A 72089-nucleotide genomic window follows, 5' to 3' on the forward strand; every position below is an offset into this window, starting at 1 on the left:
CAGAGCACAGCCTGACCAAGGAGGGGCACAAGGGACAGAAAGGGTTCACCTTCAACACGTGGCAGCAGCTTTGAATGCTCCATTCAAGAAGAGAATGCCGTCCATTCTTGGCAGAGGTTCCCCGCTCCTGGAAGCTAGCACAGCACTGATGAAAGGTGTGTTGGAACCTTGGGCTCCCAGGCTTGCACTGCCGCCTGAGCCCCAGAGGAGGAGGCCAGAGTAAATATCCCTGAAGGCCTTTCCAGGTGGCAGTCTGTTATCTATTAAAAAGTGGGTCACTGGCGAGGACTGGGCCCACTCCAGATCAGGGTACCCTGTCCTCATGATCAGGTTTCAGGGCAGGCTTTAGTGGCCCTTGCAAACACACATTTTCTTGTATTCTTGGAGGAGGAAAGGAAAGAGTTGTGGTGCGGGCACTGGCTAGTGGATGTGGAGAGAGAGAAACCTAAGAAAGAGAATAATTCAGACAAAACTCTAGAAATCAAGACTAAGATTGGTTGACCCCAAGAAGGGCTGCTCATACAGGCAGTAAATGTTTGCAAGTCCTGTGGAGATCAGGGAGAGTGAATAATCTGGGTTTCGACTTGTATTTTCCACCTTCTATTTTTGAGATTCCTCTTTAGATTCACAACCCTGAGTCACATGACTTCATGAAGCATATTATGTCACTAAGGTCAAGGTCTTCAGTATTAATGACAGACTTATGTCTTCATTTGTCTTAGAATCATAGAAGGTTGAGTAGAGACCTGACTCAGTCATCTGATAGGTAAGGAAACCGAAGACTATAATGGCTGGGTAACTTGGATGAAGCTATCAGAAAAGCTGGGACTAGAGTTTAGCTTTTCTTCTCCAAGCTGAATGCTTTGCTACTTGTAAAGTAACATTAATTTCCTACTTTCACATTCTACCCACACTTCTGTTCACTCCATTTCAAACTGGTCCATTTCCCTATCCCAAAGAGAATGAATATGTTGATTCAGCAGGAGTTTTTAGAGAGCTGAGCTGAGAGAGCACACAAAACCTATAGATAAGGCTCACTAAGATTAGCATGACTGGAAGAGTCTTAATTGACAAATAATGTCCAGGCTTAACAACGCTTGAGATATATAAAATGACACCAGCTCAAACACATGAAATACAGAAGACAGCATTAGCCTTTATTTTCAGGGGAAGCCACACCTTGGTTGAGGACCACACGTCATCAGCTGGCTGGCGTTTTGACACGGTCTGGGACTCTGCCCTTAATCATTGTAGGTAATATTCACGTGGTGCCAAGTGAAAAGGGATTTGGCATTTTCCAGTTCAGTAAATCTAAACAAACCACATAATTTGGCATGAAGTAGGTTGTGTTTTACCAGAATTTTCCAGTTCTGCAATCCGTGTTGATCAAATCAACTAAATCATTGCCACTTTAACTATCTGTGAAAAAACCTGGCTTACGCTTACCTTGCATCTCCTCTTGTAGCACATCTCCTGATGATGGTGAAATATCCCTTTCTCCTGAGTCACTGTGATTTCTTCCCTCCCTCCCTCAGTGAAGTGGTGCTGAGATGCACAGGGACACTTTGGAGACATAAACTGCCTTATATTTTTATGTGTCTTATTTTGAAAAGGAAAGTGTTAGTCGCTCAGTTGTGTTCAACTCTTTGTGACCCCACGGACTATAGCCCGCCAGGCTCCTCTGTTCATGGAATTCTCCAGGCAAGAATACTGGAGTGGGTAGCTATTTCCTTCTCCAAGGGATCTTCCCAACCCGGGGATCAAACCCAGGTCTCCTACATTGGCAGGCGGGTTCTTTATCATCTGAACCACCAGAGAAGTCTTGTTTTAGCTAATCTTACATTAACCTTATTCCCTAAGAAAGAGTTGCAAATTTTGTGGCTCTTCTTCTGTTACCTCTGTATTCACTCACTCAACAAATATTATTTATTGACGGTTCATGACACTTGGTTTCTTAAAAAAAAAAAACAGTTACTGAAGATACAAAGATACCATCACGGAGCTCCCAGTCTAGTGGTAGAGACATACCTTTAATTAAATTACAACAAAAGAGTCTGGATAGTGATGAGAAAGTCTGTCCAAAGCTCAGGCCCTATTTTGTTTCTTCTTCCACTGGTTCATCTGTGGTCCTCGACCTTCGTCCTTGAAGGGAGCCACTACATTGCTTCCCCCGTGCCACCCACCATCTGAAAGATGGCCGGTGTTAGAGGCAGTAAACACCCGCTCCTTCACTTCATCTCCCCTTTTATTTCAGTGACCTGCTTTCACAGGCAGATGTGCTATAGTTCTGAATGAAGATCTCAAAAGTGGGGTGTAAAAAATGATCAATAGAGATGAAAGACAAAAATTTGGAACATCTATTTACATTCATTTTAAGCTAAAACTGTTTAAGAAAAATCTTGTTTCCCCAGCCTTGAATTTTGACATAGGCTAATGGACAGGGAGGCCTGGCGTGCTGTGGTTCATGGGGTCGCGAAGAGTCGGACACGACTGAGCGACTGAACTGAACCCAGGCCTGTCTGTTGGATGGGCACACATCATGCACTGTAGGCGTGGTACCCTCAGGAAAAAGTGAGAGGTTCCCAGAGCAGATGGAGACGCTAGCACTCTTTTCCCTATTGGAGTAACATATGGCAGGTTATCTGTGCTTGGTTGAGTGGATTTAAGGATTACATCACCCTAAGTCTTGTGTTGGCAAACTATAGCCACAACCAAATCCCAGCTGATACCTGTTTTTGTAAATAAAGTTTTATTTCCACAGCCATGCTCCTTGGTTTACTATCATCTTCTTAGTATTATCAACAGCTGAACTAAGTAGTTGCAAGAGACTATATGATCTGGAAAACCTAATATATTTGCTACCAAAGCTCTTATAGAAAACATTTGCCAAACCCTGTCTAAATAATTTTATTTTTGTAAAATTTTACAAGTTGGGTGTGGAGGATTGTGACCATGAAAATCTTAGTCTCATATGTAGGTTCACTGGTTATCTTCTGACAAAAATGCTTAAAAGAACGGTAGCATTAAAAATGAGTTATACATTTTTATTTTATGAAAACACTAATGTTTCAAAGTTGCTGACTTTCCTTCGGATGACAAATAGCTGACACTAGTGACCTAAAAGATATTTTTGAAAAAACACAAAGCAAGAAATTTTGTCTTTTCAAGTGAAATTGTCTTTTCACTTTTAAACATTGCACAAAAATACTTATATATTTCACAAGACATCTACTTTGGAGAGAACATTTTGAAAAAGAATATTTTGATGTGTTTCCATTTCATGTAATTCTGTTTCTAAAAAAAAAGTATATCACATAAAAATGTCCTCATGTACATTCTTAGAAACATTTTAAATTGAAGATTTCCGTTTAAAAGTCATCTAAATGAAGAGTTTTGATGGAATTTAAAGCTATACACTAAAAATATAAAATACAACACCTTTTTATTAGTTTGCAAGAATGACTGACATCTAGAAGTATGAATATTTATTAGCTGAATTTCAACAGAAAATTTTGTCTAAGGAGTTTAAAAATGAAAAAAAAGGTATTAAGATTTAGTACCCTGCATCCGACGTCAGGGGCGGCTGCCGGGAGGACCAACCCCGCATCCTAGGACCGTGGCTGCGCGGGCGCAGGAGGGCCTAGAGGAGCTATCCCACGTTGAAGGTCAGGAAGGGAGGCGGTGAGGAGATACCCCTCATCCAAGGTAAGGAGCAGTGGCTGCGCTTTGCTGGAGTAGCCGTGAAGAGATACTCAACACCCAAGGTGAGAGAAACCCAAGTAAGATGGTAGGTGTTGCAAGAGGGCATCAGAGGGCAGACACACTGAAACCATACTCAGAGAAAACTAGTCAATCTAATCACACTGGACCACAGCCTTGTCTAACTCAATGAAACTAAGCCATGCCTGTGGGGCAACCCAAGATGGGCGAGTCACGGTGGAGAGATCTGACAGAATGTGGTCTACTGGAGAAGGGAATGGCAAACCACTTCAGTATTCTTGCCTTGAGAACACCATGAACAGTATGAAAAGGAAAAATGATAGGATACTGAAAGAGGAACTCCCCAGGTCAGTAGGTGCCCAATATGCTACTGGAGATCAGTGGAGAAATAACTCCAGAAAGAATGAAGGGGTGGAGTCAAAGCAAAAACAATACCCAGCTGTGGATGTGACTGGTGACAGAAGCAAGGTCTGATTCTGTAAAGAGCAATATTACATAGGAACCTGGAATGTCAGGTCCATGAATCAAGGCAAATTGCAAGTGGTCAAACAAGAGATGGCAAGAGTGAATGTCGACATTCTAGGAATCAGCGAACTCAAATGGACTGGAATGGGTGAATTTAACTCAGATGACTATTATATCTACTACTGTGGGCAGGAATCCCTCAGAAGAAATGGAGTAGCCATCATGGTCAACAAAAGAGTCCGAAATGCAGTACTTGGATGCAATCTCAAAAACAACAGAATGATATCTGTTCATTTCCAAGGCAAACCATTCAATATCACAGTAATCCAAGTCTATGCCCCAACCAGTAACTCTGAAGAAGCTGAAGTTGAAGGGTACTATGAAGACCTACAAGACCTTCTACAACTAACACCCAAAAAAAGATGTCCTTTTCATTATAGGGGACTGGAATGCAAAAGTAGGAAGTCAAGAAACTCCTGGAGTAGCAGACAAATTTGGCCTTGGAATACAGAATGAAGCAGGGCAAAGACTAGAGTTTTGCCAAGAAAATGCACTGATCATAGAAAACACCCTCTTCCAACAACACAAGAGAAGACTCTACACATGGACATCACCAGATGGTCAACACCGAAATCAGATTGATTATATTCTTTGCAGCCAAAGATGGAGAAGCTCTATACAGTCAGCAAAAACAAGACCAGGAGCTGACTGTGGCTCAGATCATGAACTCCTTATTACCAAATTCAGACTTAAACTGAAGAAAGTAGAGAAAACCACTAGACCATTCAGGTATGACCTAAATCAAATCCCTTATGATTATACAGTAGAAGTGAGAAATAGATTTAAGGGCCTAGATCTGATAGATAGAGTGCCTGATGAACTATGGAATGAGGTTTGTGACACTGTACAGGAGTCAGGGATCAAGACCATCCCCATGGAAAAGAAATGCAAAAGAGCAAAATGGCTGTCTGGGGAGGCCTTACAAATAGCTGTGAAAAGAAGAGAAGTGAAAAACAAAGGAGCAAAGGAAAGATATAAGCATCTGAATGCAGAGTTCCAAAGAATAGCAAGAAGAGATAAAGCCTTCTTCAGTGATCAATGCAAAGAAATAGAGGAAAACAACAGAATGGGAAAGACTAGAGATCTCTTCAAGAAAATTAGAGATACCAAGGAAACATTTCGTGCAAAGATGGGCTCGATAAAGGACAGAAATGGTATGGACCTAACAGAAGCAGAAGATATTAAGAAGAGATGGCAAGAATACACAGAAGAACTGTACAAAAAGATCTTCACGACCCAGATAATCACGATGGTGTGATCACTGACCTAGAGCCAGACATCCTGGAATGTGAAGTCAAGTGGGCCTTAGAAAGCATCACTCCAAACAAAGCTAATGGAGGTGATGGAATTCCAGTTGAGCTCTTTCAAATCCTGAAAGATGATGCTGTGAAAGTGCTGCACTCAATATGCCAGCAAATTTGGAAAACTCAGCAGTGGCCACAGGACTGGAAAAGGTCAGTTTTCATTCCAATCCCAAAGAAAAGCAATGCCAAAGAAAGCTCAAACTACCACACAATTGCACTCATCTCACACGCTAGTAAAGTAATGCTCAAAATTCTCCAAGCCAGGCTTCAGCAATATGTGAACCATAAACTTCCTGATGTTCAAGCTGGTTTTAGCAAAGGCAGAGGAACCAGAGATCAAATTGCCAACATCTGCTGGATCATCGAAAAAGCAAGAGAGTTCCAGAAAAACATCTATTTCTGCTTTATTGACTATGCTAAAGCCTTTGACTGTGTGGATCACAATAAACTGTGGAAAATTCTGAAAGAGATGGGAATACCAGACCACCTGATCTGCCTCTTGAGAAATCTGTATGCAGGTCAGGAAGCAACAGTTAGAACTGGACATGGAAAAACAGACTGGTTCCAAATGGGAAAAGGAGTACGTCAAGGCTGTATATTGTCACCCTGCTTATTTAACTTCTATGCAGAGTACATCATGAGAAACGCTGGGCTGGAAGATGCACAAGCTGGAATCAAGATTGCCAGGAGAAATCTCAAAAACCTCAGTTATGCAGATGACACCACCCTTATGACAGAAAGTGAAGAGGAACTCAAAAGCCTGTTGATGAAAGTGAAAGTGGAGAGTGAAAAAGTTGGCTTAAAGCTCAACATTCAGAAAACGAAGATCATGGCATCCGGTCCCACCACTTCATGGGAAATAGATGGGGAACATTCTTTGGCATTACCTTTCTTTGGGACTGGAATGAAAACTGACCCTCTCCAGTCCTGTGACCCCTGCTGAGTTTTCCAAATCTGCTAGCATATTGAGTTCAGCACTTTAACAGCATCATCTTTTAGGATTTGAAATAGCTCAGAGGAAATTCCCCTGCCTCCCCTAGCTTTGTTTGTAGTGATGCTTCCTAAGGCCCGCTTGACTTCACACTCCAGGATGTCTGGCTCTAGGTGAGTGACCACACCATCATAGTTATCTGGGTCATTAAGGCCTTTTTTATACAGTTCTTCTGTGTATTCTTGCCATCTCTTCTTAATCTCTTCTGCTTCTGTTAGGTTCTTGCCGTTTCTATCCTTTATTGTGCCCATCCTTGTATGAAATGTTCCCTTGATATCTCCAATTTTTTAGTCTTTCCCATTTTATCATTTTCCTATATTTCTTCACATTGTTCACTTAAAAAGGCTTATCTCTCCTTTCTATTCTCTGGAACTCTGCATTCAGTTGGGTATATCTTTCCCTTTCTCTTTTGCTTTTCACTTGTCTTCTTTTCACAGCTATTTGTAAGTCTTCCTCAGACAACCGTTTGGCCTTCTTGAATTTTTTTCTTTTGGTTTTGGTCATTGCTTCCTGTACAGTGTTATGAACCTCTGTCCATAGTTCTTCAGCACTCTACCAGATCTAATCCCTTGAATCTATTTGTCACCTCCACTGTATAATAATAAGGGATTTGTTTTAGGTCATACTTGAATGGTCTAGTGGTTTTCCCTACTTTCTTCAATTTAAGACTGAATTTTGCAATAAGGAGTTCATGATCTGAGCCACAGTCAGCTCCAGGTCCTGTTTTGGCTGACTGTATAGAACTTCTCCATCTTTGACGGCAAGGAATATAATCAATCTGATTCAGTATTGACTATCTGGTGATGTCCAACAACTCTACAGTTGTCTCTTGTATTGTTGGAAGAGCATGTTTGCTATGACCAGTGCATTCTCTTGGCAAAACTCTGTTAGCCTTTGCCCTGCTTCATTTTGTACTCCAAGGCCAAACTTGCCTGTTATTCCGGGTATCTCTTGACTTCCTACTTTTGCATTCCAATCCCCTATGATGAAAAGGACATCTTTTCTGGTGTAGTTCTAGAAGGTTTCAGAGGTCTTCATAGAACTGTTCAACTTCATCTTCTTCAGCATTGGTGACTGGGGCGTAGACTTGAATTACTATGATATTGAATGCTTTGCCTTGGAAATAAACCAAGATCATTCTTTCATTTTTGAGATTGCACCCAAGTACTGCATTTCAGACTCTTGTTGACTATGAGGACTATTCCATTTCTTCTAAGGGATTCTTACCCACAGTAGTAGATATAATGGTCGTCTGAATTAAATTTACCCATTCCCATCCGTTTTAGTTCACTGATTCCTAAAAGGTTGATGTCCACTCTTGCCATCTCCTGCTTGACTACGTCCAATTTACCCAGGTGGCGCTAGTGGTAAAGAACCCTCCTCTCAATGCAGGAGATGTAAGAGATGCAGCTTTGACCCCTGGGTTTGGAAGATACCCTGGAGAAGTGCATGGCAACCCACTCCAGTATTCTTGCCTGGAGAATCTCAAGGACATAGGAGACTGGGAGGCTACAGTCCATGGTGCCGCAAAGAGTCAGACACAAATGAAGCGACTTAGCACACATAATGGACCTAACATTCAAGGTTCCTATGCAATATTGTTCTTTACAGCATCAGATTTTACTTTTACCACCAGACACATTCACAACTGGGTATCATTTCCACTTTGGCCCAGCCTCTATATTCTTTCTGGAGCTATTTCTCTGACACCTACTGAACTGACAGGCTCATCGTCCGTGTTGTATCTTTTTGCATTTTCATACTGTTTATGCGGTTCTCAAGGCAAGACTACTGGAGTCATTGCCTTCTCCGGTGGACCACATTTTGTCAGAACTCTTCACCATGACCTGTCCATCTCAGGTGGCCCCACACGTATGTCTCCCAGCATCACTGAGTTATACAAGGCTGTGATCCATGTGGTCATTTTGGTTAGCTTTCTGTGATTGTAGTGTTCATTCTGGAGGCTGTGGGAATGCAGTTCTTGCTTCTTCTGTCTCCCCTCTGATGAATGGGGATAGAAGCTTGTGCAAGCTGGATCATATGGTAGGTCTATTTATTTACTTTTTTTTTTTTTTAAGAAATCTCCATATTCTTCATAATGGTTGTGCCAACTTACATTCCCACCAACAGTGTAAGAAGGTTCCCTTTTCTCCACACGCTCTCTAGCATTTATTATTAACATTTTTTGATGATGGCCATTCTGACTGGTGTGAGGTGGTATCTCATTGTAGTTTTGAATTGTGTTCCACAATTGCACTCATCTCACATGCTAGTAAAGTAATGCTCAAAATTCTCCAAGCCAGGCTTCAGCAATACGTGAACCATGAACTTCCAGTTGTTCAAGCTGGTTTTAGAAAAAGCAGAGGAACCAGAGATCAAATTGCCAACATCCGCTGGATCATCGAAAAAGCAAGAAAGTTCCAGAAAAACATCTATTTCTGCTTTATTGACTATGACAAAGCCTTTGACTGTGTGGATCACAATCAACTGTGGAAAATTCTGAAAGAGATGGGAATACCAGACCACCTGATCTGCCTCTTGAGAAATCTGTATGCAGGTCAGGAAGCAACAGTTAGAACTGGACATGGAGCAACAGACTGGTTCCAAATAGGAAAAGGAGTACGTCAAGGCTGTATATTGTCACCCTGCTTATTTGACTTCTATGCAGAGTACCTCATGAGAAACGCTGGGCTGGAGAAAGCACAAGCTGGAATCAAGTTTGCCGGGAGAAATATCAATAACCTCAGATATGCAGATGACACCACCCTTATGGCAGAAAGTGAAGAGGAACTAAAAAGCCTCTTTTTTTTTTTTTTTCTAAAAAGCCTCTTGATGAAGGTGAAAGAGGAGAGTGAAAAAGTTGGCTTAAAGCTCAACATTCAGAAAACAAAGATCATGGCATCTGGTCCCATCACTTCATGGGAAATAGATGGGGAAACAGTGGAAACAGTGTCAGACTTTATTTTTCTGGGCTCCAAAATCACTGCAGGTGGTGACTGCAGCCATGAAATTAAAAGACGCTTACTCCTTGGAAGAAAAGTTATGACCAACCTAGATAGCATATTCAAAAGCAGAGACATTACTTTGCCAACAAAGGTCCGTCTAGTCAAGGCTATGGTTTTTCCTGTGGTCATGTATGGATGTGAGAGTTGGACTGTGAAGAAAGCTGAGCACCAGAGAATCGATGCTTTTGAACTGTGGTGTTGGAGAAGACTCTTGAGAGTCCCTTGGACTGCAAGGAGATCCAACCAGTCCATTCTGAAGGAGATCAGCCCTTGGAGTTCTTTGGAAGGAATGATGCTAAAGCTGAAACTCCAGTACTTTGGCCACCTCATGGGAGGAGTTGACTCATTGGAAAAGACTCTGATGCTGGGAGGGATCCGGGGCAAGAGGAGAAGGGGAGGACAGAGGATGAGATGGCTGGATGGCATCACTGACTCGATGGACGTGAGTCTGAGTGAACTCCTGGAGTTGGTGATGGACAGGGAGGCCTGGCGTGCTGCGATTCATGGGGTCGCAAAAAGTCGGACACGACTGAGCAACTGAACTGAACTGAACTGAACTGAACTGAATAATGAGTAACTTTTCATGTATTTTTTGACTATATGTCTTCTTTAAAGAAATATCTATATAGATCTGCCCATTATTTGATTGGGTTGTTTGGTTTTTTTATCTTGAGCTTCATGAGCTGTTTATATATTTTGGAGATTAATCCCTTGTTGGTCACTTCGTTTGCAAATATTTTATCCCTTTTTGTTGGTTGCCTTTTTGCTTATGGTTTCCTTTGCTGTACAAGAGCTGTAAAGTTAATTAGATCTGCCTTGTTTTTTTAAATTTTCATTGCTCTAGGAGGTGGCTCATTATTCTAGGCTCACAAAAGATTTTGCAGCAATTTATATCAAAGAATGTTCTACATATGTGTTCCTCTAAGAATTTTATAGTATCCAGCCTTACATTTAGGTCTTTAATCCATTTTGCATTTATTTTTCTGTGTGGTGTTAGAGAATGTGTTAGTTTCATTCTTTTACATGTAGCTGTCCAGTTTTCCCATTACCACTTATTGAAGGGACTCTTTTCACCATTATATATTCTTGTCTTCTTTGTTGCAGATTCATTGACCATCAGAACAGATCAGATCAGTCGCTCAGTCATGTCCGACTCTTTGGGACCCCATGAATTGCAGCACGCCAGGCCTCCCTGTCCATCAACAACTCCCGGAGTTCACTCAGACTCACGTCCATCGAGTCAATGATGCCATCCAGCCATCTCATCCTCTGGCGTCCCCTTCTTCTCTTGCCCCCAATCCCTCCCAGCATCAGAGTCTTTTCCAATGAGTCAACTCTTCGCATGAGGTGGCCAAAGTACTGGAGTTTCAGCTTTAGCATCATTCCCTCCAAAGAAATCCCAGGGCTGATCTCCTTCAGAATGGACTGGTTGGATCTCCTTGCAGTCCAAGGGACTCTCAAGAGTCTTCTCCAACACCACAGTTCAAAAGCATCAATTCTTCAGTGCTCAGCTTTCTTCACAGTCCAACTCTCACATCCATACACAACCACTGGAGAAACCATAGCCTTGACTAGACGAACCTTTGTTGGCAAAGTAATGTCTCTGCTTTTGAATATGCTATCTAGGTTGGTCATAACTTTCCTTCCAAGGAGTAAGCGTCTTTTAATTTCATGGCTGCAGTCACCATCTGCAGTGATTTTGGAGCCCAGAAAAATAAAGTCTGACACTGTTTCCACTGTTTCCCCATCCTTTTCCCATGAAGTGATGGGACCAGATGCCATGATCTTCGTTTTCTGAATGTTGAGCTTTAAGCCAACTTTTTCACTGTCCACTTTCACCTTCATCAAGAGGCTTTTTAGTTCCTCTTCACTTTCTGTCATAAGGGTGGTGTCATCTGCATATCTGAGGTTATGGATATTTCTCCTGGCAATCTTGATTCCTGCTTGTGCTTCTTCCAGTCCAGCGTTTCTCATGATGTACTCTGAATAGAAGTTTAATAAACAGGGTGACATTATACAGCCTTGATGTACTCCTTTTCCTATTTGGAACCAGTCTGTTGTTCCATGTCCAGTTCTAATTTTTGCTTCCTGACCTGCATACAAATTTCTCAACAGGCAGATCAGGTGGTCTGGTATTCCCATCTCTTTCAGAATTTTCCACAGTTTATTGTGATCCACACAGTCAAGGGCTTTGGCATAGTCAATAAAACAGAAATAGATGTTTTTCTGGAACTCTCTTGCTTTTTCCATGATCCAGCAGATGTTGGCAATTTGATCTCTGGTTCCTCTGCCTTTTCTAAAACCAGCTTGAACATCAGGAAATTCATGGTTCACATATTGCTGAAGCCTGGCTTGGAGAATTTTGAGCATTACTTTACTAGCATGTGAGCCTGGTAGGCTGCAGTCAATGGGGTGGCTAAGAGTCAGACACGACTGAGCGACTTCACTTTCCCTTTTCACTTTCATGCATTGGAGGAGGAAATGGCAATCCACTCCAGTGTTCTTGCCTGGAGTATCCCAGGGATGGCGGGGCCTGGTGGGCTGCCGTCTATGGGGTCGCACAGAGTCGGACACAACTGAAGCCACTTAGCAGCAGCAGCAGCAGCAGCGTGTGAGATGAGTGCAATTGTGGGGTAGTTTGAGCATTCTTTGGCATTGCCTTTCTTTGCGATTGGAATGAAAACTGACCTTTTCCAGTCCTGTGGCCACTGCTGAGTTTTCCAAATTTGCTGGCATATTGAGTGCAGCACTTTCACAGCATCATCTTTCAGGATTTGAAAGAGCTCAACTGGAATTCTGTCACCTCCACTAGCTTTTCTGGGCTTTCTGTCCTGTTCCATTGATCTCTATTTCTGTTTTTTGTACCAGTACCAAATTGTTTTGATTGCTGTGACTTTGTAATATAGTCTTAAGCTAGGGCACCAGATTCCTCCAGCTTTGTTTTTCTTTCTCAGGATTACTTTTGTGTTTCCATACAAAATTTTTTTTTAATTTAAATTTATTTTTAATTGGAGGATAATAGCTTTACAATGTTGTGTTGGTTTCTACTCTATAGCAACATGCATAAGCTATAAGTATACATATATCCCTTTCCTCATGAGCCTCCCTGCCTCACCCCCATATTCCACCCCTTTACATCCTCACAGAGCACCGAGTGGGCTCCCTGAATTATGCAGCAGCTTTTCATTAGCTATCTGTTTTACTCGTGGTAATGTATGTATGTCAGTGCTACTCTCTCAAGTCGTCCCACTTTCTCTTTCCCCTGCTGTGTCCACAAGTCTGTTCCCCATGTCAGCTTCTCCACTGCTGCCCTGCAAATATGTTCATCAGTAGCATTTTTTTCGGAGAAGGCAATGGCAACCCACTCCAGTACTCTTGCCTGGAACATCCCATGGATGGAGAAGCCTGGTAGGCTGCAGTCCATGGGGTCGCTAAGAGTTGGGCGCAACTGAGCGAGTTCACTTTCACTTTTCACTTTCATGCATTGGAGAAGGAAATGGCAACCCGCTCCAGTATTCTTGCCTGGAGAATCCCAGGGACGGAGGAGCCTGGTAGGCTGCCGTCTGTGGGGTTGCACAGAGTCGGACACTACTGAAGCAACTTAGCAACAGCAGCATTTTTCCAGATTCCACAGATATGTGTTAGTATGTGATATTTGTTTTTCTCTTGCCAACTTATGCCACTCTGTGTAACAGGCTCTAGGATCATCTACCTCACCACAGGTGAGGTATTCATTCCTTTTAATGGCTGAGTAATATTCCATTGTACATATATACCACATCTTCTTTATCCATTCATCTGTCAATGGACATCTTGGTCGACTCCATGTCCTGATGATTGTTAATAGAGCTGCAATGAACACTGGGGTGAAAAAATGAACACTGGGGTACATGTGTCATTTTGAACTATGGTTTTCTCAAGGTATATGCCCAGTACTGGGATTGCTGGGTCATATGGTAATTTTGTTCCTAGTTTTTTAGGGAATCTCTCTACTGTCTTCCATAGTGGCTGTGTCAACTTACATTCCCACCAACAGTGCAAGAGGGTTCCTTTTTCTCCACATTCTCTCCGGCATTTATCATTTGTAGATTTTTTTATGACGACCATTCTGACCAGTGTGAGGTGATATCTCATTGTAGTTTTGATTTGCATTTCTCTAATACTGAGTGATATTGAGTATCTTTTCATGTGCTTTTTGACCATCTGTATGTCTTCTTTGGAGCAATGTCTATTTAGGTCTTCTACCAATTTTTTTGATTGGGTTGTTTTTCTGATATTGAGCTGCATGAGCTGCTTATATATTTTGGAGATTAATCCTTTGTCAGCTGCTTCATTTGCAAATATTTTCTCCCATTCTGGGGACTGTCTTTTTGTTTTGTTTATGGTTTCCAAGGCTGTGTAAAAGCTTTTAAGTTAATTAAGTCCCACTTGTTTATTTTTTAGTTTTCATTAGTCTAGGAGGTGGATCAAAAAAATATCGCTGCAATTTATAGAGTGTTCTTCCTGTTTTCCTCTAAGACCTTTATAGTATCCAGCCTTACATTTAAGACATTAATCCATTTTGAGTTTATTTTTGTGTATGTTAGATGTTGGGTGTGTGCTAGGTCGCTTCAGTCATGGACTCTTTTCAATGCCATGGACTGTAGCCCACCAGGCTCCTCTGTCTGTGGAATTCTCCAGACAAGAATACTGGAGTGGATTGCCATTTCCTCCTCCAGGAATCTTCTCAATCCAGGGATTGAACCTGCGTCTCTTTTGTCTCCTGCATTGGCAGGCGGGTTCTTTCCACTAGCACCACCTGAGAAGCTAGAGAATGTTCTAATTTCTTTACTTTACATGTAGCTGTTCAGTTTTCCAGCATACTTATTGAAGAGACTGTCTTTTCTCCAATTGTATATTCTTGCCTCCTTTGTCATAGATTAATTGACCATAGGTGCATGCATTTATTTCTAGACTTTCTATTCTGTTCCATTGATCTATGTTTCCGTTTTTGTACCAGTACCAAACTGCTTTGATTACTGTGGCTTTGTAGGATAGTCTGAAGCCAGGGAACCAGATTCCTCCAGCTCTGTTTTTGCCTTTCTTAGGATTGCTTTGGCTCTTTGGGATCTTTTGTGTTTCCAGGCAAATTTAAAAAAAAAATTTTTTTCTAGTTCTGTGAAAAATGCTGTTGGTAATTTGATAGGAATTGCATTGAATCAGTAGATTGTCTTGGGTAGTATAGTTGTTTTCACAATATTGATTCTTCCAATCTAAGAACATGGTGTATCCATCGTTTGTGTTATCTTCTATTTCTTTCATCAACATCTTATTTTCAGGGTATAGGTCTTTTTCTTCCATAGGTAGATTTATTCCTAGATATTTTATTGTTTTTGATGCAGCGGCAAATGGGATTATTTCCTTAATTTCTCTTTCTGATCTTTCATTGATAGTGTATAGAAATGCAAAAGATTTCTGTGTATTAATGTTGTATCCTGCAAGGATTTTCTATGTATAGTATCATGGTTATCAGCAAACAGTTACAGTTTTACTTCTTCTTTTCCAATTTGGATTCCTTTTATATCTTTTTCTTTGATGATTACTGTGGATAGTAAACATTCCAAAACTATGGTTAAGAATGAAAAAATTACTATAATGATTTAGTAAGCTTTGTCAGTGATGGGAATATTCCATTTAGATACAGTCATGATATACTTTTACCAGCTATTAATACTATTATTTTTTAGCAAGAGCAACAATATGTATGTACATTTAATAAATATAAAAACACTACATTTCTTATTTTTAAAACATAAAAATTATTTGCTTCATCTTTCTCTATTTTCATATTTATTTTATAATGCATATAATTTATTAGTGGAGAAGAAGGTATACACATATATGTATATAATTTATGAATAAATATACATAGATTATAGTACATGCCCTGAAGTTTTTAATTATGGGAATGTATCATCACAATAATTGGAGACCAATGATTTTCGAGTATGAGTTTGGAATTTAGCAGACAGGTTTAAATAGGGCTCTGCCACTCACTGGCTGCATTCCCTTGATCTAAATAATCTATTATAGGTCTTATTTTCTCACTGTGAATTGGGATAAGGCCCACAAAGCATTTAATAGAGTGTACCATGTAGTAAATGTTCAATAAATATCATGAATGTTCAGTAAAAATCAGTAGACATTATCATTGTGCCTAAGTATTTCCAAGTTCTCCAGTCTTCCAGGATCACCCTTTTGTTTAATATCACGATAAATAACTCAGTTCCTCCCACCTTATTTATGAGAAGGCCAGCATATGCCCCTGAATTTCGGTAGGAGGTGCTTAAATTCTTTTGGTGGTTACACTTCTCCTGTGGCTGCCTGATGTCTTTATCCTGGCTCAGTTGTCCACCACCCGTAGTCTTTCGTCCTATTCCTTCTCTACATGACTTTCAAGAGTGGGCATAATCTCCTTTCCAGCGTTCCTTGACACTCAAGGCTATTGTAAGATTTTCCTTAAGATTTGTGGATAACAAAAGGTAAATACAGTTTGCTATTGTTGTTGTTCAGTTGCTGAGTTGTGTCTGACTCTTTGTGACTCCATGGACTGCAGCATGCCAGGCTTCCCTGTCCATCACTATCTCCAAGTTTGCTCAGACTCATTGTCCATTGATTCAAGGATGCTATCTAACTGTCTCATCCTCTGCCACTCTCTTCTCTATTTGCCTTCAATTCTTCCCAGCATCAGAGTCTTTTTCAGTGAGTTGGCTCTTCGCATCAGGTTGCGAAAGTATTGGAGCTTCAGGTTCAGCATCCGTCCTTCTAATAAATATTCAGGGTTGATTTCCTTTAGGATTGACTGGTTGGATCTCCTTGCAGTCCAAAGTTCTTTCAAGAGTCTTGTCCAGCACCGCAATTCAAAAAAATACAGTTTACCCTGTATTTACCTTGTGTTAATAAGGGAATCAACTTAAAATTTCGATATCACACAATGTCCTTCTGAAGTTCATGGACTGCTGTCCACTGTTGGGAATCTCTTATTGATTCTGTGTGGCTTTGGGCCTGGTCTGTCTCCCTGTTGTTAGCACTAAGAACTTTTGAGAACTTTCTGCCTTCTTAGCTCTTCCTTGAATCTCTGCCCCAGTTTCTCAGACTACTACAGGCTACTGTGTCATGCCAGTGCCTTAAGCATAGCTGCACTCTGAGCTTTAAACTCCTCCAGGGTGCTATTCACACAGATGTGTGAGTAACACTTTCTGGAGTTAAACAGTAAGGCAGCCCCGACCCTTTTCATCATGAGTGGAGGTGGTGAAAAAGCTTCACTTTCAAAATCAAGACTCTTTTAACATATCTTCCTAAAATTAAAAAAATAAATAAAAATTACCATAGGTCTCTCTTTTTTACTAACCAATTAAAACCAGTGTTTGAACCTACTGTTTTTCTTTTCTGACTTCAAAGTTATCAGGTTGAATTCTGAGGCAGGGCTCAAGGTCAGAATTTTTTGTATTTTCCTTGTGAGTCTTTATAATGGAGCTGGACACTATATAATTTATTACCCCTACTTTCTTTCTAAATCAAGTACTAGATGTCTATTTCTCCCCCCTCTTTCAACCACCACCACTACAAACAGCAACAGAACTATCATCACCATCACGACCTACATGACCACCTTGGCCACGAGCATCACTCTCTCCACTACCACCATCACTGTCACTTTCTCCATCACCAACATGGTCAGCATCAACATGAAGGACTGCCATCATCTCCCCAGTGATCATCGTCACTAGCACCATAGCCGTCACTACCAACTTGACTTTTCTGAGACCTGTGGCAATTCTATGAAAAGCCATCAAAGGTCTCTAGAGGTCTTTATTTTATCTATAGGTATGTCTGTGAGTTTCCAGCATTTATTTTGTTTTGTTTGTTTCTTTTTTGCTCATCAGATACCCTTTTCTTCCATCGCTGGAGAGAAGACCAGAATAAAACTGATGTCCCAGTCCTGATGTCTTATAGATCAGACATTGAGGCCTCTTCAGACTTGGGGCTGATCCTGAGCCTTATCAAACATATGGTCATAGTTCTATAATATAGTTTCTACCCTTTCCATCTTGTTGTCTCCCATTGTCTCCAGAGGACTTCCCTGGGCTATTTCTTGGCTCCAGGGAACCCCACCACCATCCAGACAACTCTAATTTTTTGAAAAAGGGGGATGAGTTATTATAAGTGACCTCTTGCCTTTAGGGACTTCTTTAGGTGCTTGGCCATCCTATGACCAAAAATCCCAAGTCAGAAAAGTTTTCCATCCACTTGGTACCATAGTAAGGGACTGACCACTTGCCATTAGTGGATCTAGTTAGTTTCTCATCTATTCATGGTCTAATGGGAGGTTTCTCATAGAACATCAACAACTGGATTTCCTTTCAACTGGGGTGTCTATCAGTGCAATGATGGACACCTTCCAGTAGTGCCCTCACGATCCGCTGCCTCCAAAGTGGAAAACAGGCCTTTGTAAGTAATGTTGGCCACGAGAACATAGCCTTCTTAAAGGTTTTCAGTTGTCTTTTTGAGTTGAACATGGTCTAATATAGGATAGAGAGGGGAAAAAAATATTAATAAGTAATAATAATGCATTCCCTGTAATTAGGAGCACAGCTACAGTAGGAGTTAGAAACAAAAATTTGATACAGCACCTGGACATCTCAAGTAAGAAATAAAATAAACTAACTTTGGTTCAATTACACTGAGTGAAAAGTGCTATGCAGCATAGGTGACCTGAGGCTAGGATAAGGTTTTATTGGATCATAGCTATTCTCATTCACTTACACATCATCTGTGCTGTTTTTGTGCTACAATGGCAGGGTTCAATAGCTGTGGGATGGGTGAATGTGTGATCCACCAAGTCTAAAATATTTATTATCAGGCTCTTTATACAAAAAAGTTTGGCAACCCTTGCTCTAAATAATGAATATTTTTTCTTCTTAGAAATGGTTTTTCTTTGTGTCATAGAAGTGAAGGCTTAACTTTACTTAAGGCATTAGATGTAGAGAGTAGTTGAAGCAGGGCTTCTATATATCCTGCTAGATCCAGGGTGTTTGGTCTTAAAGCAATGGCACCCCACTCCAGTACTCTTTCCTGGAAAACCCCATGGATGGAGGAGTCTGGTGGGCTGCAGTCCATGGGGTCACTAAGAGTCGGACACGACTGAGCAACTTCACTTTCACTTTTCAGTTTCATGCATTGGAGAAGGAAATGGCAACCCACTCCAGTGTTCTTGCCTGGAGAATCCCAGGGATGGCGGAGCCTGGTGGGTTGCCGTCTATGGGGTCGCACAGAGTCGGACACGACTGAAGCGAATTAGCAGCAGCAGCATTGATAGACACAGTAGCCTTCTGCCTTTCAACCTTTCGTCCAGTTTACTGTATTGGAGATTAAAGTCAAGACCTTGGCTGATAATAATCTCTTTGCTTTGCTTCCTTTGGGCAAATACCTTCTCAGAGACCTTGTAGGAAGGTGAAGTGGTAGATCCAAAGCAGAACAGGTCACACTCATGATGGGGTATTCCTGAGTTTCTCAGTCAGATGCTACCTGTTAGTACCTTAACTGGGTTGGGAAGATCCCCTGGAGGAGGGTATGGCAACCTAGTCCAGTATTCTTGCCTGGAGAATCCTATGGACAGAAGAATCTGGCAGGCTAAAGTCCACACAGGGTCACAAAGAGTTGGACATGACTGAAATGACTTAGCATACATACATGATATGTTTGTGTGCATGAATGGAGAAAGCTAACTGAGTTAGCTGGTAATAAGACAATTTAAGTTTGTCATCTCCAAGTAGTTTTATCTCACTGCCACAAATTCAAGGCCTATGGTGTCTTAGCACATCCTGAGGTTCAGTTCAGTTCAGTCGCTCAGTTGTGTCCAACTCTTTGCAACCCCATGGACTGCAGCATGCCACGCTTCCCTGTCCATTACCAGCTCCCAGAGCTTACTCAAACTCATGTCCATCGAGTCAGTGATGCCATCCAACCATCTCATCCTCTCTTGTCCCCTTCTACTCCCACCTTCAATCTTTCCTAGCATCAGGGTCTTTTCAAATGAGTCAGTTCTTTGCATCAGGTGGCCAAAGTATTGGAGTTTCGGCTTTAACATCAGTCCTTTAAATGAATATTCAGGACTGATTTCCTTTAGGATGGACTGGTTGGATCTCCCTGCAATCCAGGGGACTCTTGAGTCTTCTCCAATACCACAGTTCAAAAGCATCAATTCTTTGGTGCTCAGCTTTCCTTATACTCCAACTCTCATATCCATACATGACTACTAGAAAAAAACATAGCTTTGACTAGACAGACCTTTGTCAATCAAGGAATGTCTCTGCTTTTAAATACGCTATCTAGGTTTGTCATAGCTTTTCTTCCAAGGAGCAAGTGTCTTTTAATTTGATGGCTGCAGTCACCATCTGCAGTGATTTTGGAGCCCCCCAAAATAGTCTGTCACTGTTTCCATTTTTTCCCCATCTATTTTCCATGAAGTGATGGGACTGGCTGCCATAATCTTAGTGTTTTGCATGTTGAGTTTTAAGCCAACTTTTTCACTCTCCTCTTTCACTTTCACCAGGAGCTCTTTAGTTCTTTGCTTTCTGCCATAAGGGTGGTGTCATCGGCATATCTGAGGTTATTGATATTTCTCCTGGCAATCTTGACTTCAGCTTGTGTTTCATCCAGCCCAGCATTTCGCATGATGTACTCTGCCTATAAGTTAAATAAACAGGGTGACAATATACAGCCTTGATGTACTCCTTTCCTGGTTTGGAACCAGTCTGTTGTTCCATGTTCAGTTCTAACTGTTGCTTCTTGACCTACATACAGATTTCTCAGAAGGCAGGTCAGGTGGTCTGGTATTCCCATCTCTAAGAATTTCCTACAGTTTATTGTGACCCACACAGTCAAAGGCTTTGGTATAGTCAATAAAGCAGAAGTAGATGTTTTTCTGGAACTCTTGCTTTTTTGATGATCCAATAGATATTGGCAATTTGATCTCTGGTTCCTCTGCCTTTTCTAAATCCAGCTTGAACATTTGGAATTTCAGGGTTCATGTATTGTTGAAGCTTGGTATGGAGAGTTTTGAGCATTACTTTGCTAGCGTGTGAGATGAGTGCAATTGTGTGGTAGTTTTAGCATTCTTTGGCATTGCCTTTCTTTGGGATTTCCAGTCCTGTGGTGACTGCTGAGTTTTCCAGATTTGCTGGCATATTGAGTGCAGCACTTTCACAGCATCATTTTTTAGGGTTTGAAATAGCTCAACTGGAATTCCATCACATCCACTAGCTTTGTTTGTAGTAATGTTTCCTAAGGCCCACTTGACTTCACATTCTAGGATGTCTGGCTCTAGGTGAGTGATCACACCATTGTGATTATCTGGGTCGTGAAGCTCTTTTTTGTACAGTTCTTCTGTGTATTCTTGCCACCTCTTCTTAATATCTTCTGCTTCTGTTAGGTCCATACCATTTCTGTCCTTTATTGAGCCCATCTTTGCATGAAATGTTCCCTTGGTATCTCTGATTTTCTTGAAGAGATCTCTAGTCTTTCTTATCTCTCCTTGCTATTCTTTGGAACTCTGCATTCAAATGGGTATATTTTCCTATTCTCCTTTGCCTTTTGCTTCTCTTCTTTTCTCAGCTATTTGTAAAGCTTCCTCAGACAATTATTTTGCCTTTTCGCATTTCTTTTTCTTGGGGATGGTTTTGCTCACCACCTCCTACACAATGTTGCAAACCTCCATCCCTAGTTCTTCAGGCACTCTATCAGATCTAATCCCTTGAATCTATTTGTCACTTCCATTGTATAATTATAAAGGATTTGATTTAGGTCATACCTGAATGGTCTAGTGGTTTTCTCTTCTTTATTCAATTTAAGTCTGAATTTTTCAATAAGGAGTTCACAATCTGAACCACAGTCGGCTCCGGTTCTTGTTTAGGGTGACTGTATAGAACTTCTTCATCTTTGGCTATGAAGGATATAGTCAATGTGATTTCAGTATTGACCATCTGGTGATGTCCATGTGTAGAGTCTTCTCTTGTGTTGTTGGAAGAGGGTGTTTGCCATGACCAGTGCACTCTTTTGGCAAAACTCTGTTAGCCTTTGCCCTGCTTCATTTTGTACTCCAAGGCCAAACTTGCCTGTTACTCCAGGTATCTCTTGACTTCCTACTTTTGCATTCCAATCCCCTATGGTGAAAAGGACATCTTTTTCTGGTGCTAGTTCTAGAAGGTCTTGTAGGTCTTCATAGAACCATTCAGCTTCTTCAGCATTAGTGGTTGGGGCATAAACTTGGTTTACTATGATATTGAATGGTTTGCCTTGGAAATGAACTGAGATCATTCTATCATTTTTAAGATTGCATCCAAGTACTGCATTTCAGACTCTTTTGTTGACTATGAGGGCTATTCCATTTCTTCTAAGGGATTCTTGCCCGCAGTAGATAGTAGTAGATACAACAGTCATCTGATTTAAATTTACCCATTCTCATCCATTTTAGGTCACTGATTCTTAAAATGCCGATGTTCACTCTTGCCATCTCCTGTTTGACCACTTCCAATTTACCTTGGTTCATGGACCTAACATTCCAGGTTCCTATGCAGTATTGTTGTTTACAGCATTGGAGTTTACTTTCATCACCAGACACATCCACAACTGGGCATCATTTCTTTTGTACTCAGCCTCTTCATTCCTTCTGGAGCTATTTCTCTGTGCTTCTCCAGTAGTGTATTGGACACCTACTGACCTGGGGTGTTCACCTTTCAGTGGACCACTAGCCACTGGACCTCCAGGGAAGTCCCCTGCCTCACTCTTGGAAGAACCCTTGATTACATTGGGCTTCTAGAGTAATCCAGAATCATCTCCCCATCCCAAGGCCTTAAATCATGTCTGCAACGCCTTGTTTGCCATATACCATATGAACAAGTTCCTGGAATTAGGACTTGTGTGTTTTGGGGGCCATTATCCAGCGTACCATAATACTACTTCTGTTTTACTCCCACTAGCTAAAATGTGATCGTATACCGTGAGCCAGGTACTGTGCTGCTTCACATTCTGTATCTCAGTCCACAAGCGAACACTAAGATTGTGTAACTTTCTTAGACAGGCTTGTGACTAAGCCACTGCTCTCTGTGACAGTAATTCATTGCAAAATTGAGTAACAATGATTCACAAAATCTGCATTCCCACTCCTATCTAGCACTGACTTATATATGCCTACAAGTTAATTATAAATGAGACTACAAACTTTTTTTTTTTTAGAAAATGTATTCATATGGGTAGAAATTTACATTTAGAAGAAATTCAGCTGCATTTATGAGTGGTTGGAACTAAAGCTGTAGTTACTATGTTCAGTTGGCTTAGATCACTGAGAGTAATTCTCATTCGATTTATGGTTGCTACTCTGAAGTAGCATAGTTTATTTCACTCAGCTTAGAAATTATGATTTAAACCCATAACCAAGATACTTTGAAATGCAAACCTTCAAGTAGGACCTTTGTCAGAAAAGTGTGGGTTAATGCCCCAAATCCATCACTGCTGCTCAAAAAAAAATTTATAAACTGGTGGCTGCAAAAGGAATTCGTATTAGCTTGGAAGAGTCCCACAGTCTCATATAGTTGGATAGCATCTCTTTAGTGTACTCTTGCCGGAGAAGGCAATGGCACCCCACTCCAGTACTCTTGCCTGGAAAGTCCCATGGATGGAGGAGCCTGGAAGGCTGCAGTCCATGGGGTTGCTGAGGGTCGGAGATGACTGAGTGACTTCACTTTTTTTCACTTTCATGCATTGGAGAAGGAAATGGCAACCCACTCCAGTGTTTTTGCCTGGAGAATCCCAGGGATGGGGGAGCCTGGTGGGCTGCCGTCTATGGGGTCGCACAGAGTCGGACATGACTGAAGTGACTTGGCAGCAGCAGCAGCAGTGTACTCTTGCCACTCAGACCTGTTAAATACTGTACTTAATGTGCTGTGAAACACCGAAGTGCAGCTGATGTATGTAGACAGAAGGCCCAACCAATGACAATTTGGCACCTAAAACTTATTTTATAAGAGTTAGAGGCTTCTGAACACTGTGTTGAGCCTCTGAGCTGATTTGATTAAGGCTAAATTTTAGGGTTGGAGATAATTAAGGAGATAAATAGTTATAAAACTTGAATTTAGAAATAGTCCAGCCCAGTTGTTTCCAGCCTATTAGCTGTAAACTTTAGCAGCGTGTAGGAATTATTGTAAGGAGTCCATTAATACACGTGAGCCCTAAATGTTGTTGAGAAACTAAGTATATCCTACACATAAAATGTAGATATGGTTGTCATGTTAATATGAATTTGCTTTAAAAGATCACTGAATTCATAGGAGCTTTTGGTCATTTTCATCTTATTATTTAGGTGAAGTGAAGTCGCGTCGCTCAGTCGTGTCTAACTCTTTGCGACCCCATGGACTGTAGTCTACCAGGCTCCTCCGTCCCTGGGATTCTCCAGGCAGGAATTCTGGAGTGGGTTGCCATTTCCTTCTCCAAGAGATCTTCCCAACCCAGGGATCGAACCATCTGAGCCACCAGGGAAGTCCATTAATTAGGTACTTCAGCACAATTAGGACTTCCCTAGTGGCTCAGACAGTAAAGCATCTGCCTACAATACCTGGGTTGGGAAGATCTCCTGGAGAAAGAAATGGCGCCCCACTCCAGTACTCTTGCTTGGAAAATCCCATGGATGGAGGAACCTGGTAGGCTACAATCCATGGGGTCGCAAAGAGTTGGACACAACTGAGCGACTTCACTTTAAGTACAATTAAGCCCTTAAAATTCTAACATCATCAAAGTGGGTGGCTATCTGCTCTGGTTTGGAAGAATTTAGCAGTATTCTAACATACAAATCTCCCACATTTATGTAAGATTAAAGCCTTAAAAGAGCTGCCATCTGAGAGTTCTAGTCAGGCATTAGTCACCCAAAAAATATGCTAAAGAGTGAGTAAAGCAATAAAAGAAGACCAGCTAATAATGGTGATGAAACTCTTCAATAGCATCTTCTTTCTGCCTAGGATGATAATAGCTTATAAGGTAAGCAAGCTAAGGAAAAGTAGTCCTATTTATTTTGCCTGCAATCAGAGTACCTAAGTCAATAAACTAATGAGTCTGTTTTTAAAACCTGACACTATCATTGCTAAGGAAAATGCTTCTGGCTTTTTCAATACTGAAGTATAGTTGATTTACAATGTTGTGTTTTCTGCTGTACAGTGAAGTGACTTATACACATTTATACATTCTCTTTAAAATATTCTTTTCCATTACGGTTTATCCCAGGAGATTGGAGTTTCCTGTACCACACAGTAGGACCTTGTTGGTATATATACATCCTATATATACTAGTTTGCATCTACTAACCCCAAACTCTCAGTCCATCCCTCTTCCTTCTCCCCTCCTCCTTGGCAACCACGTATCTATTTTCTGTGTCTGTGAGTCATATGGCACCAATGAGTTTTCATTTGTACCATATTTTAGATTCCACATTAAATGATATCATATGGTATTTTTCTTTTGACTGACTTAATATGATAAATGCTGGTGCATTGATGTTGCTGCAAATGGGTGTTTCATTCTCTTTTATGGCTGAGTAGTATTCCATTGTGTGTGTATACACACACCCCACGTCACCTTTATCCATTCATCTGTCGGTGGACATTTAGGTTGTTTCCATGTCTTGGCTATTGTGAATAGTGCTGCTATGAACATAGGGGCGCCATGTTTCTTTGAAATGGTTTTGTCTGGATATGTGCCCAGGAGTGGGATTGCTGGATCATATGCTAATTCTATTTTTAGTTTTCTGAGGAACCTCCGTACTGCTTCTGGCTTTTAATTTGTATATAAATATTATTGGTTTGTATGGCATTTTATAAAAACTGGATTGTAAAGTCTCAAAGAACATTCTTATCATTTGTAGTCAGGAAAAAAACCTACAAAGATGAGAAAACTGACTACACAAAACCACTTACCTTCCTTAATTAACGGAAACCCCTCTGATTTAAATGACCATATGGGACTGTTTGGCATCATTTTTAAAAGTCATTTTCAGACCTAGTATCATAAAAATTTTTCCTCAAAGATCAATATTTCAGGCCCTAATGATTATTTTTGTATCTAAACCATTTACTGAAGGAGGTTTATAGCAAAAAGGTGGATTGGGCTTTAGAATTTATAAATACAAAGGGCCCAGTAATTATTAACCTTGCACATGTAAACTTTCTCATCCACAGAATTGTATGATACTGGAATATCTTGGTTTGCAGACTCCCCTTAAAAATCTTAACCACAGTTCCAGCTTTCTAAAATGGTATAAATTACAGTGGTGCCAGGAAGGAGACAAATTTGCTGAATCCCTGTTTTAAATCCATGGAACCATTATAAAATTTGGTCTGACTCCACAGGTCTTTGCTTAGTTAAAATATACAATACTATACATGAACAAAGCTAGTGGAGGTGATGGAATTCCAGTTGAGCTATTCCAAATCCTGAAAGATGATGCTGTGAAAGTGCTGCACTCAATATGCCAGCAAATTTGGAAAACTCAGCAGTGGCCACAGGACTGGAAAAGGTCAGTTTTCTTTCCAATTCCAAAGAAAGGCAATGCCAAAGAATGCTCAAACTACTGCACAATTGCACTCATCTCACACGCTAGTAAAGTAATGCTCAAAATTCTCCAAGCCAGCCTTCAGCAATATGTGAACTGTGAACTTCCTGATGTTCAAGCTGGTTTTAGAAAGGGCAGAGGAACCAGAGATCAAATTGCCAACATCCACTGGATCATGGAAAAAGCAAGAGAGTTCCAGAAAAACATCTATTTCTGCTTTATTGACTATGCCAAAGCCTTTGACTGTATGGATCACAATAAACTGTGGAAAATTCTGAAAGAGATGGGAATACCAGACCACCTGACCTGCCTCTTGAGAAATCTGTATGCAGGTCAGGAAGCAACAGTTAGAACTGGACATGGAACAACAGACTGGTTCCAAATAGGAAAAGGAGTTCGTCAAGGCTGTATATTGTCACCCTGTTTATTTAACTTATAGGCAGAGTACATCATGAGAAACGCTGGACTGGAAGAAACACAAGCTGAAATAAGATTGCCGGGAGAAATATCAATAACCTCAGATATGCAGATGACACCACCCTTATGGCACAAAGTGAAGAGGAACTCAAAAGCCTCTTGATGAAAGTGAAAGTGGAGAGTGAAAAAGTTGGCTTAAAGCTCAACATTCAGAAAATGAAGATCATGGCAACGGGTCCCATCACTTCATGACAAATAGATGGGGAAACAGTGGAAACAGTGTCAGACTTTATTTTTCTGGGCTTCAAAATCACTACAGATGGTGACTGCAGCCATGAAATTAAAAGACGCTTACTCCTTGGAAGAAAAGTTATGACCAACCTAGATAGCATATTCAAAAGCAGAGACATTACTTTGCCAACAAAGGTCCGTCTAGTCAAGGCTATGGTTTTTCCTGTGGTCATGTATGGATGTGAGAGTTGGACTGTGAAGAAGGCTGAGTACCAAAGAATTGATGCTTTTGAACTGTGGTTTTGGAGAAGACTCTTGAGAGTCCCTTGGACTGCAGGGAGATCCAACCAGTCCATTCTGAAGATCAGCCCTTGGATTTCTTTGGAAGGAATGATGCTAAAGCTGAAACTCCAGTACTTTGGCCACCTCATGCGAAGAGTTGACTCACTGGAAAAGACTGATGCTGGGAGGGATTGGGGGCAGGAGGAGAAGGGGACGACAGAGGATGAGATGGCTGGATGGCATCACTGACTTGATGGATCTGAGTCTGAGTGAACTCCAGGAGTTGGTGATGGACAGGGAGGCCTGGCGTGCTGCGATTCATGGGGTCGCAAAGAGTCGGACACGACTGAGCGACTGACCCGATCTGATCTGATCTGATACATGAATTTAAAAATCACACTGGAGAGAAAGTACATTGAAGAGGCTTCTTTACCAGTCAGGTCACTTTAGGTTAGCTGAAAGCAGCTAAGGCACTTGAGGGGCTTCCCTGGTGGCTCAGTGGTAAAGACTCCGCCTGCCAATGCAGGAGACCCACTCAGGTGTTTGATCCTTGAGTACGGAAGATTCCCCTGGAGAAGAAAATGGCAACCTGCTCCAGTATTCTTGTCTGGAGAATTCCATGGACAGAGGAACCAGGTGGGCTACAGTTAATGAGGTTGCAAAAGAGTGGGACACAACTGAGTGGCCAAACAGCAGCAGCAAGGTGCTTGAGAGCGGATGAAATTTTTACACTTCCTTTTTATATTTCCTTCAACACCTTCTGAAGGGGACAATCTGGTAATATATATATATATATATATATATTTTTTACTATTGCTGTTTGCTAATATAAAACTTATCCCTTTCCCTCAAGCGCTTACCTGCAAAATATTTACTATTCTCTTGTGATTTAAGTCAATTGCCAGATAATGCACTTTTTGCTGATTTCTCAGAGCACAAGTGTTTAGGCAGCAGTTTCTGGTTAGGTCTGTTCACTCAGTCACTCAATCACACATTCATTCACGCAACTGACCAGCATTTACAGATCATAATGCAGCTGTCTTAAAGAGAACCAAAACAACAAAGTTTTTAAAGAATTACCAGAACTTTTATTTTTGCTTTAGTTTTATTAAAAAAATAAATATGTCATAAAGCTTTTTTTTTCCTTTAGGGAGAAAAAAAGGAACAAGTTTCATAAAACCAAATAAGCAACAGTAAGATGTCTTAACTTGAAAAAGATTGGGAATTACTGGTTTACAAGTTACAACTGAATGAAAGGACAACTAACCCAGCCTCAGCTGGCTATTTCATGCCAATGGCAGCAAACAAAAAGATCAACAAGGGCAAAATAAATAACTGTGTGGAAGCCCTGGTAAGTGCTTAAACAGGCCAAGTCACTGAGACATCAGGATAGATCTTGCTTTGAACAACACAGAAGTTCCTGAAGAGTTGTGTATAAATGAAATAACTGCAAACATACTAGGAGAGCTTGGAATCTGAAAGAGTTCCATAGTGAATTCTTTTGTGAACAACCACTTCCACTTTTGTAAATCCAGGTCTGTTTGCTTTGCTTAAGGCAAAGTACACCGAGCAGTTACCTCTCAGCTCAGGCAGAGGCCCGGTCTCCTAACACTGCTCCTGCTGGGCCAGTGGCACAATTTCCAAGACTGTGTTTCTGTGAAGTAGTGTAAGATACAGAGTTGACCAGGGAACCCAGCTACACCTGGCAAAGCAGGCAGAGGGGTGGGGGTCCACCTTTAACAATATTGCCATGTCAACAAATACTTTTTTGAGATCTACTTTGTGCAAAGTATACTAATAAACTCTAACCAATTCAGTTACAGATGTATTATTTCTTTCTCTAAAACCTTCAGTCAGGGCCTATGTCTGGAACCCTAAAAGTAATACTTTTAATTCTTAAGACTGGCTTTAACCAAATCAGGTGCCCAACTCCTTCAAACTGGGGTGGACGATAGATAATGAGAGACTGAGTTTTCTAAGGCTGAAGTTTAACAGAAGAACCACATTTTATATAACTAGTTAATGAAAAATTTTGCTGGTGACAAATTTTTCAAATGGTTCTTTTTTTCTCTTACTTTCTCTAAACAGAACTGAGTTCTCAGGCAAACTCTGCAGAACAGTTAAAGTCACTGATTTAACTCTGTGGTAGGGTGACATATTTCAGTCCTACTGATAGAAACAGAAATTTCTTTCCACCCACTAGAATGCCATAAACTCATCCTACACCACAGCAGCAGTGCTTTGGACAGAGTAAATATGGTAGTACTAGTTCCAGTCAGTTTTAATCTTTGTAAATAAACTGGATCCTCACATTTGCTCACAGCCTCCATTTGGCCAAACTTCTACCAGGCTTAAGTCACATTTAGTTAGGCTGTTCTGTTTCTTTATTAAAAATGCTTCTAATAACATTGCTGCCTATAATGTACAGGTGTGAATGAAAAGAGTATGCAATCCGTAGTCTTTTCCACACTGAGTACAGTAACAACAATTAGTAAATAATTAAAGAATAAGTGGTCATTTTAAAACTTGTGTTTTTCTTAAAAAAATTTTTTTTTTACTTTCTAGCACTTAAAAAAATGGTCTTAAAACTGCCCTATTTCCAGTGCTGTTCCCTACTCTGCCCACCCATCCAAAACCTGCTACAAATGCTGGATTGAGTTTATACAAATAATTTAGCAGTACCAAGATTTTTCAAATGGAAACAGTGTTACTGACTTCTTCATATTGGATAACAAAATAAGGGTAACTCTGGTCGTCATTAAAAATGACAAAAATCTGAGGCTCAAAGAAATTATCAACACAAGAGTCATACAGGTCACTGGTGACGCTGCCAGGGTTGACGGGAGGGGGCCTTCTCATGCCGTGACTGCCCATTGTGTATCTGCCAGTTAGCACTTTAGCCAGAAACATGAAATGGACTCCTTTGGAGGACTTCTTAGAAAAGTTGTGAGAGTAGCTTGCCTTCTTTGCAAAGTAACTGCCCTGTCCAAACATTGTAGCATGCTTTCCACAGACTCGCGGATCAAAGTTGTGCTTGCAGATCCCATCTACCACATCCTGGGATGTTCCATGAAATAAATGTCTCTCATTTATTATTCTGTCACGGCCAAACATTTTCCGGTTCATATATTCCTTTTTCCTAATGCAAAAAGTGGACAGGAAATTCAGAAGAAGGAAGGTATAATCAGTTTAATAGGCATGATATTCTCTTTATGGTTTCAATGGGGAGGAAATGTTAACATAGCCTTCAAGGGCAAAAATATCATCAAAGATCATACTGCAAGTTTAAACCCCTCTTTTGCACAGCAGACAAAAGCACTTTCCCTCTTTGCTCCACCAACCATTTGTTCACTTGCTCTTTCATTTCAAATCTAGCTCTCACAGCTTACCTTCTCAGGGTGACTTCCTTACCTAATTCCACCAACCTGAAAGTCTCTCAATTCTGAGGTTCCTCAAATCTACATGCAAGCTCCCCTCTACCGAATTACATTAATTTGTGGCTGACTTGAAATACAGCACCATAAAATGATCAATAACAAGGCCTCTGGTGCTAGCCTGCCTGGGTTCAAATTCCAGCACCATATCTTATTAGCTGTATGACCTGTGGCAAGTTATCTAACTTTTCTGTGACTCAGTTTCTTTCTGTAAAATGCAGACTGTAATAATCCTACTTGGAAGGTCTGTTATGAGAATTATGAGTTAATGTAAGAAAAAATATGACATTAAGTTCTATGCAAGACCTTCCTATTATGTTCTGCATTTATCATTATCTACATCAAGAAAACCTCTTTTGAACTTTTCATACTGCTGACTCACCTTTTATATTTCTCCCAAAGAAACTGATTTTGGACTCTCAATATTTGCAAAATTCTATATTTAAACTCAGGCACAGTCTTATGAAAAAGATTATAGATGATTCGGTAACTTTTGTCCTCTGCAGAAACAGGCACTTGGATGAAGTCCTGAGAAGGATGCATATAAACCCAAGTTTCAGGGTAAAAGTTTGCTGAGGTGACCCCATCTGGACAGATGATCTGCGATGAGGAGGTTGCTTCAAGAGGTGGAGGAGCCTGTGTGGGAACACCACCAAGTGTCCTGGAAGGGAGAGGGAGGAAAACCTCAGCGTAAGTCCAACTCACATTACAGTGCTCTAACATTACCATCTGAATAGCTAAAATGCATATTTAAAAAACTGGCTGATACTCCAATATAAAATAGTTTAAAAAATTATAGAAAATGCTATCAATTAAAGGAAAGAAAAAAACCTTAGAGTGAACACTGTACAGATAACCTATTATTAGCTCCCCCCGGCTTCCTTATGGAGAAAACTCTGGAATGTACTCCTGCAAGGCAAGTAAGCAAGTGCCAATTTATAAATATCTTTCCTGAGTCCTGGATTCCTCTTTTGCCTATATAGTTACACTCCATTTCAAGGTAACAACAGTTTGTATGTGTTCCTCAAACTTTGTTGTACTAAGCAGAAAACGTATCACTACTAAAGGCTACTTAGATGGGGAAGCATAGTGAATGGAGACAGTGAGGCAGGTGGGTAAGAGGGAGCTTACAGGGAGACGACAGAAAATATTAAAAAAAAAAAAAAAGCTTATACTTTTAGTTTTTGTATAAAAACAAATAGATCATGGAGTAGGCATCAAAAGAAAGCTAACATTTGGCATTTGCTTCAGTTTTAAATATCACATATAACAAAAAACCATCAATACAATTCAAATGTTATAGCTTTAGATGTGCTTAAGATAGAGCTAATTATCTTAAGCCCTAGACACTAGACTATCCTTGAACCTTAAATTCAGGTCTATTACTCTAAAGGATGAGTTCAGACAAGCACTTACTTATTCCTACCTGATTAAATAATTTAAATCCTATTTCTGGGCCATTTTCAAAATACAGCAAAAGGAAACAAGCAGAGATAAAGGGAATCCTAACCCTGATGGTCAGATTCAGGGCAAAGAAGGCCTGCCAGTTCTCTTCTGGAGCATTTTCACAAAGACCTGACAGATTCCTCCAGAGCCTTTCCTGTCTGGTATATTTTTCTAAAGAGAGGCCCCACTGCTTTAATCAAATTCTGACAGGTACATAACTCTTTAAAAAGCCGTCACTATTCTAGAGGAATGGCAGGAAACACAGACTGTAATCTCCTTATTTTTAGCTGTTCCCTCTATTCCTGCTCTGTGAAGAGTCTAAATCCTAACCCACCAGGTTTCCCAGTATTGTTAGGGGTTGATGTTACCAACAGAGGTTTCTGGGTTTAAGGAGGAAGGTAAGCTTCTCCCAACCACTCTGCCCAAAATAGGTTATAGGCGGTCACAGCTGTACTGAAAACCTGGCACTGACACCAGGAGAGACGGCTCCTCTTTCTTCTGCCATTCCTGCCTGGAAATCAGTTCACCAAACGGAAGCTTCACATTCAGCTCATAGGTATTCCAGTGACACACTGCAAGCTTCCCACATACCTAGCCTTCTCTAGAGAGCCAGAGTCAGTCAAAGGCTATGGAGCATGTACTCAAGGACCTCTGAAGAATGAATTCTCCTAATCTAAGGTCACCGTTTATCACTCTCCTTCCCTCCCCTGGCCATTCTGAATGACATTTCCTAACTTCAGTGATGAAGTAAAAATTAATTTTATCCTTTTGGGGAGTGGTCCCCAACCTCCCGGAGCTAATGCCTGATGATCTGAGGTGGAGCTGCTATAATAATCATAAAAGTAAGATGCACAATAAATGTAACATGCTTGAATCACCCAGAAACCTTCCTCTGACCCCTGCTGCTGCTGCTAAGTCACTTCAGTCGTGTCCGACTCTGTGCGACCCCATAGACGGCAGCCCACCAGGCTCCCCCGTCCCTGGGATTCTCCAGGCAAGAACACTGGAGTGGGTTGCCATTTCCTTCTCCAGTGCATGAAAGTGAAAAGTGAAAGTGAAGTTGCTCGGTTGTATCCCACTCTTAGTGACCCCATGGACTGCAGCCTACCAGGCTCCTCCGTCCATGGGATTTTCCAGGCAAGAGTACTGGAGTGGGGTGCCATTGCCTTCTCCTCCTCTGACCCCTCTAGTCTGTGGAAAAACTGTCTTCCATGGAACCCGTCGCTGGTGCCAGAAAGGCTGAGGATCACTGCTTTCTGGGTCTCAGGCCTTATTCAAGACCATGAGGTGACTGCACAGGACAGATGTCCTGTCAACTGAAATGGACTTCCAAACTTCGAAAGCTGGTATTTGTGTGTTTAGCTCAAGCATTCTAAGAATATTCAAGAATAAGATTTTTACTCAGTTCAGTCTCTCAGTCATGTCCGACTCTTTGCGACCCCATGAATTGCAGCACGCCAGGCCTCCCTGTCCATCACCAACTCCCGGAGTTCACTCAAACTCATGTCCATGGAGTTGGTGATGCCATCCAACCATCTCATCCTGTCGTCCCCTTCTCCTCCTGCCCCCAATCCCTCCCAGCATCAGGGTCTTTTCCAATGAGTCAACTCTTCACATGAGGTGGCCAAAGTATTGGAGTTTCAGCTTCAGCATTAGTCCTTCCAATGAACACCAAGGACTGATCTCCTTTAGGATGGACTGGTTGGATCTCCTTGCAGTCCAAGGGACTCTCAAGAGTCCTCTCCAACACCACAATTCAAAAGCATCAATTCTTCGGTGCTCAGCTTTCTTCATAGTCCAATTCTCACATCCATACATGACCACTGGAAAAACCATAGCCTTGACTAGACGGACCTTTGTTGGCAAAGTAATATTTCTGTTTTTACTAGCCCTATTAAAAACCAGCAAGCACATGGAAAAAAAATTAACTATGAGAAACACTAGCTAAACTTGATTGTGGTAATAATTCTATAATATATATAAAGTCATTATGCTGTGCACTTTCAACTTATACAGTGTTTTATGTCAATTATGTTAATAAAACTGGACGTGGGGAAAAAGCAGGGAAACCCTTTAAAAAGAGCCAACTTTGCAGGAAACTCATGAGTTAAGCTTGCACCACCACCCCTACCTCCCTACTCTAGCATTCCCAATTCTTAGGTATCTCTGATCCCGATAGTTAAAGCCTTTTTGACACCTATGATTTTCTTGGACTCTTTGCACTTACTAAGACTTCAAAACAAAACTTTCTTCCTGACTAAGATCATGGTCTCTCTAGAAATCCATTTCTGAAATCTGTTTTTGGAATTGGTCCTTGTCCTCTTCCTCCCCTCTAGGCCAGCCCTGGACTCTAGGGCAGACAGGAACGCCATGGCTGCATGTACCATCACACCCTGGTGAACTTGCTGCTGCTCTCCTCTTTTTGCACTGAAATGTCTGCATAATCTTTTTGATTTGCTAAGCTCTTACTTTTTACCTGATGATTACTGGTCCAGATAAGAAGACTAAAATAGGAAATTTTGAAAAGGAAAAGAGTGACTTTCTTTGTTCTCTTGTAAGCCAACGTTATAAATAGGAAGGCCATATTTGTGGCATTAACTCTATTACTGCTCATACTATTTTTACAGTTCATACTTCTACAAAACAAGCCTAAGAGTAAAAAAAGGTGAAGGGAAGGGTATTCCGTAATTGCCAGTCTTAGGATCAAAACAAATCAATTTTCACTCTTCCGTAAAACTCTCCCAACAATGCAGCATTGAACGAGCGTTCTTCCTCTCACTCAGAAGCTGCATCATGCCTGACTGGCCCAGCATGCCAAGCTGCGGGTCTCACTGATGAGCTCTACCGTCTCACTAGGAGGACAGCATGTTCCTAGCTACTGGACGCTGACACTGTCTCCAGCTGTGCTAGTGCAATTACAGAACGGCATTTTTATTAGTTTCTAATTAAAAAAAAACACAGGGTAAAATTTTCACACCTAAACTAAGAAGAAAGCACATATTTACCTCAAGTTTAGAAACATATATTTCTAAAATCTGCCTTACTGACAAACTGCTTTTAGGTACTGAGCATTTCAAGGATTTTTGTTTATATTTTGTTTTTAATGTTCCTTTTGCAATCTCAGAATTAGGATCATTAAGACTACCATAATGATATGCGAAAAACACATTTTGGACTTGAAATAAACTACTAATAAGAATATAAGATGCCAACCACTATTACCCTAGATCTCCCCAGTTCATAAAGCCAAGTAAACCAAGTTGTATTTTAAAAATCAAGCTTTAAATATGATCTACCTGACTAGAGTAGATAATGATTTCCCTAGAGACACTACCTTTCAGATGGCCTTGCTAATGGCAATGTGCCCCAGCTTTTGCCAAATATGGAGATGTGCCAGTAGGCTCTCTAAAGAAAAGAAAAATGGCACTGGGGAAACTGGAAGGAGAGCTCACCTTTAATTCAGAAGGATGACTTCAGTCTCAAACCCAGAAGTATGACAGGTACTTTCAGAGTGTTACAGGAAAATGGGCCTTACTGAGCAAATGAGAATGCAAATTGCTTGAAAAGGTGAATTCTCTCCACGGCTCCACGCAAATTCACTAAAGGGAGCCGAATGGAGAACCCTACCTTGAGGGACAATCTCTACTTGCCAAGGCCATTTACCTGGCCTAGAAAACAGTTCCATAACATGGAAGGGTGTCTTAATCTTCCATGAAAGAGGCAAATGCAAACTCTGACTTAATCTAGACAGAACTACTTTTAGTTGTGGAAAAATGTTTGCTTTCTAGTCCAAAAAAATGCAAGAGGATGCTCACTCTTTTAGTGCTGGGTTAATTATAGCTCATCTGAACTCTATTTTTGGAAGAATTAAACCTAAAGAATAACTCAATTTTACATTTTAGAGATAATAAAGTTAGTCTTTTAAAGTCTTTTTGGCATTAAAAGTTGTACATTTACATAAAATGGAGGGTGAGAATTTCTGCTGGACACTTACTGTAAATATGGAAGCAGTATAAAACAGGAACGGAAAAGGGGTCTCCTTTTTATTTCTCTTCTGAAGAATGAGTTGTGGAGAATGTAGTGGTTGTTCCACATCATAAATCGGACTTCTTTCAAACCTCGAGAGTTGGCTTCTTCAATCAATCGAATAACAGACTATGGAGGAGAAAACAGAAGGTAAAGAAAAAACACAGCAAGTTAAGCAATAAACAGTCACTATAAGACAGGAAAAATGTTAATGTAACCAAAGGTAAAAATAGTTAACTTTGCTGTTAACATCAGAAGAGTGCCAAAAAGTACAGTGAATCAAATTACTTCCTGTTATATGCAGGAATTTTATTTTTTTCTAAGATGCAGAACAGAAAGATGCTTTCATGGTTTTCCCACCTTATGAAACATGTGAAGGGTTAAGTCTATCCTAATTAAAGGCCTTACAAATTTCCTGGAGATTTTATTGTTTCTATTCCTTAAGAGGGTTTCAGAAGAAGATTAAAGATGGTAGTATATACTGCTTACATAAATCAATTAAGTTCCAAACCCAAGAAACCTCTCAAGAGTAAAAACACAAAGACACTCCAACTACACTGGACTATCCAAATATACTTTAAACAGCCTCTATTCTCTTCAGAAGATACTAGATACTAGTGACGACTTAAGAAGAAATTTTAACTCAATATTGTGTTTTACACTAATTAACATACTAGGTTGTTTTCTTTTGCTGTTTCCTTAAAAGAAAATCTAAGGTAGGTAAGTCAGTTCTCCCTTTTTGTAATGCTGGAAATGAATTTAACCAATTAAAGAAGTCAGATCTTTGGAATGTGAAATTAATCTTTAAATCCATTTCAGGGCAATTAATTGTGACTCAGAATTCTCATTCAGAGGCAAAATAAACTATTATTTTAAAACCTCACTGTGTAACGGATGGACTATTCTTACCATCTCAAACTAAGGATACGTGTGCACTTGTGACAGAATTTTAAATGACTGATTTGCTTGACCACATGGTTCAATAAACATTTTCAAGTACTTCTTCCAGGGGCTTAAGGGCAATTGATTTCCCCAGTCTTCTAAAATGCTAATAGTGTAACACATGATCCAATCACCAGGAGCCAGATATAGCCAAAAGTTACACTAGTGTTCATCTCATTAAAATTACTCCAAAGTTGGCACTGAGTCTGAGTACTTATCACAGTAAATACTTGGTCCCTATTGTAATAAGATACTGGGGAAAGCATTTTCTCTCTGATAACAATGGTATTCCATTTATGGGCTCCAAGAAATTAACGGGAAAAAAATACATTTCCAGAAAAATCAAGAGAGAAAAGTATTACTCACTGTCAACAAGATTCAATTTTATATCCATAAGCTCTCTGGTTTGTGGTTCTGTCTAGTCATCGTCATAAAGGAACAGTGAAAGACAAAAAAATTTAAATGTACTTTTTGGAAAAAGATTCTGTAAATACCTCAGGATACTCCCTCCATCCAAAGTGGTCCCTACAGAAGAATTTCCAGACTGTGTGGTAAATAGAGTTGACATTGCTAGAGGGTGGTGTGGACAGCCTTCGTAGTTGGTCAAATTCAGCTGTTTCATACACATTCATGGCATTCAAATCTGCCCAAAATTCTTGTCCTCTAAAAAGACCCAAGAAAAAATGAACTGTTAATAGCAGTACATTTGCAAAACAGAAATACCTAAACATCTCATATAACATTACAAATACCTAGTATAGTATATTGTAGAATTTTCAAAGCTTGTTTTGTTTGGAGTAAAAAGATATCATTGTAAGTGGTTTCCCCGTTTCCTTTATGTCTTTTCTTAACAAGACCAAAATGTCCAAGCCATGGAGCAGGGACTGAGTCTATCCTACAGCATCATTGGCCTGAACCAATCAACACAGTCCTGCTCTTCCCACCACAGTAGGATGAGCCAAACCTGGTCTCAACCAATCAGGGAGTCAGCTCTGGATGAAGCTGACATGGAAAGCAGAGAGAGACATAAAAGAAACTTCTCTTGAAGCCTGTCTTTTTTTTCAGAGGCATCAGTTCACCTAAGCCAACATAGGAATACACAATACTGCCTGATGAAAGATAGGAAAAATAAAATGACCTCAGATAAGGCAAGTACTGCTAATCTACCTAACATCATCTTTTATCCTGTGGGTGGGGAAAAAAAAAGGTTGACAAAATATGATGCGAAAAAATAGTCTGGATTATCATAACGTTCAGCTATGAGAATAGTTTTGTCATTTTGTTATATGGTCCGCTGCTGCTGCATCCATACTTTATTGGGGAGGGGGAGGTCCCACTATATAAATCAGAATCACTTAAATTTATAAAGCGTGGTACAAAAAATTTTTGTTTCTTTTTTAATGGGACTTCATCTAGTGTTTGACTCATCTGAACCATTAATGGCAAAATGTTCATTTTTCTTGTGTATATTTCAAGAAAACATAACATCACAGCTATAAACAGAGTGACTAAGTTTTTAAATGCATTGTTTCATTCTTTCTACCACAGATTTCTAAATGACTGTCTTTAACACACATCCAGATACTCCAGATCCAGTGGCACTCGAAACTGGCTCATATGAAATCGAGGTGTTTGGACAGATATTCCCAGTAACTGACATGTTTTCTTGTCATAAATTAGGATTTTGAAAAGGGTATGAATTTTGACCTATGGGTTTTGTTGGTTACTGTGAAACTCCAGACTGTGCCCTTGGAATACTTGTTCCAAGGACTGTTAAATAGGTACTACGCACAAAAAGACATTCTGTGGTCAAGTCTGAAAAAGTTGTCTACACAGAGTTAAACAATTTACTTATTGCATCTACTCCTCTGTCCCGTAAATATGTGAAGGTAGATACTGAAGTATCAATACCATGATGAGGGCTAGAAAGTACTCTTCCAAACCTATGACAATACTCTCCCTTTTACTATGAATACCTATTAACATCTCTCACTAAACACTCCTGGCAAATGTGAGGGAAAGAAAATATTTCCTACCCTCCACCCCAATGTTCATAATTTGTGAATTAGCTTCTCTTTGGGAAAAAAACAAAAACCAAAAAACTAAAAGTCATATACGAACTGATGCGGCCATGGAGCACATAACTTGTAAAAAGCAGTTATGTTCCTTTAAAAAGTCCTAAAGAACTTCCCCAAACCCTAATTTCTTACTTAATTCCAAGTGAGGATTAGAATGCCTAATTTCATCCTAACTAGCAGGATGTAGTCTTAAAAAGAACATATAATTTAAAGTGTGAAATAGGAAGACAATAAAATGCAGTTTATATCACATTTGAACACTACTTTGTTTAAAATTATTTATGGTAAATAGGAATACATAATCCAGAATTTAAAAAAAAACGTTTCTGGGAAATTCTACAAAAAAGAAAAATATTGAAACCTGGAACTCCTATACTGAAACTTCACATCAAGTTGCTTTAAACAATTTTCCCTTAATTTTAGGAGAATCTTATGTTATCGAGTGGAGAGATATTAACCTCTTTCTTCATCTTAAGTTCACTTCCAGTTTCTAAACAGATTTTCCTGCTTTAAGTTTACTTCCCAGTAAATGTTCCCAATTATGAGTCAACAAATCCTCAGTATTTTCTTTATGGAGTTCTTAGTAGTGCAGTTAATATGTTAACATACATTATACTATAAACAGCCAATGCTTTTTGCTGTTAAAGTATCAGATTTTATTCTAGACATCTCTCTAGCAATTTCTGTTTACGCCTATGTTATTAAGACTTCATAGATAATGATTTGCATGAGAAAGGCATCTAAAACTGCAGCCTTTGCTATATTCTCTGAGCACTTCAGTCTTTTGGGCATTATGAAATTTCTATGACAAATCCTAATTTACTACAATCAACTGTTCTGTGGATTGATGTATCAAAGTACTGTTTTAGCTCTATTTGATTTTCAATATGATTTTCTAGACTTGACAGAGACAAAATAACAAATTTGAAAAACATTAAATTATCTTTTTATAAGATTAATTTTACCACCTGCTCTCCCTTAAACAGAGAATGCTTAAAAAATCCAAAGCCAAGAGTTTTTATTCTCTTCAATCTGCATCAGTATAAAATTCATCCAACATGAAAGCCAAATGTTCAACATTCACCACTCTTATCAAACCATTGTTTTGTATTATCAGAAACCAGTTATGAGTCGTGTGTATGGAAATGGCGAGGGTGGGCTGTTTTAGGCAATACACAAAGAATCAAACAGATGTAGTCCCTGGCTTCAAGAGAGAAAAAACTAACAAAATCTAAAACCAAAGAAGCAGTACATCTGCCTATCTAACACAAGTACATTCTGGGAATGAGAGGACAAAGAAAATGCGTGCAGCATTATGGGAGCGGAGGTGGCTACTGCTCCAGGAATACATAATCAATCCAAGATAGCTTTCTGTAAGAGAAAGCTGAATTTCTGTAAGGGAAAGAATTTCAGGAACAGTTTAATAGGAAATAGGGATTTCTCGGTAGTTCAGACAGTAAAGAATCTGCCTACAATGCAGGAAACCTGGGTTCGATCCCTGAGTTGGGAAGATCCCCTGGAGACAGGAATGGCAATCCACTCCAGTATTCCTGCCTGAAGAATCCCAAGGACAGAGGAGCCCGGTGGGCTACAGTCCACAGGATCACAGTCAGACATGACTAAGTAACCTAACACTTCACTTCAACAGGATGGAGGTAAAAGGTCAAAGTGGTCAATACAGGATATGTATTAACTGAGCAGCAGAGACAGTGCCAGAGATGGGGTTGGAGAGAGGAGACAGGGCTTCCTAAAAGCAGGGTGCAGTCATCCTGGCAGATGGGAACCCTGTCTGACTTACAGACAGCCTGACTGAGGGATGGCCAGAGAAGAGCAAGAATGGGAGACAGCCACTGCGCAGTATGCTTTAGATTTAGTTAAATATATCATGTGGCTGAATCAATCCATCTGGACTCACTCAAAATAAAACTTTATCACAATAAATTAGAAAAAAGAATTGTGAACCAATGGGTGATTTTCGCTTTAATGGGAAGGAGACTGGACTGCAGAAATATTAACAATTCTGTGTCAACATGCTTCACCAAACACACCAGCACACATACCAATGTAAGAATTAATTTTGCAAAATTAATTAAAAATTCTGAAGAGAACACCCATTCTCATAATTTAGATGCTTACGAACAATGACTCTCTTCCCACTCAACAAATATCTTGACATACCAACATTTCCAACATATAGTATCAACGCACAGTGTACCAACACCTACACCATCATATGTTCTCGAATGTGTATGTCAGATCCTAAAAAGTAAAAAGGGCCTGCCATATAAATGACAGAATGGAATGGAATGGAAACCAAAACTATTAAAGAAACAGTTGCTGAATAAACCAGAAATTAGGACAGAATCCCTTCGCTGGATAAATAGTTCTTGGGATTATGTGTTTGGGAACTCAGGAGAATGTAACCATTTTAGACAAGTTCTCTATTTACAAATTGTTCAAAACCAAGAAAGAAATGTGACAACAAACAAAAGTAATCATAAGTAGACACAATGATTAAGTGCTGGGCTATGGCCAGGATAAGATGAAAAAGGTAAAATGCCCAAAAGTCAGTGGGGAAAAAGACAAGCAAACTCTGTGGCACAGTGTAAAGTGTGGCACAAAGGTGGTCTGGGAACAATCCAGAGGCAGAAGGCCTAACTGCTGGGAACAGGGTCACGGAAGGTGGTCAAGGGAGGTGTCCCAGAGTAGGTGAAATGAGAGCCAGGTCTGGCCAGCCGCGAGGCAGACCCCGAGAGGCAGGACACCACATGCAGAGTGACTGACATGTGCAGAAGCCAACCAAGCGCGGCTCAAGCAATCCAGAGCAAGCAGCACATGCAGTTCATGTGGGAGGTCAGGGTGTCTGTGTGTGTGAGTGGGATGATAACAGATAAGCCTGAACTGAACAGGTTGGCTGGGGCCAGATAATGAAGAGCTTTGTGGGCTGGGTTAAGAGGTTAGGACTTGATTCTGTGGGCTACAGGAATCACCGGTGGATTTCAACAAGGGTCAGATTTGCCTTTTAAAAAGGTCACTCCAACAGCAGTGGTAGGGAGGGCTGATTTGCTTATTTTGGTAGAGGGAGGTGGGGGAAGGGTGGAGATAGGCACTTATTTGCTAAATATTTATTAGCATGTTTATTATAAATATTTATCATTCTATGCTTAGCCATCTATAGCTACTAAAACTGCAAATGAGACAAATTATGGCAAAGAACTGAAGAGGCAACAATGGGGATGATGTGAGAGTATTTAAGAGTTAGACTAACTGCATGGAGGGGCTGAATGGAGCAGAAGGAGTCCAGGATGTGTCCCACGTTTATATTCTGGTGACTGGATTAATGGTGCCATTACATGAGACTAGAATCACAGAAGATGGAACACATTTAAGTGGGAAGATGATGCAAATAAGATACAGAACTCAGACTTTAGCAAACGTCAGTTAAGTTGAGTTTTCTGGACCTTACTCTGTACAGTTTTAACTAGATGAGTTAGACTTCGGAACCCTGGCTTCCTGCCTATAAAAGTTAACTGGTTTCTGTAAGGATAAACCTGTGACCTCAAACTAATCAACACCCACCCTAATCAGCTGGATTAATCAGACACAATTATTTATTACTATGATATAAAGGGAAAATGTCACCCCTAGCTGAAGGTCACGATGAGAGAAGGATAAAGATCAAATGCAGTATCGAGAGTTATTTAGGCTCTTCTGCTACAGACTTGAGACAGGCATGACAGATGGGGTATGTTTGCTGCTGCTAAAGAAATTCCACAGGCGCACGAAATATAGCTGGCTTTTGATACCTAGCTTTGATGTTTCCAGGAACTCATTTAGCAGTGCTGGAATATCTGGCAGCTTATAGATTCCTTCAAATATGTTACAAGGTGATGAGAATCAAAGCCATGGCATATATAATACCAAAATACACTGTGAAAGCAGTGTAGTTATTAAACTTCAGAGGACTATGTACTCTTTCTGCTTTAGAAGCATAATAACTGTCATTTATTCTGTCACTAATTAAGATTTTTGCTAACACTGACTTGAATACATAGCAGGAAGTTATTTGGGGAGGCAATAAAAATTATCTATCTTTGTATGTTGCCTACATACAAAGCAACACCTTTCACTGTTTTCCAGAGGTTAAATTTCTCTACTTAACTTCTACAGTATGACTTTGGGTCCTGGTAACAACTGGGTTTTCCCACTTGGTATCCAGAAGTAGTTGTAAATACAGACATACCTACAAATCAGAACTCAAGAGTTTTGTTTTGTTTTTACTTTAACGTTACTTTGCGTATGACCCTCAGTAGTTATAAGCAAGCTAAGAATCAAATGTTGACTCGCAATTAAATCTGCCCACCTCTAAGGAGACCCTGACTTATTCAAAGCAGGATTGCTTAGACTTAGAGCACTGTGTAAAACAATTAACATTAAACCTGGATGATATATTTACCGCAAAAGATTTGGGGGGTAGGTAAAAATATTTCCCACTTTAAGATTCAATGGGGCTTCGAGTGTCCGGGGATCAGCTGTCTTAGAGCAAACTTCTGGCTGTGTGTGCTGCTCTCTTGGTCCCTCCTAGGACATCTTGGAAACAGGCGAATGAGAAGGCAGTAAGTTAATGAGTGGATTTATCCACACAGTGGATAATCTGTGTGCTAAACCGCATGCTTGATTTACAAACTGTCAGACATCTAATCTGTGGTGTTAAAGTGATTCTAGAAGTGAACACAGTGAAATAAAAATGAGAGGATAAGAAATAGGAGAAAAAAGGCAGGCAGGTAGGCTGTCTATATGAAAGGATACCTTGTTTTTTTAAGTTTTTATAATTCTATATTATCCAAAAGCATGTGGGGAACTAAACAGACACGTAACAGTTTATTCTCAAAGAACTCTGTACTAGGACATGGCCCAGATCTGAGTACACCTAAGTGTTTCCTAAACCCCTAACAAATCATAAGCCCTCTCTACCTCAGGCAACCCCTGAAAGCAAATTACAATAGCTACCTGAGGAAGAGAACCTACTAAAACACTGTTATATTGGGCTTTTCCTTAAATTACAAAACTATCAGTTCAAAGCAAATAATGCAAGAGAACTTTTTAATAATATGTGGATAAGCCTAAAATCTTTCATAAATAAAAATTATATTCTGAGATCAGAAGATCTCGCAGCTATCTATTTATGGAGGCAGGGGCCTAAATTTCACACCCTGAAGACATCAAAAATGTCATATAGCCTTAACTTTTATCCCTGTTCAGTCACATGTCCTGAGACTCTCAGAAGGCAACTTAAGTGAGACATCTCAATCATGGCCTGAAGAGGAAGTGAAACAATTTCTATAAGAACAGCTGGGATAAGAAACATATAGCAGATTAAAAAGAAATGTATCATGTCTTATACTACCTTAAATTAGTAGTTATCACTTTTTATGAAGATTAATAAATATCCCCTTGTCAAGTGAAGTATTTTTAAAACGAGAGGTTTCTAATCTCAAAGTAGAAAATAAAAAATGTCTGCCATGTACTCAACTGATTAAGTTCTGTGGATATGAAATCTGACAATACTTAAAGTAGGCTGAATTTTATTTACTTATAAAACTTTTCTACATAATTATAAAATCAACTATGCAAACTGCTTAAAAATAATTTTCAAATAATATCAATTTAGAATTTGTTTACTCATAAATGAAATACTAATTATAAATAATTACAAAATTTATCTCCTAGTAGCCCCTAGACTAGGTACAATCTGTTAATTTCTGAATTGACTTTTATAAATAACTCCTTTAAAGAAAGGTTATTTAAAATTTTGCATGTAGCTGATACACTTTGTTGTGTAGCAGAAATTAACACAATACTGTAAAACATTTAAACTCCAATAAAAAAAAATAAAATTTTGCCTTTTTCCTCAGTACAGACAAACTAACTGATAAATGACCAAATTAAAAATTATTTTTTAGTAACAAATTAATTGTGGAACACTTTACATAAGTGGCATTAATTACTGATGAGTGGCAGCATTTGGACGATCCTAACATCAGAAAGCAAAGTTCCTTCTGTTTTACATTCTCTGCCCTCCATTCAAAGATGTCTTTCTTATATTACCTTGGAAGGCAAACCTAGTATTTCTCCTGTGCTTATTTTTATTCTTGCAATGCCTGGAAATGAAAGAGCAAAGCCAGGTGACAGTCAGAAACCAAAGACCAACCGCAGCAGGAAATTATTTAGAGTAGTTTGTGCCATTTGCCCTCCCTAGGCCCAGATCAGCTGCAGAACTGTGAAGATCACAGGGTGCAGGCAAGATTCTGAAAGTTCACTGCAAGCAAAGTTCACTCTTGGACCTACCCCTGCCATTCTTCACTGACTATTCAGTGCTGGTAAAAACTTAGAGCAAAGAAAATCACACAAACTTTATGGCTATACGTCAAATGAGAAGGTAACAGTTTAAAAGCTCTTAATCCAAAAAGAGGAAAAAATTAATGAAGAGAAATTCCTGTAAATGTGGCCTAAACTATTTTCCAATCATTATGAGAAGTGCTAGGTTTCAACATAAGACTATTGACAAATCCTTCCTTATGCTCAGAGGCAACAGCACCAAAACAAATGATATCTATTTGCATACAGAATACAAATTTCCCAAACTCTTTCTCAGACAACTTAGTCATGAGGGATTTTAATGCACTCCTTACACATTTTGTGGTACACACATTCACAAATCACTGGTTTCTGTAGAACATGAAACAGAACAGTTGCTCTAGCATTCTCACTCTCATAACATGCTTATCCTTTCATTGTGATGACCATGTAAAGGTTCTTTACTGGTCAAGTGGGTGTTACCAGTAAGTAAACAGCACCAAGCAGAGAAAGATAGAGGAGACAGACATATTTTCTTGTGTGGTCACAGCAAACAGAAGTGCTTAGTTAACTCCCTTCTATGCTTGTCTTAGCAACAGCAATAGGCTAGGTCAGCAAGGAAACCTGGAATTTTCATAATCAGAAGTTTATTAATATAATCAACTTTCTAAAATGAGCTCCTCACAGAATTACTCATATTTATTTAGCACAACACTACTACAATACTATTTTTTGCACAAATCAAATATAAATCAAAATACCAAGCTCAGTAAGTGGAATTTATTTTTATATAAAATCCTTCATTTTTGAAGATCTCAAAATGTATCTCAGAAACTATCCCTTATAATTTCAAATCCTATTAACTAGGAATTAATCTACATTAGAAATTTGAGGCTTTCAGCTAATGTGTTGGGGATTGGACTGGATTATGTTTAACACTTACAGGGATTTTAAAGAGAGGCGAGTCTGTGCAGTATGATCCCTGGTCCCTAGAAAGCACTGCCATAAATAATCTATAAATATAAAAATAACATTTTGTTTTGCTACGGGAGTCCCTTCATATCTAAAAACATAACTTGTTTGCTCCTAGAAATGGTGAACTTTAATTATAAATATTTTATTCTTCTGTACAGTTTCTGCTGATGGTGTTGCAAAGTGCAGTTCACCTCAAGATCTTAAGCTGTTACCTACAGATTTCAAGCCCAGAGTGAAACACAAAATGTCTCAACCCTCAGCACTCTGCTATCTTCCAAAGGTACAAACATCATTCATATTCACTTCCTTTTAGCTTAATATTCTCAGATTTATTTAAAAGAGAAACTCTACTGCTTTCACAAAGAGAGTTTCTTGTAAAACTTACCATGTCCGATCTGAACCAGCCTTACAAAAAATTTTTTTAGAATAACCAAGAATCATCTTGTAACTCAAAAATAAGCTTTCCTTTCACAAGAAGCCAACTGCAACTAACAGGATACTGGTAAGTATCAAAGGGTACTGACCTAGGTTAAGAGGATCTCAGGTCCTAATTTTAAATGTGAAAAAAATTATTTTTTGACAAAGGATGCAGAATCTGGTGGGCTCATATCAGGGGATAAGATACAAGAGGCCACAGGCAGTCACAGTCTTAAATGGCTGCATTTTATTCAAATTCCCTAAGTAGGCAAGGTTTGTAAGGGTTACCTACTGCTTCACACCCTTTAGAAATAGTCCCCAAACCCAATATGAAACTAAGAATCACTAAGATCAAAGATGCACCCAGAAGAAATTTATGAATTTACCTTTGCTTTATGGTAGAATGCAAAGTTATAATCTAGAAATTCTAGTCTAACACTAGGGAGTAGTTTTACAGGAACAGAGTAATCACTCAAAAGTTGCATTTTCTGCACGTTCATATATGCAGAATGAAGTTTTAAATGTTGAATTATTATTTTTTCTATTTATAATAAAAAGTAAAAGCTTTAGAGTCAACTCAACAAGAAAATGTATAATGTATCATGCAATTATTTTTAGGAACTATCAGATAACCTTGTAAGTTATTTCCTCCAACTGTCTGATTTAAAAGTTATACATCTTTGCTCTCTACAAGATTCATTTTCATGACCATGAATATATCAGGAACAGACTGACCCCAACCTGAAGCCAGGTGACAGCTGCTTCAAAAAGTCTAATCTGCTTACTGACAAAACCAGAAAGGGAATAAATGAATGATTGCTATTGATTCCCATGAAGGCGCTACACAGACCCAGTAACTTCCCTGGATTAGTATAGACAGAAGCCAATTAGCTTTATTTCATATGTAAATAGCATCATAAAGAGGTACAGAAAATAATTCACTGGATTGCTTTCTCCTGAAGCACAAGGCACACATTTTGAAAGTCACTTCAAACACAGTTCTTGCTTATGGAGCTCTCTTTCTCTTCGGCAGGAATTTTTTAAATAAATTCAAACTCATCCAGCTGTGTATATTCAAGAAATACCAAAAAGTCACAAGGCATAGTAAGTTTCAGCTGTTCTCCTCTCTCTGTGTTATCAATAACACATAATGAGTTAGTTCATACATCATCACAGCTGTGCAGGCCAGCGCTAACTTGGCTAATTTAACTATTCCAGCAGAGTTCAGTCAGGAGCTTGGTCTACTTTAGATAATCCACTCTGCAAGTCATATAGAAAAGAACAGCAAGTGCTCTTCATTATCACTAATAAGCAATTCTTCTTTCACACAGTTCCTGTGAAGTCTTCTAATGGTACTGTCCCTTGGACAGTTTTTTAAAAAACAGAAACAAACTTCTAAGAGCAATGAGCAATCAAAATCACTCAAAACTAATGAACTACAGCTATGACAACATTCTAGGCTTAAGCCCCAAACTTCTTTTATCAATGTTTTAATTCTAAAGAGGAGAAAACACTATCTTCTGACAAAAATTAACCATGGACTCAGTGTTTGCAACTTTCTTCTTCATCCTTCCCTTTTCCAGGAAATTCAGAATTAGAAATAATCACTGGTCATATTTTTCAACTATAGGTTACCTCCAAAATAAGGTCAGCACAGTGCCTCTTCCTTATGGGTGATAATAACTAGGAGACTATTCTGGCACACTTTAAAATGAATGTAATGTGAAAACTAATGGCGATCTCAGTTGCTAAAGGGAGATTTGCACATCCTCCACAACAGTATTCTGCACAGTTAGTGAGACCCTTTTAAAACCGCTTAGTCCTGCCATTTAGTTACCATTTTCTACTAAGGATGAGTGCCTAAACTGTCAGAGACTATGTTTTCTTAATGGAAAACACAACATTCAATGTTGTTTTCTTAACTGTGTATTTGGATTTGGAAATTCTCCAAAGCTCATCCTGTGTGCAAAAGAAGCCTCAGCAACTAAATATGGGGAGTTCATACATACAACTAGTTTTCAGTTGATGTTACAAAAGCAGTACGAAAGCAAAGTGGAATAATACAATTTGGAGTGAAGGCAAAATTGGAAAAGAATAGTTAAAATAATTTCATTATAATGAACCATATAAACACTTTTATTATTGAAATCCCGTTTTCGTAAGTGTTTTTAGTAGCTAAGCATCCTGACTAATAGTTGGAAGGTACCTGTGAACTTACCTAGCTCAACTTTCCTTCCATTCACTCTTAAGAATAAAATGAACACTGCACATCTCATTTGAGTTAAATCAGATGTTAAATCCATTTGCAAAAACCAAAGAATTTCATCTACACAGTTTGAAACTATGAACTCTTATCTTTGCTAGAGACGCAGAACTGTGAACTTTCCCCAAGTTCCACACAATGAACTACTATGGGTATAGTATATAATAATGATTTACCAAGTCATATAAACTGCTGAAAACAACCGGGATAAACAACTGCCATTCATTATTCCTGAATCCAGAGACTGCCAGGTTCGACCTGGGCATATACACAGCTGAACACACACTTCCTGGTTATGTGCAATCTGCACAGATAGACCAGCTTTACAGGCCTGACCACAGAGATTAATAGCTTTAGCCAAATAATGTGGTAACCATGTGAACCTGGGCTGCTCCAGCTTGTTTGTGAATCTCTCAGCAAGGCTCAACATGCCGTTATCTGCATCTTGTTGCCAGGAAACACAACATCGCTTTGGAATACAAGGAAAACCAGGTTGCAGTGACCACAGGTCAACTTCCCAAAAACCCATTTTTGACACTTAGCTATCTACAATCTTACAACATTTCTTACTGTAGTCCACGGAGAACTTCACTTTACTAGTAATTAACAATACTTTTGGCTATTTTTATCAGGGCAGGACCACTTACCACCAGTAACAATACAGTGCCAGCAATAGTAACTATAATGACAATTCTCTCAAACTTTTCCTCTGAAGTGTCAAATAAATATTTACTTCCTTTAAACTGGGTTGGAAATCAAGCACTCACTGTAATCACTTTATAACTGATCCAACAATGAATGCATATGGGCTTTCCTCTACGTCTATTTTTCAGTAAAGAAAGTTTACCAAAGGATAAAATACTCAATACGCTGCTGTCCTAAGAGTTCCTGGATTTTCTGGGATCAAAATACCTGTCTTGTCTTGCTCATGGTAAGATAACATAATGTGTTGGACAATAATTCTGCTAGTTTCTTCCCAACCAATTCAAACAGACAAACTTAATGTACCAAGATGCTCAAGTACTCAGCAGACTGGAAATCTGCTTCATAAGAGTGAAGTGGGAGGCCACTGTTACGCACAGTTTTGCAATCTGCAGATGGAAGGATTAGAGTGGCTTTGAGAGTATATAAAATTAATTACCCTTGACATACCAATTAGAATTGCTAGCTCATAGGCAACAGAGATTTTGGACAATACATTAAAAATATTTTTAAGACAAAATGGAAAAGATTTTTCTGTCTTTCAATGCTGGCTTAAAAAAATAAGTCAAAAGTAGTTAGCTTTATTACAGGATCTAAGAATTCTGCTACCCAAGCAGGACGGGATCTTGAGTGCATTATATTATCAAGAGAATACATTTATGATCAGGAAAACTGTATTCTGGACATAAACTTTACTTTTATCCCAAGGTCTTCTACATAATAATGCCTCTAAACTTGGGCTTTATATTGCTTCACATCTTGCTCCACAGGTAGCTTTTGAAACACAAGATGCAAAATTCCAGTCTGATGATAATTAAATTGCTAAAAAGACAGATGGGTCTGTGTACTGAAATATTCAAAGAAAACCACTTACCTAAGACTAAATGGAAGCAAGAGAAGTTAAACAAAGGCCAGGTTACTGTGATGCCAACAATGCTCTGGCACTGTTAGAACACGGAAGGTTAACATCAAAACTAATAGCACTGGACAACATGGAAATGGTTCACTACCACCATTTGCCTTCAGACTCTCCAGACACTTGGGTCGTATAACTTATCAGTGAACAAAACTGACTCTCCACAAAGTTCTTCTGAACTTTTGAGTTAGGCTAGTCCGCCTGTTGTAAGTCCCTTTATACTACAGGAGAAACAAAAGATCAGTGCTTATTATATAACCATTTTTGCACTAGCAACATTATATGTAGCAACTATTATTTCTCTATTTCCAAGTTCATTAAAGAACGCAGATGTGGAAATTTCAGTTCCCCTATCAGTGAATAATGCTTGGATATCCGTACTAAAAGAACCAATGTATTTATTGAGTTGGCCAGAAAGGTCATTTGGGTTTTTCTATATAATCTTTTTTCCAAATGAACTTCCTGGTCAACCCAATATAGGTCTTGCCTACAAAAACATGAGGATAACTGCTTTTATGTAAATGACAAATAAATATGTCCATTAGCATAGATTTTCCCTTCACTCACTGTTAAAAGACTCTTTCAGGTTTAAAAAAATACTGGGTTGTGGAATAATTTATCTGTGAGATAAATAGAATAATAAAATTAATGATAAAAAGCTTTAAGGAAACTAAAAAAGAAACTTAACATGTTTGGGCATAATTCAGAAGTTTGGGAAGGTCTCAGAGTCATGCACAGAAAAATTTTCTGAACTATTCAAAATGAAAAGAGGGTCATGAAAATCTCCAACTACCACTACGTTCTTTTAAAAATATAGCAACTTCTCAGTATGCAAAACTTTAAAATCAGATAAATTAAGCATTCATAATTTAAAAGATTCACCATAGATTTTCTTTCAAAAGCAAGCTCTCCTGTGTGATTAAAACAGTATTTGATTCACAATATTCAATGTATATGCAACTTCTCAGTCACACACATATTGCGCAGAGTGACATCTGAATTGTTCAAATCATAAAACCTTCATTGTCTGGTTAGATAAATAGCCTGCATTCAACTGCCATGAAAAATCAGGATAGCACACAGCCAAAAGAACAAAAGTAGAAAGAGGATAAAACCTGTTAGGTTACTACTGAAAGAAACCACCCTACTAAGCCTTTAGCCTTTTTACCTTCTCTCTAGGATTTAACAATAGCTTTAGAGTAGTTATGAATACATACCCATACTTCATTCTCATTCTATCATTTTCTGGGTTACAGTAAAATCTTTCCAAGTGCTCCTGGGAGTCATTGGATACACTCTGCCACTTTTGCGTAGTTGTCCTCTTGATCTGCCAGTGATATGGCAAGATCGTGTGGTGCTTCAAACAATCCCTGCCATAAATACAAGTGCCTTGCAAAAAGTCCATGCAAATTTCAATTCCGTTCTCTTGGTGAGTGTGGTATTGTAGCTGGTTCACTAGCTCAAACACAAGGTCAAGGGAGGCCTCCTCACTTTTATCCTGAAAGAGCTCGGTACTCAACTTGTCACTGGTGTCCAAAATGTACTGGATTGTAAAACTGTTATCTTGGAAAACCCCTGGAACATAATCCATGACTTTGTCTATGCAGTCAGGACTAGCAGGAACATCACTTGAAACTGGGTGCAAAAGGTCAGTCTGGAAGTGCCCTGCTGTAGAATCTGCCACTGTCCCACTGATGGTTTCTGGTGGAAAGCTATGATCCTGGATTGGAACCACCTGCTCCGGAGCATCAGTGGGAGGATGGGCTTCTGGCATCTGGGCCCCAACATTTGTCCCACTGGGAATCAGGACAGGCATACTGTTTTCAGTAGGTGGACACGATGTATTGATTTCCAAGGGTTTCTTCACCATAGGTTCATGTAAGCTGCTCTCTTCTGCACTCTGGTTTCTAGATCTAAAAACCCCATCAAGTGAGCCAGATTCTAACAAAGTGTTTAATATTGGCCTCAAAGACCTCAAGGTTCCGGTTCCCAACCTCTTCTGATCTTTTTTCTTAAAACAAGTCTTCAATGGAGTGATCTTCTCAGAGAGTCTCACTGGACATGAAAATTCATCAGGAGAAGGAGGCTGCACTACACAGTCTGGCTCAGGTTCGGTGGTTTCCACTTCCATGATGTAGATTAGCTCCAATTGCTCCTCAGTCTAAAAATCCTACCAGGAAAGGAAAGAAGATCAATTACCAGCTGACAACAACAGAATCCTTTTCATTCATCAATACATTTTGTTTTATTCTCTAAGTTCCTGAAATGCTTCCTCCTATACTATATTTCATCTTTACAGGTCACTTTTTAATTTTGTTGAGAATCAAGGCTCCAAAGGAGCCAAGGTTATTCAAAAGCCCACAGACAGGTAAAGATGAAAGAGAGAGAGCATCTTCTACGAGGCTCCTGACATTTATCTGTGGACTTAATATATAATGATTTGTAATTCTGCTGGGATATGAATTTTTACAGTTTAAGTCTAGGATGGAGTGGAGAGAGGGGTAGAAATATGTGCATCTATGACAGTGAGGAAACCACATCTCTATTGCTTTGTGGTTCTCTTCACAGCTGTTTATGTATCTCCTGTTTCATGAGGTGACAAAAACTGTAAAAAAAAAAAAAAAAAATTTGTCAAATGCAGGAAAAACTGCAAATTAACTGTGAGTGAATTTGCAGTATGAGGCTATATGCAGGAAGCAGGCTCTCAACCGAAATATTATATGGGAGAAAACCAGGAACCTGTTGAAGCACGTCTAGATGCAGAAAGTTCCAATACATTCCCCAAGGATGTTAAGGGTTTACTTTTGCAATCCCCAAAACATTACCACTACTAGCGGAAGAATACCAGGGTTGATTTAGCAACAGAAGCTATATCAGCAACAACCACTGCACACTTTTAGAAACCAAAAACAACTTCCTAATACAGAAAGGGGCCTCCCTGTCTTTGGAAAAGCTACATATGTGAATTAAAAAAAAAGAAGGCACAGAAAAATAACACAAGAAAACAAAACACACCAAATTTCAGATTCCGAATGAACTACTCAGGGACTTAAATAGTGCTTTCTTTGAAGAATCAGACCCATTGAAAAAAACTAGAACTTAAAAAGCAAAGAAAACTTTGTAAAATGATGAATGGTGTCTCCTCCACAATCTAGCATTCATTAACTAATTCTGAAAATATTTACTGAGCATTATGCCAGGTGGAAAAGGGGTGGTGATGAGCAATTAATCCTCTTCTCCCTTATCCAATAGACTGAAAGAAATCTTTGATGCAAGGGCTCATGACTTCACCAAGTATGCATCCAGGGTACAGTGCCTAGCACATGCACACAGTGGGTGCTCCATAATATTTTCTAGCTGAATTATTGAAGAAAAAGCACCAATTAAATGGCAAGTTCCGTGAGCCTTTATGAGTCAAGAAAAGCAACAAAATGAAAAAAATTGAGTCCCCAGAAAAAAGAATAAAAGATCTAATTGGAGTGATTTATAAGTCTACATGTGTAAAAAGTGCATAATAAATCAAACTCAGAAAAATTAAAAACAGTATATAACAAGGCGTTAATGTACAGGGCAAGTACAAAAGAAAAGGTAGAAAAAGGAGAGTTCAGTGTGAGCTGGCATTGTTAGGGAAAGCTTCACGAAGAAGGAGGGACTTGACATAAGACATAAATCAACTGGAAAGCAGCCAAGCCAGGCGTTATTATTCATCATTTGGTGCTCTTGCCTTAAGGCACAATTGGCACAGATTGTGGTATTCCCTCTCCACACCAAACTGGCCTGTGCCTTCCCCCCACGCGCACACACACACACACACACACACACACACACACACACACAATAACCACTCCTATCACACCCAGTCAAGGCAAAACAGACACGAAACCCAGTTTATTTATACGAGGGCACACACACGCCACAACTTTTCCTATTTTTGCCCTCTGTCAAACTCAGAAATAAAACCGAGAAAGAGGCAGAGAACTGGAGGAGTGGCTGGAGTGAGGAAGTCACTAGAACCTAGTTCCTCAATTAGTTTGCATAACAGAAAAAAAAAAAAAGATTGGAAGGACACTTCCTCCAGTCCCTCTGCCAGCGACCTACAGCTTCACCATTCACCTCACGATACCCCCGGGTGATGGCCCAGTTCTCAGGCATTCTGCACCCCACCACCGTCGGGGAAACCGCCCCGCTCCCGACTCATGACTCCGTCTGGGCTCGGATCTCGGCCGGGGGTCCGAGGGACGCCTCCTGCCGGCCGCGGCGGTTTGCGCAGCTCGGCGCCCGGGACCGCACGAACTGTGCCCGGCGACGCCGATTCGCGGCCAGATCTCTGGTGTTCCCGAGGATCCCACCCACTCCTGCTCCTATACCCCCGGGCCAGCCTCCTCCCACCCCCCAGCGACCCCCCGCCCCGGCTGCCCTCCCCTTTCCAGAAGCCACTCGCGGCGCCTCAATTTCTTTCTTTCCTTGACCGACCTTCCCGAGAAGATTGTCCTGCGAGGCTCGGAGGACCGACCTGAGCAGAGCGGAGGAAACGCAAAGGGCGTTTCTCGGGCTGGCGGGGAGGAAAGCGAGGACTTTAAAGTTAATCTGAAAACAGCTTGCAAACTTCTGGGCTGCAGCCGTAACGCGGGTCTGCCGGAAGGCTCCCCTCAGCAGCCGTGCTCTCCCCCGCGATGTGCGCCTCAGAACGCCAGGGGTCTGCCCGGCAGGAACGACCGCATAGACGCGCCCCCGAGCCTCCCTTACACAGTGGGAAATGGGGAGCCGCCGGCGCCCTCGACTAAACCCAGTGTCTTACTCCAATTTATACACCTGCTAGAGACCCGAAGTGACTAAAAGTGTAAATCAATGCCATCCTGATATTGACTGGATCCAAGTGAATTCGGTACAAAAAGGTAGTCTAAACACCAATCACCCCAGATCTGTGAAAGCAGGCAGCAAGGCCGGCACCCCCTTCCGTGACCACCATCCCAGCGAGGGTCCCTCGTCGGCCCCTCAGAACCGAGTCCTTTACCTGAAACGGGTTGTCTGAGAGAACTAACCACAGGAGCTGAGCCGGGCGACGCCGGTTCGCAGGCAGGGTCCGCGCCAGGGGGTGGGCGCGGAGGGTGGGCTCCGGCGTCTAGGGGTCATAGGCTGGAGAAGCGGCGAGCGGCACTCGGGCCATTCTGCCGCGGGGAGCGCAGAAAGCCGCGACTGCACTCCCGAAGCAGCTCGCTCGCCTGTCACCTCGAGCTCTGCTTTAAAGTGGCTTCCGGTCGCCTCCTCTCAGCAGCCCCGGCGCGGAGGCGGAGCCTGAGCAGCAGCGGGGTGGGGTGGGGTGGGGTGAGGGGACTGGGAGCTCAGTGGGTGCCGGGAAGGCGGCCCGCCCCACGTGCGCGTGCGCGCTCACTCGCGAGGAGGCGCGCGAGAGGTGTGCGTGCGGGGCCGCGTGCTCCCTGGAGGAGGCGTGTCCTTTCGCCGCCTGCTCTGTCCTGGAGGGTCCGCGTCTACATGCATCTAGGGTCGAGCAGCTGTGAGGAGGGGAGGTGCGCGCCGCGGGGGTGGGGCGAGCTCCACCTGCCTGCGGACAGATGGAGGGTCACTTTGTTCGGAGGAAACCCGAGGGAGGATGTGAAACAGAACAACCCGTTTTTGTGCGGTTGGCTTTGTTTATTTGCCTCCTCACCAGAGGCCTCCTGCCGCTGAAGCCGCCGACCCCGAGATGAGGTGATCGGCTGCTATGGCTTCTGCGGCCAGACGGGGTCGCCCGCCCCGTTCCGGACGGGCGGGCGCGCACCGCACCGCACCGGGGCCAGCGCTTGCCCGACCTGGTTGCAGGCATTCCTGTTTCACGGGAAACATTCGCAGCATTGCAGAAGGGAAACTTACTTTTGGGGTGTTGAGGTGTGTGTTTTAAAGGATACAAACACCATGATGACTTGTCTTTTCATTCAACAAATATTTTTTCGAGTGCGGATTGCATGCTGAGGGCGAAGTGGAGGTTTAGACTACTGTCCTGATCAGCCCAGACACCTTCTCTGTCCTCATGGAGCTTTCGTAGCACCATGTGCTCGCCTCTCAAATATTTGCCATATATCCCGAATTTGCCATATTTTCTGGATTGTAAAACATCCTGGATGGTGAATCAACCTATTGAATATTTCTTTAGCGGTGGAGGAAGAAGCACTATTTATATAATCACTATATATGGAAAAAGTTGGGCTTCCCTTGTGGCTCAGCTGGTAAAGAATCCGCCTACAATGCGGGAGACCTGGGTTCGATCCCTGGGTTGGGAAGATCCCCTGGAGAAGGGAAAGGCTACCCACTCCAGTATTCTGGCCTGGAGAATTCCATGGACTATATAGTCCATGGGGTCGCAAAGAGTTGGACACGACTGAGCGACTTTCACTTCACTATGGAGAAAGTAGGCCCTGGTCAAAATCAAGGGAAATTAATCATGACTGTATCCCCATCAGGTGGTAGAAAAAGAACACAGTTCCCAAAGAGTTGCTCTCCTGTGACCTGAAATCTAAAGTGACTTAATTCCATAGCTTGGAGCCATTATGGGCTGAAAAAGTCAGTATTAATATAACCTTATCAAGTTTGTTAAAAAATAAGAAGGGATAATAATAAATACTACAATTCCAAGCCTTACTTAAATTGTTATAAACCAAACTGAGTGACACACCAGCAAAGAAGAGATTAAGGGTAGTATCTCCCCTAGCACCCTGGGTTTACTAGGTGGCTCAGTGGCAAAGAATCTGCCTGCCAATATAGGAGACACGAGTTCAATCCCTGGGTAAGGAAGATCTCCTGGAGAAGGAAATGGCAACCCACTCCAGTATTCTTGCCTGGGAAGTCCCATGGACAGAGGAGCCTGGCAGGCTATAGTCCATGGGGTCATAAAGAGTCAGACACGACACAGTGACAACAATATGCTCCCCCAGGGTCTTTAAGGTGAGAATGTTATGGACAGAATTCAGAAACTACTAAGTAAAAGACAAGAATTTCCAAGCTTTAAAGATTGTACTGAAGGACTTCCCAGTTAGTCCAGGGGTTTAAAATCTGCCTGCCAATGCAGGGGACGGAGAAGGAAATGGCAACCCACTCCAGTATTCTTGCCTGGAGAATCCCAGGGACAGAGGAGCCTGGTGGACTGCCATCTATGGGGTCGCACAGAGTTGGGCACAACTGAAGCGACTTAGCAGCAGCAGCAATACAGGGGACATAGATTAGATCCCTGGTGTGGAAAGATCCCACATGCAAGGGGGCAACTAAGCCTGTGTGCCACATCTACTGAACCTGGGCTCTCGAGCCCCTGAGCTGCAACTAGGAGACTGCAAGCCACAGATACTGAAGCCTGAACAGCTAGAGCTCCTGTGCTCCACAAGAAATGTCACCGCAGTGAGAAGCCTGCACACCACAATGAAGAGTAGCCCCGTTTCATTGCAACTCAACAAAGCCTGTGTGCAGCAACAAAGATTCAGTGCAGCCAAAAATGAATAAAACTTTTTTAATTGTATTGAGACAAATCTTGATCTGTGCCTACTCATATGTGGAGTTTCCTAGAATCAAGTATCTGAGTTTAAATCTGCCAGTTTACTGTTTGCTTTCTGTTTGTCTCATCTGTTCTGTGTTTTTTCCTTTCATGCCTTTTAAAGTTTTGTAAATTCTATTCTGTCTCAACAATTAGGTTACTTGTTATACATACTTTATTCTTTTAGTAGTGTTTCAGTTATTTATTGCTGTGAACAAATGACCCCAAAACTTATGACTTAAAACAACAACTCTTATTTACTTATGATTCTGGAGTCTCTGGCTAAAGAATTCATTCAGGGCATAGTGCAGATGGCTCATCTCTGCTCCGCCATATCTGGAGTCTCAGTTAGGGTGGCTCAGATGGCTGGGGCCTGGTTCAGGGAGGGTCATGTGTATGTTCTGGCTCTTGGCTGACTTCCCTGTTTTTTTTCCTACAAGAATTCTTCATGTGACTAACTTGGGCTTCCCCACAACATGGAAACTTCTCGGGTTTCCAAGAGGGAACATTTCAAGGGGACAAGTCTCAATGCACAAGCCTTTGGTTGAATCATGCTTAGTAATGTACTATCAGCCAAAGCAAATCACACAGCCAAGCTCAGAGTCTACATGGGAGGGGACAGCTGGAGGCTGGGAATATTGGGAGATACTTAGAATAAAAGCTACGTCACTTCAGTCGTGTCCAACTCTGTGTGACCCCATAGACGGCAGCCCACCAGGCTCCCCCACCCCTGGGATTCTCCAGGCAAGAACACTGGAGTGGGTTGCCATTTCCTTCTCCAATGCATGAAAGTGAAGAGTGAAAGGGAAGTCGCTCAGTCGTGTCCGACTCTTTGCGACCCCATGGACTGCAGCCCACCAGGCTCCTCCATCCAAGGGACTTTCCAGGCAAGAGTACTGGAGTGGGTGCCATCGCCTTCTCCGTAGAATAAAAGCAGATCACCTTAATCCAATCAAGGATTAATAATCAAAAGTTATTCCCAGGGTGTAGCCCTTTGGAATTCCAGCTTGTTTTTTACCCACCACTCCCCACTTACTCCCCTTGAGGCAACAGAGAACTCTAACTAGTTCTCACCCTCTCCACTACTGTTTTCAGTGTCAGTTGGCTCAAAGGGAAAAATTGCACCAAAATCTGGACTCACCACTCTTGGATCTAGGCTTCTTGTACTGCTAAAATTTTACTGCTCCGAAAATGAATCTCCTCCACAATGTCTGCCTCAGATGTGATCCCTGGAATATAATGCAGTAATAAGATCTTCCTGAAGAACAGAACCAGGAGCTGACAGATTAACTAACTGGCATGGATTCTTTGCTCTAGCCAGCAGGATTTGAGATGCTCTATGGGCGACTTCCCTTTCATTTTTCACTTTCCTGCATTGGAGAAGGAAATGGCAACCCACTCCAGTGTTCTTGCCTGGAGAATCCCAGGGACGGTGGAGCCTGGTGGGCTGCCGTCTATGGGGTCGCACAAAGTCGGACACGACTGAAGCGACTTAGCAGCAGCAGCAACAGCATGGACCAGTGACCACTGTGTTTCTGTCTTCCCTTTTCTGAATAGGCGTTTTAACAACAACATGTTCCTTATCAGTTCAGTTCAGTCGCTCAGTCGTGTCCGACTCTTTGTGACCCCATGAACTGCAGCACACCAGGCCTCTCTGTCCATCACCAACTCCTGGGGTTTACCCAAACTCATGTCCATTGAGTCGGTGATGCCATCTAACCATCTCATCCTCTGTCATCCCCTTTTCCTCCTGCCTTCAATCTTTCCCAGCATCAGGGTCTTTTCAAATGAGTCAGCTCTTTGTAACAGGTGGCCAAACTACTGGAGTTTCAGCTTCAACATCAGTCCTTTCAATGAACACCCAGGACTGATTTCCTTTAGGATGGACTGGTTGGATCTCCTTGCAATCCAAGGGACTCTCAAGAGTCTTCTCTAACACCACAGTTCAAAAGCATCAATTCTTCGGTGCTCAGCTTTCTTTATAGTCCAACTCTCACATCCATACATGACCACTGGAAAAACCACAGCCTTGACTAGACAGACCTTTGTTGACAAAGTAATGTCTCTGCTTTTTAATATGCTGTCTAGGTTGGTCATAACTTTGCTTCCAAGCAGTAAGCGTCTTTTAATTTCATGGCTGCAGTCACCATCTGCAGTGATTTTGGAGCCCCCAAAATAAAGTAAGCCACTGTTTTCACTGTTTCCCCATCTATTTGCCATAAAGTGATGGGACCAGATGCCATGATCTTAGTTTTCTGAATGTTGAGCTTTAAGCAAATTTTTCCACTCTCACCATTACTTAATTACTTTATCGTTACATTGCAGATAACTTTTTAAAAAAACTGATGCTGGTACGTGAAGATACACATTGCTACTGCAGAGTATCCCACATCGTTGGGATTTCTGAATCTTGGACTCTAAGCTCATTGCAGAAACCTTGGGATTTCTTTTTTCTCTTAGGGAGGGGTTGAGTATTCCTTATATGAGAAGAAAGGAATGACATTGCTTGTTACCCCTTTTTTAATAGAAAGATTCTGATACTTTTTTTTTTAGAAGGGCTAGCAATATGCCTAGCCTCAAAATGCATTTCCCTACATCCTGTACACGTGTAGGTGGCCATGAGATATGGTTCTAGACGTAGAGTGATGATTTCTAAAAGAAAGATTTTTTTTTTCCTAAATAAAGATACCCCAATTCTTTACTTCCTTTTTTTTTCTTCCTGATAGAATACTAACATGAAGATAGAACTGGAACCTCATGACAAAAATGAAGGCAAACATGATGTGGAAAATAAGAAGATGGTATCTACAAGCTAAGGACCCTGGAGCAGAATTATATGAGGAGCTGGGTCATTCATGGCCTCTTAAAGCTGCTACAGTAGTCCTAGAATGGCTACCACTGGACTCATTGTTATATCTGAAAAATAAACCCCCAATTTGGCTAAACTGTTTTCTGTTACATGTAGCTAAACATATTCTTGGCTAAAGCAGAAACTGCCACAAGTTATCTTCTAACTAAGTCTTCCTGCTTGCAGGCTCTACCAATTAGACAGCAGCATGACCTAGAATGTCAGAAACATAAGAACTGTCACAAAGCACTATTTCTACTCCTATAGCATTTCCTGCCAATTCCAGATATGCCAAATTATACACATGTTATATAGTACATATATTATATAACATTTTATGATACATGTTTATTAAAGAAAAAGATAGAAAGCAGAGAGGAGACATAAGACTACCCATAGGTGAAACTTCCCAAGTCCCATTTTAACACTTTGCTATAGCTGTTGTTGTTTAGTCATTAAATCATATCTGACTCTTTGCAACACCATGGAGTGCAGCCCGCCAGGCTCCTCTGTCCATGGGATTTCCCAGGCAAGAGTATTGGAACTGGTTGCCATTTCCTTCTCCAGGGGATAGTCCCAACTCAGGGATCAAACCCTCATCTCCTGCATTGGCAGGCGAATACTTTACCACTGAGCTACCAGGGAAGCCCTGGTATAGCCCTGCTATAGTTATTCTGTCTTATTTTATTCAAAGGTTTTTTATTATAATGTTACAGTATATTCATATTTTACCTAACATTATATTATAAGCAGTTTTCCATGTGGAAACAAATAGCTGTTTAACATTCTGAGTAACTAAGTTTTACTTAACTGGTTTGTTGTCACTCAACTTAAAAAACTTTTTAACTTTTCACTTAAAAAAAAATCATTTATTCACTGAGTACTACATTCAAGTCACTAGATTAAATATTAGAAGTACATGTACATGAAGAAGTGCCTATTTGAATGCTCTTCAAAACTACAAGACACAAACATACATGCAACATATATGGCAGATGCATGTGCATACTTTCTATATGTGGCCCTAAGTCATTTGTTTTTAAATATGCTTATAGGATTGAAATATTCCAATTTCTTTTCAATGTACTCCTTTTTCCCTGGAGGAGGAAATGGCAACCCATTCTAGTATTCTTCCCTGGAGAATTCCATGAACAGAGGAGCCTGGCAGGCTACAGCCTGTGGGGTCACAAAGAGTCAGACACGACTAAGCAAGCACACATGTACTCCTTTTATTGCTAATTCCCATGATTCTTTTCTGCTGGATTTACTTTAGCATGACTGATCAGTTCAGTATAGTACTTCCGATGAACAATTTATTCATGTAAAAGCTGAGATTACTCGAAACTTCAAGTGACTGAAGATCTCCTGTTTTCATTTTTATTAACAGAATGCGTGCTGTAAAGTATTAATATCTCTTTCTTGCTTTCTGTTTTCACAATTATTAGTAACAGTTAATTCCCCAACAACCTTCTGGTGGAAAGACAATCATTTCTGGTTACCAGTCCAAGAAGGAAACAGTGACTAGCATGACTCAGAAAGCACAATGAAGACCTGAGATTTGAAAACGGAGGGCTGGGCTCTCAGCGACTTTGTTCTGAGAACAGCCAATTTGCATAAATGGCAGGTTGACAATTCCTTATCTTTGAGTGCTAAGTCCAAGCTGTAATTTTTTCTGGCTGTGTATATAAGGACAGCTTATTGTCTAACTCAAAGTGCATGTATGTGATATATTCAAAGTGAAAGAAAAGTCATACTATTTTTATGCAACTGAATTACTGATGTTTTAAAACATGAAACCTATTGGTGAAAACCCTATCTTGATGTTGTTACTAATGGGCCACTCTTGGAATTTATCTGAAGGAAGATTTCCTATTTTCCTGAGAGGCACTTCTCTACTCTTGGATCCTAGAGTAAGAAAAGATTCTGGCTGAAATTTATTTACCTCAAGTGGATCTTAAATATAGTGTTGGTGGGAGAAGATTGGAAAATGCTACTAGACAATATGTCACAGCAACTAAAAGTAGAGAATTTCATCAGCAGGAATGAAGGGTGAATAAAGCTCAGAGGTAGGATGGCTTAGAGCTTGACATGAACATGTTTTGATAAATGTAAATTTAAGATTCGTATTTTCAAAAAGTGATAGAATGTTCACTTTGCAGACCATTTCCAAGTTTTAAAAATATTTCTCATTTATAATCTCCTTTCTTGAAACTCACATCTTTTCTCCACCTCTGATGAGGCAACAAGATACTTCTGTCTGGGAAAAGTGAAGGCTTACCGGAAAATGATACAGAGAAAATAGAATGAATTCTAAAATGCTTATGCCAGATCACAATCTATTGTGTTTATCCAAATTTTATTTGTAAAGTGCCTAATAATCTATTGGCTTGTTCTTTTTTTAAAAAATAATTTTATTTATTTATGACTATGCTGGGTCTTTGTTGCTGCTCTCAGGCTTTTCTCTAGTTGTGGCAAGCAGGGGCTACTCCATTTGAGGCGTGTGGGCTTCTCATTGCAGTGACTTCTCCTGTTGCAGAGCACAGGCTCTGGGGCACGCAGGCTTCAGCAGTTGCAGCACGTGGGCTCAGTAGTTGTGATTCCCAGGCTCTAGAGCACAGGTTCAATGGTTGTGGTGCACAGGCTTAGTTGCTTATTGGACTGTTCTTATCTTCACAGAATCCATGACAGCCAGGTGTAATCTTTAATCCCCTTCATTTTAGACCTGTTGGTTAATTCATACAGCACACAATCAAAGTGCTGTCTGATCTAACTGGTTTTCATCTGTATTAAATGATTCCTTCAGAGAAGTCCCACGTTTTTACCAGGCCATTCTTTCAGTTTATTCAATTCACTTCTATTGGGTGTGTACATACCAAGTACTAGTTATGCAATGATGACTAAGATAAGTCCTACTTTCTGTTGGTTGGTTGTGAACTGACCACCCAGATCACCTGGAAAAGTCAGCTACAGATTGCCCAGCCCCACCCTAGACCTCTTGAAATCGAAATGTCAGAAGGCAGAGGATTCTGCACTTTCAAGATGTTCCAGACACTGCGGCTTTAAGAGTTCAGAGTTTAAAACACTCTGGGGTTGGAGGAAGGGGTGGAGGGGGGTGGATTTGGGGAGGTACATATGCTAGGAGGGAAGAGAGACTTGGCGGGTATGACCAAAAAGGAAAACAAATATATACATTATAGTGTGGTGGGTGCTTTAATAGAGTTATACATGCAAAGTGCTAAGAATATATAGTGAGGAAGAATTAAGCTGAACCACATATTGTCAGAGAATTACTAAGATTTCTAGAATTATTGTATCTAGTATTATTGATATTATTTCTTAGCATGTTAAGCAACTCAGTTGTTTATACTTGAAGTACACCTAAATTTAATAGGGAAAAGGTTTATATTTTTAAAAAAGTGAATTCCCAAGTAATTAAAGATTCCCAAGTAATCTTGAAAATTGTATACAGGTATCATCTGACTTAAAAGCATTTCTCCAGCAGCAGCAGCAGCATCTGAATTAAAAGCATTTCTCTGTGTGAATTTATCCTAGTGATATAATTAGGGTGTATGCACAGGTTTGATAACAAAGTTATTGCCTGTAGTGAATAAATTGTGACCAAGTGTCCATTTTCACCAAGTTTCAGAATTAGTTCTCCATGGACAACCTCCCTGTTCCCACTTATATATTGTTATAAGGCATTCTGGACTATAAATAGTTTCCATTTCTTTTCAGGCCCTGCAAAGCCCGTACTCTGTCTATATTAAACGTTTTCCAGTGACAAAAACAGAATTTAGGAATTTAATTCATCATTAGCCCTGGCCACACTGGGCAGGATCATGTACAGAGCATAAATTTTCATGCTAATGTCCAAGTTCAGTGTGTTGATTTTGATAGACTGGATATGCTAGCTATTCACTGAAAAGAGATGGCTCTAAAGTCCACCTGCCTTTCATCTCTGACTCCTCTAGGCATGTAACACCTAGACCATAGGTTTTCAACTTGGCCTGAGAATCACTTCAGCTACTTATTATATATATGTGTGTGTGTACACATATACCTATGTATATACATATCTGTTTATATATATAAAGAATATATATATATATATTCTTTACATAAGACCAGTCAAACCAGAATCTTTCAGCTGGGACTTGTGCATTGAACATAGACCGTCTTAGCTTTTCCTCTCTAATTCACAGGAGAGCATTTAACATTCAGTTCAGTCCAATCACTCAGTTGTGTCCGACTCTTTGAGACCCCATGGACTGTAGCACTCCAGGCTTCCCTGTCCATCACCAACTCCCAGAGCTTGCTCAAACTCATATCCATCGAGTCGGTGATACCATCCAACCATCTCATCCTCGGTCATTCCCTTCTCTTTCTGCCTTCAGTCTTTCCCAGCATCAGGGTCTTTTCAAATGAGTCAGTTCTTCGCATCAGGTGGCCAAAGTATTGGGGTTTCAGCTTCAGCATCAGTCCTTCCAACGAATATTCAGGATTGATTTTCTGTAAGATTGACTGGTTTGATCTCCTTGCAGTCCAAGGGACTCTCAAGAATCTTCTCCAACACCACAGTTCAAAAGGGTCAATTCTTCAGTACTCAGCTTTTTTTATAATCCAACTCTCACATCCATACATGACTAATGAAAAAGCCATAGCTTTGACTAGGTGAACCTTTGTTAATTAAGTAATGTCTCTGCTTTTTAACATGCTGTCTAGGTTGGTCATGACTTTTCTTCCAAGGAGCAAGTGTCTTTTAATTTCATGGCTGCAGTCACCATCTACAGTGATTTTGGAGCCAAAAAAGATAAAGTCTCTCACTATTTTCCACTGTTTCCCCATCTATTTGCCATGAAGTAATGGGACCAGATGTCATGATCTTAGTTTTTTGAATGTTGAGTTTTAAGCAAACTTTTTCACTTTCTTCTTTCAGTTTCATCAAGAGGCTTTCTTGTTCTTTGTTCTTATGGCTTTCTGCCATAAGGGTGGTGTCATCTCCATATCTGAGGTTACTGATGTTTCTCCTGACAAACTTGATTTCAGGTTGTGCTTCATCCAGCCTGGCATTTCACATGATGTACTCTGAATATAAGTTAAATAAGCAGGGTGACAATATATAGCCTTGTCATACTCCTTTCCCAATTTGGAACCAGTCTATTGTTCCATGTCTGGTTCCAACTGTTACTTCTTGACCTCCATACAGATTTCTCATGAGGCAGATAAGGTGATCTGGTATTCCCATCTCTAAGAATTTTCCACAATTTGTTGTGATCTACACAGTCAAAGGCTTTGGCATAGCCAGTAAAGCAGATGTTTTTCTGGAACTCTCTTGCTTTTTCTATGATCCAACGGATTCAACATTTAACATTAGCATGTACTCAATGACCTATTCCCTCATTCATTCAACACATTTACTGAATATTTGTGCTCTAAGCATTTCTAAGTGCTAGGGATACTAGAGAATAGAAAAAATGCTCAATTCCTATCAATATTCTAATAGGAGGAGACAGACAGATGGTATCAGGTAGTGATGAGTGCTATAAAAATAAGACATGGTAACAGTTTGGAAGCTCCCCTGGAAAAGGGAATGGCTACCCACTTCCAGTGTTATTGCCTGGAGAATTCCACGGATAGAGGAACCTGGGGGGCTATAGTTAGTTCACGGGGCCAAAAAGAGTCAGACGTGACTAGTGACTAACACTTTCACGTTTTTTTTTCAAGGGTAGACAAACCACATAATGCATCAAACAAGGACACATTGAGAGTAATTATTTATAATTATGTTAAGAGAATGCAAATGAAACCAGGACTGTCCTGGATAAAGATATATAGTCACTCTGGGCAAGATGTTAAAAAACATAGTTTGAATAAATAATGAGGGCCTTTTAAAAAATGATGTGCCATTCAGAAAGGCATTTCCTTCAAGAGAAACATCTAAGCAGAAGCCTGAGGAAGATACAGTCACTAGCCATGAGGATATTAGGGGAAGAGCATTTCAGGTAGGTGGAATAGCATCTGAGATAGAGGCAAGCTTGACATGTTAGGGAAAAAAACATCTATAAATCTAAGCTAATTTACAGTTCTTATTATCTAACTTTGTTAATGAAGACCCCATTTGGGGAAGCTAAGAAATTAATTTGAGTCTAAAGAAACAACTGACATTTGTATGGGTTCTATGGGTTTAGAGGAAGAAAAATAGCCAAGTCAAGTCAAGCATATTACAATATGAAAAACAAACAAATTTATTAAAAAAAAAATTGAGGGACTTCCCTAGTGGTCCAGTGGCTAAGACCCCACATTCCCAATGCAGGGGTCCTGGGGTTTGATTCCTGGTCAGGGAACTAGATACCACATGCCACAACTAAGGGTTCAAATGCCACCACTAAAGATCCTGTATGCCGCAACTAAGACTCAGTGCAGCAGCCAAATAAATAAATATTAAAAAAAAAAAATTGGCACAGGTGCGTACAAGTTTCTAGCAATGTAAGCCAAAGTCTGGTTTTAAAACAAAAACCTATAGTATCAATTATCGTTCCCATTATTTATTGACTTCTTGCCTACAAACTTTTAAAAAGCAGCTGTCTTTTATTTTCAAATACAAAGCAGATGGAAATTTACCAGGAAATCTATATTAAACAAAAGAAAATATTTGCAACATTATTAACTGAATTCTTTTGACTCTATCACCTACCTGACACTCTGACTTTTATTTTTCACTTTCTGAAGACTTCACTTAATTGGAAATCAAGGCTCTGAATTGGTTATTTCTCCATCAGTGTGTTTACATTGAAACGAAGGAAACCTCTTGGTTTCAGAGTTATGTAAAGTCATCAAAAAACATCAAAATGTTTCTTTGGTTAAAAAGGATCTTCTACAGACGTGAAATCAATGTGACCGTAAGAGAAAAGGAAACTGAAACTGTTTATCAGGCTTCAAAGTTAAAAGCCAGGAAACTGTAACAGCATCAACAAAATCCTGTATGTGGACCCACTGGTAAAAAAAATAAGTGGGCTAATTGCATATGTAAGTGACCTAGAAAAGGAGTGTTGATTGACAATTAATTTTATTCATTCTTCTATTTTGTTGAATGCCTGCCACAAATAGTTGCTGGGTGTGTAATGGTGAGCAAAACAGACATGATTCCTGCCTTCATATAGGATATGGAAGATGACAGATATTACTTGAATAATCACTCAAATCAATCTAAAATTACAAACTTTACTAAATGCTTTGAAGAACAGCAGGGTGTCATCACTGAGACCTACCTAGGCTGGGGGAGCCAGGGAAGGCTTCACTGATGAAGAAACATTTGACTGAGCTCTGAAGATTGAGGAAGCATTAACTAGCTCAGAGCGAGTTGAGTGGGAGAAATGAACAGAGGTCAGGAGATAGGAACTGCCAAGTGCAAAGCCAAAATTGTGAAGGTGTGGCATGCAAAAACAGAAAGTATGTCTAGAAAGTAGAAAGTGAGGAGAGTAGCTAGAGATGTTGTGGGGATATAGACCTTCAGGCTTGATTAAGAATTCGGCAGAAAAATAGGCAGTCACTTCAGTGTTTAAATTATAAAAATGATGTGACCATAGTTTATTTTTAAAAGTCAGCTCTGGGGTCAGGAGAACTTCCACTTCCAGTAATAGATTAGGTAATTCAGGTTAGCCCTCTTACCCAGACAACCCACAAAGTTGGGAAAAAAATTTTGTTTTAATTATTCCAAGAGCTAACATAAAGAATTATGGTAATTAGACCTGAGAGAAGAAGACTCAGAGGTGAGCAGAACATTTCAAGCCACTTTTCCCAAAGAGGTGGTTGAGAAGCTGAAGAGAACTTTTGACAGCCTAGCAGGGATCGAGGTATAAAAACTGAAGTTCAGGGAAGGTCAAGAGGAAAGACGCCAGGTTTGGGGTTGGGACCCAAAGGACTGCATGGGGAGTGAGGGTAAACCAGACATAGACCAGCCCTCCTAGCTTCAAATCCTCTCAGGTTCTGCAGTTGGATTAAAATGATCTAGGATTGCTAGTGGCCTTAACCTCTTGCCAGAAGCAAACATAAATCCTCCTTGGAGAAAGATAATATTATTGTAGGCCTCAAACTATTTTTACAATTATCTAAATGCAATATCTGGCACTCAATTAAAAGCAACCAGATAAGCATTCCAAACTAATGGGATATGTCAAAGGACACAGAAGCCAGATTTAAAGGTTCTCCTACTGGCCAAAACAGGGCAATTTGAATTCTAAAAATAATCATGGCAATTCATTATAATATATTGAATGAAAAAGAATCCATGAGTCAATCAAAACACTCAAAAAAAGAAAAAAAAGGCAGGGAGTGAAGGCAGGGCACAGAGGAGGAGGGAAAGCTCTTCTTTACAGAAGGGTTCCAGGTAATAAATGTAGATGGATTGACAGGATTAGAAAATCATCATTTCATAACAACTAATATAATAATTGACAAGGAAAGATCATCAATGGATGTTAACACTACTGCGTGAAAGGTTGGAAGATAAAACTTTCACATAGTCTCAAGTATCTCCTTATACATTGATAGAAAGAAAAAGTCAAAGTGTTAGTCGCTCAGCTGTGTCCAACTCTTTTTGACTACATGGACTGTAGCCCACTAGGCTCCTCTGTCCGTGGAATTCTCCAGACAGGAATACTGGAGTGGATTGCCATTCCCTTCTCTAGGGGACCTTCCTGACCTAGGGATCAAACTTCGGTCTGCTGCATTGCAGGCAGATTCTTTACTGTCTGAGCCACCAGGGAAGCCCAAACATTACTCATTAATAACTAAAGGAAAGATGGGATTTCCCTGATGGTCCTGTGGTTAAGAATCTGCCTTGCAGTGCAGAAGACTTGGGTTCTAAACTTGGGTTCCCTTGTTGGGGATCTAAGACTCCTCATGCTTCGGAGCAGCACACTCCACAACTATAGAGTCCACACAAGGCAACAAAAGATCCCAGATGATGTAACTAAGACCTGATGCAGCCAAATAAATATTTTTTTAAAATAAGTAAAGAAGTAATCTGACCATTAAAGAAATCACACACCAGCTTAACCCAATGGTCAAACTTAAATGACTGCTAACAGACATTATAAACCTTCTGATATGAGGAACAAAAGAAGACAAACCATCGTCTATGTAGTATTCTTGTCAAATATATTGAACTTTGATTACTGTGTAAGGCATGTGTTTGGAGCTTTAGATGAATGAGACCTTAAGATAAAACTTTGTCTTCTCTGAATTCAAGTTTATAAATAGTTCATGAGATAAGCCATCCATGAAAATTATAAGAATTACTTTCTTTGCCAAGGGTAAAACAGCAATATCACAAAGATCCTCTGCAAATGCCCAGCTAATCATCCAAGACTCTAGCTCTCTCCTATATAAACTTACCAATAGAAAGTGTTAACACTCTGAAAGCAGTGCTTTAATGAAGACAGAGTTTGATATGGAAATCTCTAGTTCACCTACTGAGCTATATGGCAATTTAACTGAACAAAAAATTAGAGATTCTATTATGCCTTGGCAACTGGCTGGGTGCTGAACATATTTCTCAAAAGGCAAACTCTCCTCTGGGAGATGTGTCTTTTTTAAACTGCTGGTAGTCATTTCAAGTTTAGTGAAAGACTTTTCAGTCTTTTCTGGAGAGTGCATTTTGATGGAATGTGCAGGCATTTGAGCACTCAAGGAGTTAAAAGAGGAACTGCCCTAGAAACAATAGAATGAAGGAAGTGCATGATGGAATTTCAGTCCTTCCTAAGAATGTGTGGGAGGGTTGAGGGAGCTAGTTGTAGAATAGTTTGGTTTTGTTTTTTAGAGAGGAGGATTGGTTAGTTACTTGGTTAAGGAGAAAGAAAGGAATATAAAGAAGAGAAGGTCATTACAGAAATGTCAGCATACCTTCCCACAGCTACCAGGGGCCTGGATGGGAAGTGGGAGTAGGGCAGGTGGAGGAAACAATTTCTAGAACATAAATGTCTTAATCTAAGCATGAGACAATAATCACACAAATAGTGAGACACTCTGCAGAACTCATTAAAGAATAGCAGTGTTATGAGAGGAAAAGAAAACAAAAACAGCAGAACTATTCTAGGTTAAAGCAAACTAAAGGCCATGTCTGAGCTTTATATAGACATTGGATATTAAAAAATGCTGCAAAGAATATTATTCAGACAGTTGAATACATAATGAATATTAGATATGTTATTAATCAAACTTCTTGAGAGTGGTAAGAGAGGTATTGTGATTATGTAGAAGAATGTTCTTGTTCTTAAGAGACAGAAATACATGTTGAAATATTTATGGGATGAAGCATCACGACATCAAATGGCTCAGGCAAAAAAAAAAAAAAATGTATACATATATGCAGTCCTCATTTTGCCTGGTAGTGTAAAACTCAAAAATGACCACGTTAAAAAAAAAAAGACTGGTGGCATAGTGGATAAAAATCCACCGGCCAATGCAAGGGGACATGGGTGTGATCCCTGGTCTAGGATTATTCCACATGCCATAGAGCAACTAAGCCCATGTGCCGTGACTACTGAAGGCCACACACCCTAGAACCTGTGCTCTGCCACAAAAGAAGCCACTGCAATGAGAAGCCCTCACACTGCAATGAAGAGTAGCCCTTGCTCACTGCAACTAGAGAAAGCCTACACAATGCAACCAAAAATAAAAACAATAAAAAAGTAAGTGACTGTGTAAAGTGAAACTGTGCACAATTATTTTTAATGATCAGTGGGGGAAATTACCACTGTTCTATGACCTTTAAACAGTTATATCAAAACACTATAAACTCTTATGTTCAGTTATAAATGTAGGAAAAGGAAAAATTAGTAAAACTAATTTTTGTTTTGGAGAAGGAAATGGCAACCCACTCCAGTAGTCTTGCCTGGAAAATCCCATGGACAAAGGAGCCTGGTATGCTACAGTCCATGGGGTCACAAAGAGTCGACATGACTGAGCGACTTCACTTTCACTTTCAATTTTTGTTTAGTATGATATCATTCAGTTGCTAAGTCGTGTCTAACTCTGCAACCCCATGAACTGCAC

General features: G+C 40.2%; 1 protein-coding gene across 1 annotated transcript; it reads right to left on the reverse strand.

The window, feature by feature from the left end:
- Positions 1-28176: 28176 nt before the first annotated feature.
- Positions 28177-55871, reverse strand: TIPARP (TCDD inducible poly(ADP-ribose) polymerase). Its single transcript, NM_001206048.1, has 6 exons — positions 55682-55871; positions 51885-52837; positions 37454-37622; positions 35986-36146; positions 30928-31206; positions 28177-30250 (listed from the first exon to the last, which is right to left on the reverse strand). Exons 2-6 carry the CDS (start codon positions 52796-52798, stop codon positions 29803-29805), a joined length of 1971 nt encoding a protein of 656 aa, NP_001192977.1. The 5' UTR covers positions 52799-52837; positions 55682-55871; the 3' UTR covers positions 28177-29802.
- Positions 55872-72089: the final 16218 nt, after the last annotated feature.

Source organism: Bos taurus, chromosome 1, assembly GCF_002263795.3.
Source record: "Bos taurus isolate L1 Dominette 01449 registration number 42190680 breed Hereford chromosome 1, ARS-UCD2.0, whole genome shotgun sequence".
Classification (NCBI taxonomy): Eukaryota; Metazoa; Chordata; class Mammalia; order Artiodactyla; family Bovidae; genus Bos; species Bos taurus.

Coding starts and splice junctions, on each gene's coding strand:
- TIPARP (NM_001206048.1), bottom strand. CDS start 52,798: ATGGAAGTGGAAACCACCGAACCTGAGCCAGACTGTGTAGTGCAGCCT. Junction 37,623..51,884: donor AGAATGAGAATGAAGTATGG/GTATGTATTCAT, acceptor GGGTCTTTTTAG/AGGACAAGAATTTTGGGCAG. Junction 30,251..30,927: donor CTTTGGGAGAAATATAAAAG/GTGAGTCAGCAG, acceptor TTTTTGCATTAG/GAAAAAGGAATATATGAACC.